The sequence below is a fragment of the Anser brachyrhynchus genome (assembly GCF_964034855.1).
Source record: "Anser brachyrhynchus genome assembly, chromosome: 1".
Lineage (NCBI taxonomy): Eukaryota > Metazoa > Chordata > Aves > Anseriformes > Anatidae > Anser > Anser brachyrhynchus.
Window position 1 is genome coordinate 95,917,133 of NC_137694.1, and position 72,089 is coordinate 95,989,221.

Here is a 72,089-nt window from a genome sequence, read left to right on the forward strand (position 1 = left end):
TGGCCATTCGAGATGCTAGGGAGGTATGTCTAGGACTATAAAACAGAATATGTGTAATTTGTATTTTGTGCATTACTTTGAGGAAAAATTGTATAAAGCACCTTTTTTTTTTTTTTTTTTCCCCAGGTAAAATGCCATAGGAGCATAGCTTGGCTTATTTACAGGACTCTGGAATGTGACCTATGTCACCAAATTTCAGTTATGTTACTAATATTGATATCCATGATTAGTCAAAAATCAGTATATTCACACTTGATGTGTATCTAAGAACTCATGCATGAAGATGTTCTGGAATAGCACGAGACGTCTCACAGCTGTTTCATAAATATTTTAAAAATTAAGGGATTCTAAAAAAACATATCGAGCATTAACTCAGTTCCAAGACACTCTTCAGTTTCATAGCCATTATAAATTAATTTTATGCCTTTTCCATGATTCTTCACATTCAGCTATTGTCAGTGACAGTATTTACACTTACATGGCAAAAGCTGGAAATTCTGGCAACTAGGCAAAGATCAGAGGGGTCTTCTCAGCAAAGGGGTCTTCTCAGACCTGTAATGGTAGAGAAGGCAGTTTGGGATTGTGAGATGATTATGGCTGGAAGGCAGTTAGAGAACTGCTCTGCAGTGACATGGTTAATCATGTTGCTTCTAAACAAATGTTTTTCCTTTCCAAATTTACTTTCCTCCCATCCAGACGATGGGTAGCTCATCCTTCTCATAGCTAATATTAAAAACATAGTTAAGTATGATGATGGTACTTGGATGGCACCGTCAAAGATTCTGTAACACCCATGCAGACCAGAAAGAAATACGCTTTTATAAGCACCATCACCCCCTTTTTTTTTTTTTTTTTTTAATAATCCCAGCTATTGCAACTACTATTGGCATTTACACTTCTGGTGTATCTTCTCATTCTGTAGCCTGTGTTCCTTTAGGGACAGGACTGTCATTTGCTAGATGTTTGCAAAATGCTCACCACATAGACTTCCCTCAGGGCTTCCCAAATCCTTCTCATACCCTTTCATTTAGTATCTAATAATAAGCAAGAGTCAAGACCACAATTCTTCAGCAAATTCCATTGCTATGGAATCACGATATACACAAGACCCAGATAATATCTCTGTATTTTGTACATAATTTTGTTCCTAGACAACTGCACACAGGGTCAAGTGCCTTGGGAGTTTAGATCATTTTGTTTCCTATGCATTATCTAAGTGAGGAATTGCAAGCAGGCACAGAGTGCCTCCTACGTTATCAGGAAGCATCTGGTAATTTGACCTATATTTGCTAATGAAGTTCTCTGCTCTAAGTTTCAGCTGTAGAAGTCCTGCTTGTTTACAGTATTTGCTATAAGACTTTATTATTAGATCCACTCTTTATCATCTTTCAATATGCTACTGAGTTTTTCCTTTTACACATTTTACACATAAGTGTAATCTCCACTCTTACTCTTTCAAATCTATTTGGTTATCTGGACCATCGCTCTGAAAGCTATTCATGAAATTCTCTCCTTTTTTTTTGCACCAGACTTGACAGTCACCACAAAGAAGGATGATGTACCACACAGATCTGATTCTGATTTCATGTAAATCGTTAAAGCTCTCCTGAAGTTGCTGGTGATAACAGTAAATTACACAAGCGGGTCCTTTATGCTCCTTTTTTTGTCTAGAGAGACCACAACATCATTAACATGTAAGAGTGTTGCTATAGCTACAATGGCCTAAGGCTGTAAGAAGGCAAGGAGGTCATCGCTTTCTAGACCAGCTGATACAGCTAGCAAAATAATAATTAAAAAAAAAGCAGGCTTGTTTGCATATTAAAAACATTTTCTACAGTGGGTAGTCTAATGAAAGATATGAATTTCTAAAAGCTAGTATTTGAGGGTGGTTCCTAAGCAATGGCTTGCTCTATAACCAGTCCATGTTGTTCCTTTAACTGTTTACTAAGCATTTCTGGAGCCTGGTGACAGGGGACTCCTGTATTCCACTGAACAAGCACTGGGGCTGTTCAAACATTCCCGGTCCTTGGTGCTCCCACTTTATTAACTTTTCTTCATGTTCTGCTTTCTGGAACCAGGCATTGATTTGCATATCTGGCCAACCACAAAGAAATATATATTAATGGTTACTTTCTCGGGGCTAAGCAGAATCCTGGAAAAAGCCTTCAGAGTTCCTTGTGTCAGAAAGTACTTTGGGGTACCCATGAGTGAGGTTCCGAGGAACCCCACAACATTTGGCATGTGCCTAGAAAAGGAATGAGCAGTTTTGCATTTGAGATCCCAATGACTCACGTTCTTTCAAGACACCTAGCTTATCATTTCATCAGTTCAGATATTCACCTTTAAATTACTAGAAAATGTTTGTTCAGGAGAAAGCAGGATGTGTTCTGTGTTTATCAGGAACAGGCTGCCTTGTGGAATGTGCATTGCTGTAAGTATCCTGGAATGAAAAGCTGAAACTTTCCTCAAAAGCTTGCTTGCTTGCTTGCTTTTTTTTTTTTTTTTTTTTTCTCAAGGAGGATACTGACACCATTTGCTTAGTGTTCCACACAATTCCTGAGCCCTGTATTACTGTGAAAAATAATCCTGCATTACAGGAAAACATGTCACTTCACTTAAGAGGAGGCAGTAACAGGACCAGCACAGTTTAAAGAAATACTGCAATATAAAATGGTTGTTGATCACATCTGAATCCATACTTTTGAGAATATGGTTTCTGGTTATTCAGTGAAACTTTAAAAGAAAAGATTAACAGTACTGTAGGAACAGGACCAGATAATGAGCATACTTACATTTGTGAAAATAACGGTCCTGTTTAGCAATGTAAAACATTTTTCTCAATAAACCCAGGACATAAATAGTCACCATAAAGCAGATGTCTGCAGCATTTGCTCCAAACAATCTGTTCCATTACAGAAAAGTAGCCATTGTAGAAACTTGTCAGTTCATAGACCACTTTTAGATAGGACTGATCTTCCCGGCGCTTTGGAGGCTGAGACTGCAATCTTGCTGGAAAATAGTCAGGAAGCCACAGAAACAATAAAATCTTTGGAAGGAAAAATGTAACCCTGAGTGGATGGTAAGTAGAGTTAGTTTCCTGTGACTGCTCCACCTATTTCAGGAGTTGACTCAAATATTTCTCCTGTTTCACAACTCGACTTTTTGCTCTGCTGCTGGCTAGTGGCCAGCATTCCAGTTAGGCACAAGCAGCAGGTCAGTGCCTTTCCACGAACACGAAAGGCGCTGCAGAGATAAAATCTAAGCAGCATTCTGGCCAAGATCAGGCTGCAACCACCAATTACTCTTTTCTTGTCTGTCATGCTGTTGCAGCTGGGTTTGTACATCTGAAAGATGGGAGATGATAATATTTGAAGACTGAATGAACTTTTTCACACTGAAAACAACAGAGAAGAAGCTCTGTGAGCAGACGCAGCAAAACTGACAGTGGAAGGACTATATCTTATGCAAAAGAGACCTTACTGCATGGAATTCTCACAATCAAAATCATTTCAATTTTTACAGCAATTTTCTTTTTCTAGAAAAACTTTGCAATTAATGTATTCATACAACTGCCATTGGAAGTAAAGAAAGCATTATTCTAGTATTACAGATGGCAATATTGAGAGAGATACTTTTAAGCTACAGAAAATAGTGATTGAGTTAGGACTGGATATTCAGAATATAAGGGAGTCAATTCTCCTCCACAGCTTAAAGTCACATTTTCATTGAACTGGGCTATGCAGGTACAAACTGACCACCTCTGTAAAACAAGAAAACAATGTGATCCCTGCCTGACAGATAGGGAACTGAAGTTCAAATATATTTTGTCACACAGGAAGTTTATAGAAAAGGCAGGAACTGAACCAGATGTTCGAAGATCTGGCTCAGTGCCTTAAGCACAAAATAATGCTTTTACCTCATAAAATTGCTCTAGACTAAAACTACTCTCTCTCACCTTTTACGATCTGGTGTAGTAAAGAGAATAGAGAGATATCAAGAAGTATGCTATTAACCCAAAGTCTACACTGTGATAAGAGAACATCCTTTGATGACTGTGGAATGTTATATAGCTTTTACTTAAATCATAAAAAAAAAAAAAAAGAGAGAGAGAGAGAGAAGAAAAGTGTCTGTTTTGTGGAGACAATTTCCAGACTTGGATCTGCTTTCCTCCTTTCCCTTTGTAAACTCCTTGTTTCTTTGATACGCCTTTTCCAAAATTACTCAGGGTTGACTTGTATGGATGGTGCTGGATAGCAAAAGCTGTTTTTCATACAAAAAATGGTTGCAAAAACTTGATAGGGAAAATACATGACTCCATCTTCTACAATTCCCAGCCTGCACAGGGAATAAATATGTTTTAAAGCCATTGTTTCTGTAGAACATGTAAATAAATTTGATTAGAGCAGCTGTGCAGAGAAATGCTGTTGTGCTGCCATATCCTCATCCCCCTGGATGCAGCCTGGCCCTAATAATTAGTCTTGGCTCCTGTGGGAACAGAAATGTGCTGACTAAATGATTGTTCCTGTTATCCAGGTTTCCTACTGTGCCGCGAGTTTTTTGCTTTAATTTCATTAACTGCCTTAAAGCTCAGCCATGTGCAAAATGTCATTTTTTTTCCGCAACAAAATCTGCATTAAGGTAAATGCAATTGTTTAATGTTCAATTCAGTGGGGTGAAGTGAACAAAGAGCTGCACAACAGGTTCTCCATGTGAGTGAGTGCCAATTCAAATCTATTTAACTACTGTAAATTGATTTGAAGGCAGCACCAGATGTGCCACTAGATTTCCATTTACTCCTCACAGAAAGTCAATGAAATGCATGTCATCTGGAAATTGTCCCAGTGAAGCAGATGCAATGTGTTTATGAAGGCTTCGACTAAAGACCAATTCTTGAGGTTGCAGATAGGCGTTCAGGGTGCTCAGCATCTCCCAGGAGACTCCCAGCATAACGGTAGGCTACAATGTAAGTGGAATCTGCTTTGTGTAATAAAACAGAGATTCAAAAAATCTTCTCAGTAATTCTGTGAATGGAAAACAAATCAGATATTTAAACCATGATAATCCTTTCCTACCTAACCTGATGAGACTTCTTTGCTTCAATGATCAACATGGTAATTCTGCAGTTCAATTTTGTTTCTTTTTAAAAGTTCATTTCCTGTGGCCATTTTCTAAGATCTCAACACTTACAGGAAACCAAACTTACTAACACATCCCAGTTGGAGAGGGTTTCCACTGCTCACAGAAAGGTACTGAAAGGTACAAAAGTTCAAACGTACTCAGCTGCGGATGAGCTCACCCTCACCAGTTCTCTGCAGCTGATTATAATAAAAACATCGCCTCCCATGTGACCAGGTCTCGCCATTGAAAAGCAATAATGTCATCTCCGGTGGGATCCTGGATGACATACAGCTAGTATTAAAACATAGATATTTCTCCAGACTCCCCTGCAGCCTGTAATTTCCTTTAGTGGAAGGACTGGCTGATCGAGCAGAGTTTAAAGAGGGTAAAGGAATAAACACTCTATTAATATTAAAGAGAAAAAAGAAAAGATGACCACCTCAGTAACACAGATTGTAGCTTGGCAGTTGGGATGAACACATGGGATGGCTTTGATAATAAGAGTTGATTGATTTATTTATTTGTTCTGAAAGTATATGGCTTTGAATAAAAGAAATTGCTATTATCATTTACTCCTTCAAGCTAAAAATGTTCTCTCAGGTCTGATCAAATAGTCCATGGAAACGTTAGCTTCACTGGGCATTTTAATAAGCCAGCAAAGCGTTTAGACAGAAAATGTGTAATACAATAAATTTGCCTTTCCGTGCAAGATTGTTGTTTCCAAGAAATATCACAGGCTTCTCCTAAATTGTGCTGTGCCTGGTGGCCTCAAGGAAGAGCAGAGGCATTCCTGTGAAAAGAATACAGGGCAAAATACTTGCTGAGCAACTGTCCTTGCTCATTAAAGATGGGTGATTACTTGCCTAATATTTAATTTGTGGCATTCTTTTCTTCCTTTCTAATGAAAAAGGACCATTATATTATGCATGCCTGTCATGAAAGAGGAGATGAAATACTGTTACAGACAAACAAAAGGATTCAGATATCCTGAGGAACATCAGATAAGCATTACAATATGCCTCAGAGTTTGTTTGAGACAACATAGCCGTGGGGAGGCTATACAATTTCCAGACGCTCCTCTCAGCTAGACTCCACCACTGAGCAGGGAGATGTGTAATAATAAAAATATAATGTCATCCCTTATGGTTTTAAGAACCTATCTCCCATCTCTCTGAGTAGACAGTATTTACATAAAGCCAATGAAGGAATCTCTTCAGAAATATCCACCCAAACTAGAGAGTCTCTGGAAAGACTGCATGCAATAAACATTGTTTGCAAATATTCATATTGAGTAAGATTCTTTTTCTACACAGAAAACAGTTCTTCAAATACAGGATACTGTTATTTTGACAGAGCAAGAGGAACTGCTAGCATTGCAGACTAATCAGTGCATTGGAAATTGCTGAGTAGGTATGGGTTTATCTTCACAAAAACCAAACAGACCTAAGAACGTGTATTAGCTGCTGACAGTTTCAATAACTTCCCTGAAGCCATTTATAGCTCTTCCCAGCTCTTTATTATTTTTCTGAGGAGAGATCACTGGACTAAGTGGGCCTGAGAAGATGCATAACTTACAGTGTACCATCTATCATGGTTTGTTAGGATTACTTTTAAGAGGCTACAGAAAGTACAAAGTGGGCCTACACTTGACACAGATCAAAATGTGAGGAGAGATGGGGCATTTGAAAAAAAGTCTTTGAGGTACATTAGTGCTGTCCATATCATTGATGTTGAGACAACACTTACCAGGGTTCTTTAGAGATACGCAGGGCTCTGGCAATTAGCCATCATTGGCAACGGCCTGAAAGACCAGCAAGAAAAACCAGGAATTGCCAATGCTCAGAAAGGCTGGGCTATACTGTCTGTGCTAATTCCCCATAGGTACCTAGAGGGCCTCAGTAATGTGTATCCACTATAAAGTTATGTCCATTACACTTCTTCTCAGTGATAAAATACTCTATCAAACATATCCCTTTATGCATAAATAATACCTTACTCTATTTTAAAATTATACTTGGTACTCATGCCACAAACTACTATAATGTACTGCTGGAACAAGGCTGTATGCGCTAAATGTTTGCCTTCGACTACCGTGGGTTTGCCTTATGTTATCGGATGCTTTGGATTGCTTTGAATACCAATAACTTGCCATAGAGTGCTTTGAATACCAATAACTTGCCATATAGCACCCTTACAAAGTACATTGGTTTGTGTGAAGTTGGTCTTTTTTCCATATTCCATTCTCTAAGAGTTCTGACCCACCTAGAACTGAAACCTTATTTATTTGTACATAAGGTGGTTAATTCCCTAAACTATTCTGCAGTAAATAGTTATGAATTTAGACTCTGTATAGTTCTTAGTTTGCCCATTGGTACTCTATAAGAAAAATAGCTGGCATACTTGTACACAAACAATTTGGTATGGCTTCCAAAAATGTATAGCTTTGGTCTAACTTAAATGCTCTTCATATCTGAAAACCCTACCTGCCATGAATTATTTTTGTTCTTTCCTGCTTATGAAAGAAAAAGAGGCACATAGGCTGAAGAGGAGGAAAGCTAGCCAAAAATGTGTGTAGGCCCAATGATGTAGATTGGAGCATAAAAGTTAAGATCACATATTTCTTAGCAAACAAATTTCTGGCAGGAATTTCTGATTTGTTACACTGCTCTTTTATTTTCTTAAGGAATAATTGATACCCTCTCTCCCCCAAACAAACAAAACCACCACAAGCAACAACAGCAACAAAACAAACAAAAAACAACCCAGTCTAAAAAAAATAATCAATGAAACATCAACTTCATTACAAGGTGACAGAACCAATGCTCAGTGCCCATAAAGAAGATGTTGCATGTAACAAGTCTAAGGGGTCTTATACCTTATCAATTGAAAATAGTATGCCACATTAAAAGTGACAGAATGACATGGCCCAGCACTAACTAGGACGCAGCAGGCAACTCTGAAGTTGAATCCCTCACTAACTAGCCAGATGCATTCACTTACCAGGTAAGAATACAAAAAGGTTGAACTCCTGGTAGACCTTGAAATCTTGGGAATGGAAATCTTTGGTAAACTGAAGACTTTGAGCACGTAACTTATTTTTTAAAGGGTGAAGGAAATTAACTTGTGGCTTGAAAGAGAAGTACAACAAAGTAGGAGGAATGATGTTACCTCAAGCGTTACAGGTCTACCTGGTGGGAGAAATTAATTACAATCTTCATTTATTATCTCTCATTCTGTTGGCAGACCTGGACTCCCTGTAAGGCTTAACAAAGCTCTGTCTAGCTGCTAAAGCTGTGCTATTGCAGCTTCTAAGCTAGGAAAGCCATCTTATCCATAGCTAATTCTTGGCTAGAAGGTATTGACTACAGTGTTGAATTTCTGGGTATGAAAGAGTGTGAATAGACTTTTTCCGACAGCAAGAATGATTTAAAAATAATCATTCCATTAAAGCAGCCTGACTTGGAAAAAGTCTCGTCACTCACAAAAGCTGAAGCAAGAAGGGTTTAGAGCAATTCACTGTATCTTAAGAAGATGGCAGTAAGTAAGCTCTGCTGGTGAACCCTTTGGCAGAAAGGAAGCACCAGCCACCTCCTATGATTATCCTCTGTGAACAGCAGTGCAGAATCTGCAGCTTATCACCTTGGCAGTATTACCTCTCCTTGCCTGCATCAATCATTTTTGTTTCAGGTAAGATAAAATATCTTCTAGGACAAGGGCCCTGCTGGTGCACTTCTGTGATTCCCATCTTGGTCAGTCCATGAAAAAGCAACATTAAGCTAAAAACACACTGTTGACAACCCAGCATGTTCATCTGCCTGTCAGTCTCACATTTGCCTTCTGTATTGTCAGTGCTTGTGAGAAATTAATTAGAGGGTCTCCCAGGCAAAAGGTACCCTTGGAAGGAAAACAGGCAAAGCAACAGCTTTGTGCGTATGATCATTAAAGATTTCTGCCAGTGATATGATGTGCTTAAATTTTACTTCACTGAAAAATGTTCAGTAACGAGACCAGACATTCCTCTTGAAAAAGGCAGGGAGGAATCTCCCTTTGGCTTTAGCTGTAGGGTCAAGAAAGAAGGAAAATAGAGCACCTCCTGCTATTGAGACAATGGTTAGGCCAGTGCTGCTCTCTACTGGTGAGGAGCACACATTGCTCTAGAAGTACACCCGTGCCTGGGGTACGTGTACAAGCAATGCTTGAAATGGTTTGTGAGCTATTTTAATAAACCTTAAATTAAATAAAAGCTGTAATAGCTATGAAAAATAATATCTTGTCACTATTAAAATTAAATACTTATCATTTAACTTTTGTGAGTGTCTAAACATTTGATTCTCTCTTCAGACTTCAGTTGCTTCAAGTAAATTCAGTGGCTTAATATAAACATGCTGCTACTGTTTTACACATAGGAAAATGTTTCAAACTGGTAATAATTTTTCTTCTTCCTTTCTTTCCTTCTTTCGGAAAGTTCATGCATGGATTTCACTGAAATGGGTATCTGAATTGTCTGAATAATAGCTGCAAATTTAAAGGCCATATCAAAGGATGTTTGAAAATGGGCTCCAAGAGTTTACTTTAGGAACTGCAAAAATATTATCTATTTGCTCTTTAAAACAAGCAAACAAAAAAGTGGTGCTGTATTTATAGCATAACACAGGAACTTCCACATACTTGAAGATGAGTATTAATAAAGAGCCCATAGTTTCAAATCCTAGAGATTCAGCGTTACTTAAGCTGAGGATAAGAAGATAAATATAATGATAGGAATTTAATCTTGGATAACATAATAACTGAGTTTGTGTCTCACAAAGATGCGGCTGAATGAGTTGGCAGGCAAAGTTCTGGATGTGGTAATTTTTGCAGGCTGGATCAGAGAAGGCTCTCAGAGGGACTCTTTCTGGAGTCTCTCCATGTTCTTCTCCATCTGATGATGATGAGAATCCAGAATGGAGTTTGATTGCCAAGAGAGCATGGCCCTCTCCTTTACTGCAGGGGATTCAGTTTTGACTGGAGTTGCTTGAGGTTTTATCACCTGATTCAGCTCAGGCATACTCAGAAGCTTAGCACAATACCTTGCTTACCTCACCATATCCACACGATCCACGCCTATGGTAGTTCTCCCAAGCATCTTCAGCAGCTTTCTCTGTGGCTTTTTCTCACACTACTTTCATTTAAAGTCCTACTGTGAAACACAAGCCACCTTAAGTAAAACAGATCAACGAAGCAGTGAAGCGTGTATACAAGCAAATACACCTTTCTCATGCAAAATCACTGAACATGGAAAAAAACAATTTGCTCGTTTTCTTTTGTTCTATGCCTCACTGTTGCCTGTGGGAGTGTCAGCTACAGACATGACTCTCATATGGTCTATAACTACTCTGGTCTTGCCTATTGTTATCACTGTGCAGGTTATTTTGAAATGACTGAGCCACATCTTGAAGTCCTCCCTTTCTCAGTGCTGGTGTTGGCAGCTTCTATTCCATCAGGCAGCCTGATGGGAAGCATTTATTTGAGCAGAGAGAGTTGCAAAGGTCTTCTAGGAAAGGCTGACATTGCTTTTTGATAAGCATGGATTGTGTTTGTGTGGTCCTCCCCCTCACTCCACTTGAATAACTGAACGAACATTGGAGCACCAATTCCAGTGGTGTTTGCTGAGCCCAGCATGGTCACCTGGCTAAGTGCCTCCATGCAGTAAGGTAACAGTGGTACTACATATTCATGCTATTCATGCAGAATAACAAACAAGTCTCCAAAAGACATTAGGAAATGTCCTGCAGTGCCTTGTTTAACTGCAAGAGTAAACTGCAGATGAGACAAAATGCCACAGCACACAGGGAGCATTCATCACAAACAGATTGCTCATTGTTTTACGTAAAGTAAGATTTAAAAAGTTTTAATGTTCCCCTCTCTCCTGGAACACTTGGGTCACAAAGTCTGGGACTTTGTACATAGCCAAAGAATTCACAGCTAGAGTCTCAAACGCAGTGGCCTTGGTGGCCCTATTGCTGAATATATGTTGTAATTTTAATTATTTTGTGAATGCTGATGTGTGGCTTGAATACAAGTTTAGTACTTCCACCTTTCATTGTGGCAGCTCTGTTACTTGCCATCCTCAAGAAGGGTTCACAGTGATTATGAGTGGAATCACAGCCTTTTCTCTGGTATTTCTGGCAGCATACCAGGGCCGATGAGAAATCACAAGAGTCCATGAAACAGTTGCCCTACCAAGATGCAGTATAAAACTATCATCTATTTTTTCCTACTTATAGGAAGGCTCCTGAGCTATGCTGCTACCCATAGGCAGCTGTAAATTAGCACCAGTAAGGGACAATTTAGCCTCTGGGCAATCCAGAGGATACATGAGAAGACACAAAGTGCCTTCACATATCCCTAAGCTGAATTTGCACTGAACAGAATTACACCCTAAGGACAGAAATGGAACTGATGAAAATGTCATCTTTGTCGTGTTTGTTTTCTGAGAAACAAAAAAAAAATCCACTAGAGGTTATCAGAGGAACAATTTTATTTTTAGAATACTCTTGTTCCCATGAAACTCAAGAGAATTTTTATCTTTGATTTGAATGGGAACAAAACATTGCTCTTGAGGAATGACTTCTTACATTACCAAAAGAGAAGTATGATTAGGAAAATCTGTGGAGTGTATTTTCTCCAGTGAAATGCTCTTGAAGAAATGTATCTATAGAGAGAAGTGTTTATGTTAATTCTGAGGCATTATTTTGTCATGCTGCTAGTTTTATAGGGTACTGTTTTGGAATTTGTTCCAATGCCTATTAAAATTAATGGGAATCACAAGTTTTCAGTCAGCACTGAATTAGAAGGGTGAGTGCTCTTAGCAGTTTTACAGTTGAAAAGAAAGAATACAGTTTTATTAATTTATTCAATGCTTTTGGAATAAATTAAAGTATCTTCTAGAACAAATGAATGTAGGGGAAAGATAAATATCAAAATTCATGTCTATACAGCTTAGATCTGTAAAAACAAAGCATTCCTTGTATTGAAGAAGCCTTCACATTTTTTCTTTTCTTTGGCAAACCACAAAACAACAGTTGTCTGTTAGTCCAGGGATTGCTAAAGCACTGACAAGCTACACTGAAACTAAAATCCACTGCTCAAAACTAAATACAGATAAAACTGACAATAGACACTTTTTAAAATATATGTGTTTCCAAGCAGAAAAAAAAACATTTTTTTCCAATGACAGAAAAAAAGCAACATCACTGGAAGATAATTCTCCTGTATTGGCATTCTGCTATCCTGTAAATCTAATTTCAGAGCTTGTCCTTCTAGCAGTATACTTATGATTAGTTGCCAAGTGATTAGTTCTGTGGTAGAAAGGAGTGACTGGTTACAGTTAAAGGTTATTGTTATGTCTGGAATTAAGTTCAGTGCTCTGGAGCGGCCAGGTGAAATGTACAGCTGCAGTTAGGGTTAGGGCTCAGGAAAGGATGAGCTGCAAACATAAATTTACTGCAGGATCTTGTTAATGTGTTAGGTCTAGGATAAGGGCTGGTAATGGCAAGGATTTATGTCTTCTGGTTAGTTGTGATGGGAAATGGTAACAGTAGTGTTACTGTTAAAGGTAGCATAAAGGCTGAATGCATGGTTTGGATTTAGGAAGACAATCTGTGGAATGGTACGTATCACTGTATCACAGCAGCCTTGCAGTACGTATTTCATCTTGAATAAACACTTCTACTGTTGCTGTTGTTGGCGTTTTTTGTGTTTTGTTTTGGTTTGGTTTGGTTTGGTTTTGGTTTTTCTAGGAGTGAAAATCTGATGATGCACCCTAGAGGCAAGAGGAGTGACTAACTATAACAAAGGTGACTGTCATGGTTGTCCCTCCAGAATCCTAACCACTAAAGGGATACCTGCTCTTAATGTGTGGTCCTGAAGAGGTGGAATCAGGGCTCGCGTGTGAAAGGATGATTGGCTCTGATATGGGAGTTGCTAAGTCTGTAATGAAGTAAATGGTTAAAGTAAAGGGGCAAGAAAGGAAAGGGCAGAGAACTGAGATTACTCATGAAACCTGTCCATCAGAGTGAGGCTGGCAAGCAAGAGTACAGTCTATACACTGTAGTGCTGAATAGAGGATGGATATATTGATGGATACATGGACAGATATCCATATCCGGATATCTGGTTCCCACTTGGAAAGTAGAGGTTGGAGGGTTGCCTTTCTTGCTGGATTCTGCCAGGCCTCAGGTTCCAATTTCTGGACTAGTTCTCCTCACAATGAACAATGTATAATTCATTCTGCAACAAAAAACAGCAAATGAACTAAGGATGAGACAACTGGTAGAGTGACTTAGGATCACAGGTCTGGTAAAAGATGATCAAGGTCTTGTTTTTACATTAGTTCCTTAAAAGGCCAAGGAAAAAGAGCTGACTTTGGACCTAGGGATCTGTGCAGCAGAAGTAACAGATCACATAATGTGGTTTCTTGCAGGGCACAGAGGCCTTGAGCAAGGAGTAGTTCTAACAAGGGAGAATTTCTTATTCTGTTTTGGAACTTAGGAAGAAATTTAGACAATGTTAAAAGTGCAGTTCCAGAAAGGAGAGGCTGCAGAGATCAACTTCTTATTGGAGTCTTTCAGTTCTGTAGGTAGGGCAGGATGAAAGCTACTGTTAGGAAGGGTCTGTGCTTTCTGTGGGGGCCAGTAAGGTTTCTGCTGAGAGAAGAGCAATGATTGGTGCTATGTTTTAAGTAAACAAAGTCTGAAAAGCTTGCTTAGTTGCTGTGTTCTCTAAGACCAGTAATTCCCATTTCACCATTGATATCTTTAATAGTGAACAACAGGTATGTTGCATGTAACAGAAAATGGGGTATGCATAAGACTCTGGACAAGATTTTATATTGTCTTTTGCTTTAGGTTTTCAGTAGTTGCTCCATCTTCAACACAGGTTTCTATTAAACTGAGATGAAGACTGACATCAAGAAAGTTGAATTACTATTCATTTCAGTATTCCTGGAAGGGAGGATATGGAGAAACATGATGGTGCAAATCCTGTTGGGGTGGGATAGAGATTGGACATGGGGATGGACACTGTACTTACACCTTCTGGTTATTTTTGGAAAGGAGTAGGTGTTAACAGAGTGTCTGATGTATGTTTCATTTAAACATTTAAAAATTTAAATGTTTATATTCTTTCTTTTTAGAAATTTGAAATTTATACCTATCTAAACATGACCCAAAACAAGTTTTTGAACCAAACACCAAATAAAATGCTGATAGCTGTGTCAAAATAACCCTCATTTTTAATTTTACTACAAGTGCCATGTTTCCTGGAATGACTTTTTCTTCCCTACTTTTCAGTTTGGCCACGTAGGCTAAAAACTTTGTTCATATTGCTATATCCCTTTGCCATACCTAATTTAACTTCATGCATGCAGGCAGATACAGATACAAGAATTAAAGAGAAAAGTAGTCATCCATAATATTAGTGAAAAAGTAAAAACTTCAGCTGTTTTCTGTATCACCATAGCACAATACTGAGTAGCAGATGAAGAATGTTAAATAGGACACTCTGTGTAAGCTTTCACCGTTCACCCCTGCTTCTTTCCTTGTTTTGCAAATGAGTGCAAAGTTTCAATATTCAGAGTTCTCCTTCTGATGAGCTTTATTAATGTTAAATATTCATGTATAAAATCTGTTCAGATCAAACCCTGGAATCATTTTGACTTTGTTCATGATCAATTACAATGCCATATAAATTTCAGATTCTGCCATCTGAGTAGCTTGAATGCAGAGAATGAAGGACAATATCCTGTACTCCTAATTTAATTTTCCCATCAGTGTTTGTTTGAACTCTGTCTGTGGGTCAGGACAATGAATGTCTGTGCAAATACTTTCTGCTTACACCAGCCAGGACTATGTGTGCATAATTCCAGCTAAAATTTCAGCAACAGTTTATAGTCAGTTAAGCTGACTTTTCCCACATAGAAAATAACACTTTCAGATTGAGAACTTAATTAATGGGCTATATGTGTCACTTGTCTGTGGCAGAGCTTTGATTTTATGAAAACTGAGACCCCCTCTGGCTCCAGATCTTGACTGGAGTTCAAGGAATCTTATAACCCTCAGAAAATAAAATTTTATTGAACTTGGAACAATCCCACAAGCATTGGAGATTTGCTGTGCACACAGAGAAAACAGGAGATAAGTAAATGGCAGAAGAATGTAGTGACTTACTTAACCTGCAGAAATAAGGTAAAGCATGTGGAAGAAGACTGTAGCAGGTAGAGGACGCAGTTCCTCTTTGGGTCAGCTGGAAGTGTTTTTCCACTCACTTCTAATTTTTTTCTTTGTGTGTCCAAGTGTCATCAACCTTGAACTTGGCAGGCACAGGGAAGTGGAAAGAGGTGGAAAGGGTACTTCCATGATTCTCAGCCTGGAAAAACAAAGTGGGAATGTCTGCCAAAGAAATCTGGACACTGTGGATTTTCTTGAAAGACACAAACATTGTTATTTCCTCTGGTTTTGTGCGTGGTATCTGAAGGAGACTGAATTGTAAGTGTTCTCATGGTCTTTGCATACACAAAGAGGAATGAGACACTTTCAGACAATGACATTTACTTTAGACCTATGGAACAACAAGCCAAGCAGCTTCCAAGAGGGTGTTTCCTCAGCACGACCCTGAAGGCAGTTTGAGAACAGGCTGGCTGCTCCCTCTGAGCACAGGCAGAGCTCCTGGAAACTTCAGAAGTGCCAACTACCAGCAGCACAGACAAGGCTGTCTGCCTCTGTGGGCAAGATCATGCAGCAAGTTCAGATTTAGCATGGGAATGTCCTCAAAACAGGGACAGTTGGAGTCAGGATTTTCGTGTGGATCACTAAGAGAGAGAGGCCCATTGGAGAGACACGCCTATTTGCACAAGCTGGATGCACAGATTTCAGACAGCTTGAACACTCAGAAGATATTCAGAAACAGGCAGTGGTTCAGGTCCTCAGAAACACAGTATCAAGTTTTCCCACATTTTTACTACCAGTAGTGTGCAGAACAAATCTGAAATAAATTTAGCTAACTTACATTTACGAAGAGAAAACTATCTCCTTTCCCACAGTGTGTGTCTCATACCAAGACCACTTTGAACACTGACTACTTCATACCTCCACCTGAGTTTCGATCGTCTATAAGCAGCTTTGGGCCTGATCTGGTCTGTCTGTATTTTATATTGTTTTAGTTTATCCGTAGGACAGTTAGCACTAATTTAGGTAAAGATTCTATTCAATCTCCTTCTAAGTTTACATAACTCTTTTGGCTCCCTCATAAATTAGACAGAAACAAACAGAAATTTAACAAACACGTTGCAGATCTCCACTTATTGAAACAGTAACATCCTGAGTAACTGGCAAGACTTCTGAAGTTCTCCAGATGTAGGCTTGATGTGGAGATCATGGTGGCTTAAATTTTATCCATTACAGAGCACTGCATGAAGAAAATGTATCACACTTCTGGGAAAAATGAGTATATTTAAGCTGACTGGTCATTGCCCAGCCTACTTCTCCTTCCATTATATCGAAGTTTGTTCATGGCTAAGATCCCATTTCCAAGTAATCCAGATTCCTTCAGCCCACTTCTGCAACGTGTTTACTGCACCTTTCATGATGATTCCACTCTTCCCACATTGCTGAATGATGGAGCTTTTCATAGTCATGATTTTCTTTAGGATGGAAATTGGGGAGTGATGGAATGAAGAGGGGAATGGAATTAATACCACCTCAGAAGGAAAAATAGGAAATCTGAAGTTGGTTTTGGAAGAGAAAATATAAAAAATCCCGCAATCTAAATGTTACATTTTGGCAGTATCAAAACAAAATTATCTTGACTGCAGACTTGAAGGTGTTTGGCTCTGTTTGCCTTCTTAAACTGCTACATATATTTGAAGTTTAAGGAATACTGAATCCTGGAAGACCAAGTTTTCAAATTGCAAGAGGGAGCCTTGAAGCTGTTCAGATTTTGAGCTCTATTTTAGAAAAACAAAAAAGCAAACAAACAACAACAACAACAAAATCTCAAGACCTTAGTTGCTGGTACCTTTGACATTCCTGTAATCAAAGCTATTCAGATAGTGAATGTGCTCCAGAGCTGTAACTCAGAAAATGAGGGCTCCCAGGTGAGTTTTTCTCACCAAAATACAGGCTCAGCACCAGAGCTAAGAGGTTTATATTGGAAGCGTGTCAGTGTAATGATGGATCCCCCTGGGATACACTAGAATGACAGCCATAATGACATTAGCTCTTCCCACTCATTTCTCCTCTGTCTCTGTCCAGCGACCCTCAGATAAACACCACGAAAGCTAACAACCACATTCCATAAACATTACTTAAAACACATTTCGGTGACTTCATCTTCAAATATTTCCTCCCATTTTTCTTGTTGTTGTAATCATTGCATGACTTCAATAGCTTTAAATACTCTCTATCACAATTGTTTTAACCTATCCGTTTTATACCAGCCAACCTCTCTGCTTCTAATTTCTTTTTGCTTTCAAAACAAGGTTATGTAATGGCCTATGATGGATTTTTATAATTTTAGACAACTCCAGACAACCAATCTAGACTACCATGGATTTCAATCATTTGCAGATACTAACAGGATAATATCTTAAAATGAACCTTTGTTATGATAGCAGTGTGGCAAGCCAAACTGCATAAGTGAAGGGGCTGCAGAGAAATACTTGGGAGGAAAAACTGCATATTGAAGACTTGCCACTGTTCAGTTCTGTATACCAGGATTGAATTCCACATGGAAAAGGTCTTGCATTAATACTTTTGAAATTGGAAATGTATGCCTTATTTCAACTCATTTTGTTACTCAGTATATATGATCATCTGGCTGCAAGCTCTGCAAATCTGGCTTTGGCAGTGCCACCATTAAAACACAGCTGGATGGGGAACATTTCCGTCAAGAGGACAGAGAAGAGGCAGCAGCATCTGACATGTCATTTATAACAGCTGTCACCTTTCTAAAGCTACCAAACTCTCTTTCCACCTTCATAAGTGTCTGTTTTCTTTTCACTGCTCCAGGCATTTGAAATATGAAGAGCCAGGGCAGTTGTCTATTTTCCCTTACTCTGTTCACTTTAGCTTCTGTCCTTTCCTTATTACTCTGTGTCTATCAGCACGGTCTTTTCTGTACCATTTTCCCAGCTACTGAATGCAGAACTTCGTAAGAAATTTTTAAAACAACTGTCATGCTTAAACTGATTTCCAAATTAAAGAAAAAAAGAAAATCTGTATCTCAAGAGTTCTGTATCTCTATGATCTTCAGAAGCATTTCATAGCAGTGTCCAAAATATGTAATGCAATTAAGATACTGTGTTCTGGAATTGGCGGAGTTGAGACTGATCCTCTTCAATGCTGTAACTTGATGATAAATATTTCTAATGTCTGTGTTTATTGCCGACTTGGGACTCCCTGGATTTGGAAATGATTTCTATCAGAGAGTTAAAAGTCTTAGATTAACCTTCAAGCAATTAAAGCATTAACACTTTTTGACTGAGAAGCACAAACTTCCCTCACAGTGAGTAAGAATACAGTTCTTGGCTAGTTCTTAAATATATTTTACATTTTCCAAATGAAGAAATACAGACAAAGAAGTTTCACAGCCAGTCAGTAGCTGCAGTGATTACAACTCCCTCACCCCCTCATGCCCTGCCCCTGAACTGGCAGGATTACAGTCATTTGCTTGTTCTCATTTTGTTCTGAAACAAAATGAAGAGACCAGCTATGGGGAGAAACAACTTATAGGAACTTGCATGTTTTAATTTACTCTACCAATATTCTGCAAGTAAAATTTTTGAAAGTTTATGTGACCGCATTCTCAAACATAAATGAAATACATCAATTGTGCCCAGAATTAGCTGAGACAAGTACAATGCGACATTTATTTTCCTTAACTAAACAAAGCTTATTTGTTCTCATTTTCTCCTTCACTTTTATATATGATCCTATAACTGTGAAAAATTAAATGATGAATGAAAACCTCTCCAGGGTGTTCAGCTGCAATGAATACAACATATGCTATTTGGTCATGAAAAAAGAAAAAGCTTTCCAGTCATTTGCAAGCCAAACTCAAAAGTGTTTGATACTTGGTAGAGACAAAGGTAGATTTTTAGAGGTAATATTTCTACCCTTTGATTCAAGATAAATTTTCATTTAATTACAAAATTTAAACTAAACATAAAAATCTTTGGAGTACTGCCATCGATGCAGAGGCTGTCATTAACTGTATCTCATTAGAGTTAAAGAGAGATTCCCTATAATGCAAGTATTTGGAATAAGATCTTACCACTTCTGTCTGAAGCATAAACCTGTTTACATAAGTGGGTTGATCAGAGACAGTTTCTGGCCAAACAAATGTTCAAGAAGATTAATGACGAACACATGTTGTATTTTGTTATCTAAAACAACACCCAAATTCTTGACTGAAATCTAGGTTATGTGATGACATAGTGTGCTGGTTAGGGGTATTTCCTGTTTTTGGAGTGTTAACCCACTGTGTCCACTTTTGTTGGTCTTTGGAGAAGCAGCTAGTTACATTTCTGTAGAAGGATTTCACTTCTTTACTAGGGAAAGAGTGAATTTTCCTTTCTGTTGCTGGGCTGAGAAATGTAGGGCTGAAAGGTGGCCCAAATATGTATGCAGAAAACACTTCATTGCTTGGTCCACAAGAAGGACAGCAAACAGATTGCTAGGAGAGGCAGCTCCTCCCTCATTTAAACTATTCTGCAGTTGTTAGGATGCCGTTAAAACTTATGGCACAGCACGAGGTTTGTCATTATCCGGATTCACCAGAAAAAACAATAATTTGCTGCTGCTTCTCTTTGCTCATGACAGTTACATATGGATCTAGTCTGCTGAACTGGTCAACAGCTTGGAGGCCTTTTTAGACCTCTCAGTCCTAGTGGATAATTAAGTATCATTAATTTTAACAGTCCATGCAATTCAATGGACCTGGGCATATTAATCTATGTATTACAGGGAAACTCAGGCCATTAAATCTAGAAAACTGAGGAAAGCTGCAGCTAGAACTGGACATTAATATGAAACCAGACAGTAGATACCAGACCTGGGTGTTCTGGTGGATGAGCTGAACATGAACCAGCAACACGGTTTTGCAGCAAGGCAGACGACAGCCTCTGGGGACACATAAGGAAGAGCATGGCCTGCAGGAGAAGGGAGGTGATTCTTCCCCTGTGCTCAGCCTTGGTGAGGCCACATTTGAAGTGCTGTGTTCAGTGCTGGGCTCCCCAGTACAAGAGAGAGGTGAACATTCTGGAGCAATTACAGTGAAGGGCCACAAAGATGACTAACAGACTGGAGCATCTGACAGTAGGAGAGGCTGAGAGCTGTGATTCTCTACCCTACCTTATCAATAGATATGAATACCTGGTTGAGTGAGTGTAAAGAAAATAGAGCCAGACTTCTCTCAGTGGTATCCAGGGGAAGAAAAAGAGGCAAGGGGCACAAACTTGAAATACAAGAAATTGAATTTAAATATCAAAAAAAAAACCAAAACACTTTTTTTTTTTTACTTGAAGGATGATTCAGAACTGAAGTAGGTTGCCCAGAGAGTCTTTGTGCCTTCATATTTGGAGATATTCAAAACCCAGCAGGATATGGTTCTGAGCATCTGTTCTTGTTGGACCTGCTTTGAGTAGTGAGGTTGGACAAGATGATCTCCAGAGGCCCTTCTGACCCTAACCATTCTGTGACTCTGTGATTGTAGGCTTAATCGTGAAAGTGAGTCTGATATTCTAAGGGTTCACTGTCCATATCAAACCTGCACTCAATAACTTAATAGTCTGTTAATATAATCTAGTTTAAAATGCATGTCCTGGCTAAGTATTGAAAATCCTGTGCATGATTGTTTCTTATCACCTAGACACTGACACTTCAGTATCATCTTTGACACCTACTTTGTACTTCACAGCTCTTGTTGTGTTCTGTCTGTCAGTAGGAGAATCATGAAAATGCAAGAACAAGAGACAGCAGAGGTTCTGGTGTACCTATGTACCACACGGACTGTAACAGACCTTCCTGCCTGGCATGGGGATAATCAAACACCTCACTGTTGCTGGATCTGCACCTCAAAGTCACTTCCACTGGGCATTCCAAAAACGTCATCTCACAAGTTTGCACAGCCATGCTGAGTAGTGCACAACTTCCCTCCCCTTACAAACCTGTCAAGCTGCTTCTCCTAGAGTGAGGCTATAAGAAAGATTTACTTCTGTTTGTGACTGTTTAGGGGTTGCTTAGAGCCTGTAGCAACAATGGCAAATACAAAACATGAAAAGTGGCCTCCAAGCATTTAGCAGAACCTGGCTTCCTGCTCTGCTAGATGTTGCACTTGTTCTGTCCAGGACTGCGTTACTTATTTCAGGCTGCAGGGCTGTGAGCATTAGCATCGCTTTCCATTTTGTGTTGTTTCTCTCCAGCAATGGCAGTGGTTATCACCGCCAGTGGAGACTGAAGTAATACCAGCCCTCGGCCCACACCAGGGACCTCAGACAAGTCTGCCATGCATCAGCTGGTGACCAACTCCATCTTACAAAGGAAAAAACAAACGACAAAGCATAAACCTATGGGCTCCAACTCCAATTGCAAGTGTTTCTAGCAGTGACTGCTGAACTGGGCACTTAACCTCAGCCCCACAGCATACAGCCCAGTGTAAAAAAGTAAACGGTGTGGTTCAGGATAACTGAAGCTAGTAGCTGCCTAAGCCACTGCAGTTAGGCCTGCCTGTCAGAGCAGCATGGCAAATGCGTGGTACAGCAGAAAGAGAACCCAGGACTCCTGGTTGTTGGATCTGATCTTTGCTTGATGTTTTCTCCAACAATATGTCCTGTCCTTGCCAACTAATTCTAAATGATTCATTTTGTTACTGGATAGTCATTTTTTGTGGGTAGCCACTAGTCAGTTTGAGTTATTCACTTTTACAAAATACTTCCTCTAGAAGGTACTGTAAACAGAATTAATTTTTAAATAGTTTGAGTCGTTTGAAAGCCATGAGCAATGGTTATTAATATTGGCACAGAATAGGTCACATGCTGATGATTCAAGGGATGGAAACTGGAACATTTTGGACAGAAATGATGTTTTTAGATTCACTTGCATTATATACAGACATTATGGTGGTAGAAGTGTTAATTATACCCAAGACAGCAAACCGGGGAAGTTACAGGTACTAAATGCACGTGGACATGCGGTTATATAAATTTTTAGATGAAGAAAATCATGTATATTCAAGTAATTTAGTTTCCATTTGTTGGCTACAACATGCAGCTCTATCAAGCATCTATTCTAAAAGCAGAGGGGAAAGGAGTTTGTCACGTTGAAGGCAATGGAAAGTATGCTTGATATAGCATGCACAAATATGGACATGAAACTGGAAGGCTACACTGCTAACAACTCTTACAGATGCAAAGAAGCATGCACCCAGATTCCCGAACAACATACTGTGATGTTTTGACTTGAAAACTCTTGCACTGAAGCTCATTCTTGTGATAAAAAATGGCTGGTCCCCAATCAGCAAGCTCAACAAGCCAAGAAAGCTTTCCACTTGGTGACTGCAGCCTAGTTACCATTAACTCAACAACTGTTCTGCTTCCCTAAAAAACAATAAAAATCTCCAAGGCTTGCCACTGTTTGGAAAGAACCTATAGCTTTTTTGCACATGTCTAGACTGGTTTACTGCTTTTCAGTGCGACTTCTTGTCATGGTATCACAGCCAGTATGTGCTTTTAGACTGCTGCTGACCAAGGCAGACTTTAAGTAGTCTTCAAAAGCAAAAGAATATGCCAGCAACTGAGTCAGTTTAAACTGCCTGCCAGGAATTTGCTGCATGCCATACAATACAGTTTTGAGTCACCTTCTAAAAACAACTTTGATGAATAAGTTTTTAACAAGAAAAAAAGGGCTGAAATTCCCATTTGGTCTTATGCCAGGACTCTGCCATGCTCCCTTTTTCTCCAAAGTCAAAGCACTTAGCCTGATCTCAGTATAAATGGCTATTCAAAATGTCATGTTCAATAAGGAGCATGACCAGGGGCTGCATGCTGGGCCTTAATGAAAACGCAGCCTTCAGTGGAGAGGAGCAGGAGTCAGATGCAACAAGACACAGGCACTGCATGGGACTGTAAGAAGAAGAGAGTGGCTGCCTGGATGTATGGTGTCATGAGGGTGATGCCCACACCTCTCACATCGCAATCTGACTGAGAACAATATGCCTATGGAAAACAACTGTGAGTTCTTTAAGAAACAAAAGCTATTGTTGTTTAACTCACCGCTAGGTGTCACGACTTCTTCATTTTTAAGCAGACTGCTGAGTTTTTCTATGCCTAGGGGGAAAAGAAAATTTCAAGGTGAAGGCAGGAAGCCAGTGTATTAGCCAAATACCCAGGCCGGCTCCAATCTAAATTCTTTTCAGTAAAGTCAGGTTGGTAGATAGCACATTCAGAGAAAAATGAGAAATCATTTCCATCCATTTTGCAGATTTCTGCCATTCCAAACCATCCTGAAACCCTGAATATGTCATGAGTGCAGGTAGCTGTAAAGTTCAGTATGCTTAGTGCACCACGGAGTTCTTCTTATAATTGTTTGCTTTACTCTGTCAGAAATCAGCCCCAAACTCAGTAGACCTACAGGTATATTAAAAAGATTTTTTCCCACATCTATGAAATGACTCTTCTTTTTCAATGTGTCTCAGAACAGCTCATTTTGCTAAAATCAGTACCTGTTATTATGACAAATGCTGTCATTTTGGTAGCTTTGGATACTGATAAATACAGACACAGATCTATGAATCTATTTTAATATATATTCACAGGAAAAGTGAGGATCAGGAAATATTGGTGCAACTTTCCACCACCCCTCCCTATGCCATGCACTTCTCCCATGCTGTTGTGCTCTCCAGGGAAGTTTCACCACCTCCTGCTTTGTTGGTTTTTCCATTGAGACTGAATGCAGAGGAGGTGTTCTGGTTTTATGCTCTTCACTTCACAGAACTACGAATCTTCTTTCTTGCAAACAGACAAATGGTTGTCAGGATAAGGCTAGAACATACGGAACATACTTGATTTTTAATCCTGTGGGCTGGACACAAACCAGGAAGGGAGTGAGGAGCTCCTTCTTCCTCTCAAGGTTTCCACAAGTCCCCTTCTAACTGGGATTAAAAAAAACTTAGATAGACTTGTCAGGAGAAGACAAGCAAAAGCTTCATGAGAGTGATCTTCCCTTTGTTTCTGCATATTCTATGTCACAATTAATGTTGAAGTTTCTGTCGTGGACATAAACCCACCAGCCCAGGATGAAGCAGGAGAGCTGGTGCACCAGACTAGCTGCTTCTGGGCACTTCTTAGGAACTTGGCAGCAATTTCTAAATATTTATTCGTTTATTTATTTAAGACTAAGACTGAAGTGGCTGCCCTGTATGGGCAGATGTTTTCCTCTGACCCTCTTGCAGAGCACACATTTGCTGTATGATTTACAGCTTGCTCTTTGAGCCAAAGGAAAAATCCAAACATTGCTGGCTGCAGTCAGATTTTGTTTGACCTCTTAAGTAGTTTAACATGGTACTGGCCTTCTTTCCCATTTTAGGTCTTTCCCTTCCAGAACAACAGAATAGATCCAGTGATGCAACTTCTAAACCACCTGCATAATGCCCTAGGCTGGAAGTAGTGGATGTGTGATAATTAGTTGCCTTTAAGATAAGAGCTCTTTTGTTTCCTACTGGGGACATCCTGCAGAGGCACAGGAAAACCCAGAAGGGAACCTCGAGAGTGACTTTCTCTCTTCTAGGTGCAAACAGTGATTTTATTGCAATGTGCTATGAGTTTCCATCTTCCGATTTTGTAATTTAGGAATTTGAGAATCAGCATTCGCTTAAGAATTTAAGGCTACACGGTTTCCTCCATCCTTCAAACTAAAGCCATGTCACTGGGTGGTCTTGGCACTGAGCATTCACATGGGGCTAATAAAGGTGATTTTCCTAAGTACAGAACCTGAGATATCTGATTCACATTACAAATATGTAATTAATCTGCTGCATAAATTAAGATTGATTCATACTCCATATTCTGTGTTGAAGCAACTCAGAAAGATTCCAGCCATTAGGATTCAGTGGACATTTTGGATTTTTGTTTTAAAGGGACACCATTCAACCTTTTACTCTTTTGTCAGAGTCCCTTCTGTATTTAATACTGTTCACTTAATATTCCCTTTGCTGTTACTGAAAAAAATGTATCTTTATTAATTTTTTTCCATTTATTTACCTTGGGCATTTGACAGTATCTTGTGTCTAGTCTGCTTCGCTTCTTTTAAAATTGAAAAACGTAATGGCAAAACCATAGAAAAACATGGGAATTCAACAGCAGGTGCAGCAACTAAAAATATTTTCCACTAATTCTTTAAAAAAATGATTGAATTTCATATTTACAGAGTCTTTAATTTGCAGCTATAGTTAATTAATCACCACACTTAACAAATACAGGGTAACGCGAATATTGGATATTTTTTATTTATTGCTTGTTATAGGGAAATAGAATACAATACCTCCGTTTCTTTTCTGACCCCTGTTTTCTATCTCCTGAAGCACTGACATGAGGCCTAGATCTTAAAAAAAATGACATTTCTACAACTGTATGCTCTTTCTTTTCCAAAGGTATTCTACCCCCATCTTCTCTGGTACAGTTGGTGTGTTTTCTGTCTCCCAGTAGATTCTTCTTGCCTTGCATAAGAACAAATTAATCAGTAGTATCTTTACCCTATGGGAAGTAATGTCTGTCTGGTGAGAAGATAATCAGAAACATCTTCAGAGACCCAGATGTTTTGCTTTAACCAAAATGATGTCTGGACATCAACTATGAGTAGAAAAGAGATGTGTTTTCTCAAGAATTCCAGGTAAACTAGATGAACTGCTCAGGGGTAAGTGCTGGAGGTATTCTAAGGCTTCAAAAGTGGTGCTATTAACACTACAAATTAACTTGATATGCAATACATACATCTTACAAAAAACAGTTTACAAATGACCCCTGAATTAGATGGTACCAGGAAGCTGGGGTAGGATTTACTGGTGACATCAGATTAAACTCTTGAACAGCAGATCTAGGGGTGGATAAGCCTTCTCAGAACAGAAGCTGTCCTGAACATATGCAGAAACACATGCCTAGTGCTTGGGACGCCTTTCCTAGGCAAAGCTGGAGGATTGAGTGCCTTGATCTGTACTCTTTATTTCTTCTCAAAATCAGGGAGACTGATATCAGCTTGTTTTTTTAGTGCTCCTCTAGAACTACTGCTGAAAAGGTAAGGAAAGTTCAGAACACTGGTTGGCAGAGTCCCTTGGGAGGCGGTTCTGAAGGGCAGAGGAGTCCAGGAAGGCTGGGCACTCTTCAAGAAGGAAATCTTAATGGCTCAGGAGCAGTCTGTCCCCACGTGCCCAAAGACGAGCCAGTGTGGAAGAAGACTGGCCTGGCTGAACAGAGAGTTGTGGCTCGAGCTTAGGAGAAAAAAGAGGGTTTATAATCTTTGGAGAGGAGGGCGGGCCACTCAGGAGGACTATAAGGATGTTGTGAGGCTGTGCAGGGACAAAATTAGAAAGGCCAAAGCTCATCTGGAGCTCAATCTGGCTACTGCTGTTAAAGATAACTACAAATGTTTTTACAAATACATCTACACAAAAAGGAGGACTAAGGAGAATCTCCATCCTTTACTGGATGCGGGGGGAAACTTAGTTACAAAAGATGAGGAAAAGGCTGAGGTGCTCAATGCCTTCTTTGCCTCAGTCTTTAGTGGCAAAACCAGTTGTTCTCTGGATATCCAGTACCCTGAGCTGGTGGAGGGGGATGGGGAGCAGGATGTGGCCCTCACTATCCACGAGGAAATGGTTGGCGACCTGCTACAGCACTTGGATGTACGCAAGTCGATGGGGCCAGATGGGATCCACCTGAGGGTACTGAGAGAACTGGCGGAGGAGCTGGCCGAGCCGCTTTCCGTCATTTATCGGCAGTCCTGGCTATCAGGGGAGGTCCCAGTTGACTGGCGGCTAGCAAACGTGATGCCCATCTACAAGAAGGGCCGGAGGGTAGACCCGGGGAACTATAGGCCTGTCAGTTTGACCTCAGTGCCAGGGAAGCTCATGGAGCAGATTATCTTGAGTGTCACCACGCGGCACTTGCAGGGTAACCAGGCGATCAGGTCCAGTCAGCATGGGTTTATGAAAGGCAGGTCCTGCTTGACGAACCTGATCTCCTTCTATGACAAAGTGCCATGCTTAGTGGATGAGGGAAAGGCTGTGGATGTGCTCTACCTTGACTTCAGTAAGGCTTTTGACACCGTTTCCCACAACATTCTCCTCAAGAAACTGGCTGCTCGTGGCTCGGACTGGCATACACTTCATTGGGTTAAAAACTGGCTGGGTAGCTGGGCCCAAAGAGTCGTGGTGAATGGAGTCAAATCCATTTGGAGGCCGGCCACTAGTGGAGTCCCCCAGGGCTCAGTACTGGGGCCAGTCCTCTTTAATATCTTTATCGATGATCTGGATGAGGGGATTGAGTGCACCCTCAGTAAGTTTGCAGATGACACCAAGCTAAGCGCGTGTGTCGATCTGCTCGAGGGAAGGAAGGCTCTGCAGGAGGATCTGGATAGGCTGGAGCGATGGGCTGAGGCCAACTGTATGAAGTTCAACAAGGCCAAGTGCCGGGTCCTGCACCTGGGGCGCAACAACCCCAAGCAGAGCTACAGGCTGGGAGATGAGTGGCTGGAAAGCTGCCTGGCAGAAAAGGACCTGGGAGTATTGGTTGATAGTCGGCTGAATATGAGCCAGCAGTGTGCTCAGGTGGCCAAGAAGGCCAACAGCATCCTGGCCTGTATAAGAAGCAGTGTGGCCAGCAGGGCTAGGGAAGTGATTGTCCCCCTGTACTCGGCTCTGGTGAGGCCGCACCTCGAGTACTGTGTTCAGTTTTGGGCCCCTCGCTACAAGAAGGACATGGAGGTGCTCGAGAGAGTCCAGAGAAGGGCAACGAAGCTGGTGAGGGGTCTGGAGAACAAGTCTTACAAGGAGCGGCTGAGGGAGCTGGGATTGTTCAGCCTGGAGAAGAGGAGGCTCAGGGGTGACCTTAACGCTCTCTATAGGTACATTAAAGGAGGCTGTAGTGAGGTAGGGGTTGGTCTATTCTCCCATGTGCCTGGTGACAGGACGAGGGGGAATGGGCTAAAGTTGCACCAGGGGAGGTTTAGGTTGGATATTAGGAAGAACTTCTTTACTGAAAGGGTTGTTAGGCATTGGAATGGGCTGCCCAGGGAAGTGGTTGAGTCACCATCCCTGGAGGTCTTTAAGAGACGTTCAGATGTAGAGCTTAGTGATATGGTTTAGTGGAGGACTTGTTAGTGTTAGGTCAGAGGCTGGACTAGGTGATCTTGGAGGTCTCTTCCAACCTAGACGATTCTGTGATTCTGTGATTCTGTGAATATTACCTGTAAAAGGGGTACCAGCTCTTACCTGTTTCACAGTAGTGAAGTAAATGTAGCTGTGCTAGGGACTATGAGGTACTTGCACCCTGAGACAAACTGGAAAATGACAGTGATCTCAGACTTGCATGGACCTGCTTTTATCTTATTCTTGTACAACACAACCTGTAAGGTGAACTTAAAGAGGAATAGAAAAATACCTGGAGGGTATATAGTGAGGTTGCCTTGAAGCCTTGAAGAGAGACAACTGCTGATTCAGAATGATGCTTCTGATTCTTTGGAAGCAAACTTGCTTAAGAGTAGGAGACACATAACCACAGACAGACCAGCTTGTAGACAAGAATAAAATTAAGGGAAATGAAATGGCACTTTGGACCATACTATTTGAGTGCTTCTCAGTCCTTGGAAAGATACACCTTAAAACAAAAGACTGTAAGATAAGGGAGGCTGCATTATTCTCATTTATACAAAGGGATCCAAAGTACTGGGAGATCAAATGATAAAGCATGAAAGATAAGAATATGGCCTTGATAAACTGTGAGTTGAACACCAGTGCCTGAAAGATTTCAAGCAGGCAACTCAGCTACTCTTCTCTTGCAAACATTCTTAAGTGCTAAATGGATGCAGGCGCATTTCTTGATGAGAGATGGCTGCAAACTAGGAGATCCCTCTGGCTTGTAAAAATTTGGCTAACAGTATTCACTTGCTGCTGTGTACTGGTTTTTGGCAGGCGGACCGATATGTGACCCATGCATATGATTAATTATAATGTCTCTGAAAAAAAAACAAACTAGTCAGTCTGCATTGCTAGAAAACTGTCCTCTGCATGCATGGAAAAGTCTCTTCTGAAGCAAAAGAATGTGGCTGAAGGCTAAAACCATCATAAGGGGTCTCATTCAGGGAGCTAAAATGAAACCACTGAAGTAGTTTCAGTGACCCTAGCAGCAGGCTGTCAGAACTGTGTCTTGGAGGCCCCACTTAACCCTGGAAAAAGTCACTCCATCATCACAAGCATCTGTTTCAAAAATCCATGTCATCAAAGAGGCCGCTAAGATGAAATTGCAACTAATAGCCAAACACATGCTTCATAAAAGATGCACTCAAAGAACAGAACCCAAACCAAAAAAAAAAGTTCTCACTGTTGTTCCATAATGTTCTCTAAACAGCAGATGGGAAACACAGTTGCATGCATTTCTTAATGAATGAAATCCAAATAGCTATCTCCAAGCTTTCTACTGAGTGCCACAGGCAGGTCATTCACCAATGATCCTATTTAATTTATCAGTCTTTTTCATTCCAGCCTTGTGTGCCTAAAGCACTCATTTATGACAATGGCCTGATTTTCATGGCAACTGTTCCCATATGCTCCTGCTGGAATTGGAGTTTTCAGAATCTCTAAACCAAGTCTGCTCTATTGAGTGGCTAAAGATGGCTTTTAGTTGTGTAACTTTCAGGCATCTCATATCAGAGAGTTTAGGCCAAGTGGAGAAAGTTACAGCAGATCTCAGGCAGTTAGTAAGCCCTGCCAAACCCCAGGGGACAATTTATTCATCAGATTTTGTAAACTGAAAATCGTGCCTTTGCTATCTGGGAGTTGCATAGTCAGTCAGAAAGCTAGTCAGGCGTGAACACTGCAAGCAGCACTGAAAACAAAATCTTCTCAAAAACGGCATGTCTCCAGCCAGCCGGACTAAACATGCCGGGCAGCCTTCATGTGGACTAGTCCAGCTTTCCTGATGACCACAGAAGCTGCTGGTACCAAAGCAGAGCATGATTTGGGCATCACAGAGAAATGACCTCCTGAATGGTACCCTACTGACCACTGCACACACCGTGCATCTTGGTCTTGATTCATGTTTTGCCCTTCCATGTTAACTAGTCAAACTAGAGTTCTGCTTCATTTTGGAAATGCTTTTCTTGCTATGATTTGATCTTTTGGCTTTGCAGAGCTGTCTTGGAATGCTGATGGGGAATTCAGGTGTATTCATACTATTTTGCCTTTCTGTGGCAAGGAGGCATAAATTCTGACCTGCTTGCCTTGCTCCTTTACCAGGAATTTTTCTTTGCACTTTACTTTTCCTTCTTTTGCCAAGGAGGTCAAGAGAGATGTTCTGGTATCTGCTTTTTGAGAATAGCCAACTGCATCTGACTGGTCTCACGGGGATTAAGCTGTCAAGAAAATGGAGTGGCTGATGGAGATCCATTCAGGAGTAAGAAGTGATGATGGGGCTTAGTTTGTTTTCAGACTTTTTTGTGGAGCATGTGTTTGCCAATCTGGAACAATTTATGCACACTCTCGTGCAAGGAATAACTCCTATACAGCCTGCGGGGAATGACATTTTTTAAATATCATTTTTTATTTATCGGGCCATCTAAGGCATACTCTCAGCAATGTCACTTTGCTGTTGGTGTACACAAACACCAGCTGTATACAAGCTCCTGTTACTGCTGATTAGCCACTAATTAGATAAGTGTGCTGGCTGGTTTTGCTATCATACTGTTCCACCACACTCAGTAGAGGTGAGGATACATTCTATTTTTTTTCTAGGCTGAACTCCAATAGGCCACCAAAATCTAGCACACAGTTGCCCTACTTTTTGGAACAAGATCAGAAATGTGGCTAGCTCTGCCTCAGGTATTTGACAGAAATCATGTGTTCTGACCCTTCAGATAACACTGCAATTCAATATATCAATATATAGCTTTTGATATATTCAATATATGGTTTGATAATTCAATATATGGTTTTTTTTCAGCCTCAACTTCAAAGTTGCCTCTAGGTATAGGCCACATAGACAGTTGCCTGGGTCACTGAAGTGTTGGGAGATGACAAGGCAGTCAGGGACTTACTGCTTAGTGTGCCTGTGTTGGTCAAAGAGACACACAGCTGCAGCTTATGCTGTGCTTTGTGGCTTCTGCATGTCTAAACTGCTGTCTCTATGTATCCCTTTTCTATGGCAATAGTGGCAGAGCAGAAAGCTCAATTCCAGCTCCCCCTTCTCTCCAGAGATCAGCCTTGTTTCTATTGGCAAATGGTGAGCAGGCATCCTTCCCTAGCCTCTTCCATCAGAGGAGTATTGTTACACAAACATGCCCTAACCAGGGAAGCAAACTCAACCATTTTCTTGCCCAGGTACTTGTGGCTTGGGGAAGATAAAGAACTCCCCTCAAGACCCTGTGGAATTTAAAACACTTTCAGGAGATAAACCAAGAAAAACATGTCCCATTTGGAAGTGGGGAATCCAAAAGGAAAGTTCACTCTTTTCACAGAAATACAAGGACTTTACAATTTCCCTCTCTTATTAAAATGAAGTCAAAGAGATACAGTGTCAGTGAAGAAGAGCAGAAGCTCTCACGAATCCACTGGGCTAGCATCTACTGCCAGCAATGATTCAAATCCCAAATATTTCTTTATTTTAAGCAGACTGAGGTTCCTGTAATCCCTAATGGTATTGTTATGGATAAATGCCTAGTGTTAAAATCCAGAAAACAACAGTATTCAAGAAATGGGATGTATGGGGAGAACTACATGCTTCCATAATAATTTACCTGCACTACTCTCTGATGATTAGGCATCCTTGCCCTAAGTGCCAACTGGGTCATATGAGGCAAACCATCTATTGAGCAGATTTTTCTTGCCCAACATTGGCAGCAAGAATTGAATCTGACATCTCTTACTAGACATCAGTTTCTGGTTCTCTGGCTCTGGCTTATGAATGTGGTCGCCAAGATACTTTGGCATCCTTTTATAACGAGCGTTATTCAAACTTATACTTTATTTGAGCTCCTGTGCTCTTTTTGCCTTGACTGGAATAAAATACAATCCAGAGATGTCACATCTCTGTTTATGAGCAAGAAAAAATAGCGTCAATGCAAAGAGGTAGAAGAGACAGAAGACTTTAAATTATGAGGAGGAAGTTTTAGGAAATTAAATGGATGAAAATAATCATGGAGATCATTTCATAGGCTAAGTGAACACAGGATTCCTTTTGAAGATGTCACTTTGAAATGAGGTATCTCATGCTCCAGAAAGGGAACGTTAAATATGATGTTAATAAAATGACATATCCACTTAATAATATTGAAACAGCTTTGCTTTTAAAAGTGTTTGAACTTATTGTATGAGCAATCAATGCCATTAAGGGATTGTGTATGCAAACTGAATGATGAAAGTTTAGTGTTTGAGCACAAACAGTTCCACGCTGATAAAAAAACCTCAGCATCCAGTCTTTAACCTTGGCCTTCAGTGGAAATAGTTTTAGGATTCTAGAAAACTTGTCTTTTAACAAGTTGGGCCATGAGTATATGCTATTCCCATTCAAAAATTTGACATACCTTGGTTGCTCAATATTCCACTAAAAGTATGGCATAGATAAATGACATAATGAGGTCTATTTGTTTTTGTGCTAGGTCTTTTCAAGTATCATCAGATACAGTCACCAAAAGACAATTCTTTGAATCCAAGCTACCCTGCATTTTACTCAATACATCTTGGTTAGCATAATCTTTTTGTCTGTCTATTCAAAAATATTTTGAAGGGGCAGTCTCCAAAAAGTGAGGAGTTATGGCAAATACGAGGTCTATGCTGTTGTTCTGCATAGTACACTATAACACGAAGAAAGAGGAGACACACGAAAACCTTTCAAAGCACCAGATTATTTCAGATTGGAACGTGTGGCATGGAAAGGCAGCAGAATTTTCATGGAACATTTTTAGTATCAATCTGGATTTGTTTCTGTCAGGAACGGCTAAAAGTAGAGTACTGTAGAGTGTAGTTCCTCCTGTCCTCATGAAAGGTAGACTAAGTCACCTTCTGCAGTTCCTCTCTTTTTCTATGAGTGTAGAATTGCAATTGTCCTTACAAAGACTATCTACATATTATAACGCAATCTTTTGATTTTAGTACCGGGTTTGAAAATAATGTCTTATAACTCTAAGAAGTGGGGATCACTCTGTTTCCTAGGTATTCGTATCCATACTTGACAATCCCTTCACCAGATACTGCATGTTGAAAAGAACGTTGTTACCTTGGACAAAATAAAACAGACATTGACCAGGCGGGTCAGAATACTGCCATTATTCCAAGCATTTTGGGTCAGAATACTGATCAGTACTCAAAACCAAGACTCACCTATATAACAGTTTAATTACAGAAGAATTTCATACACTAATATGTCCAGCATGCCATTAAAGACCAATCTTTGATAGGATCTAATCGTGGAAGATTAAGGGAACATCAGCGAAGTTCACACATCGAGACAAGAATTATGCTCAATAAAAGATTCCAGTGTAAGATCTATAAATCCTCACCTTGACATACTTCATGTTTACACATGTAAGGAAGAAAAGAAGGAAGAAAGGTAAGAAAAAGTAAGAAAAAGGAAGATAAAGCTCTTCACCAATGTTACTGACAAAATGATTATCTAGTCCCATGGTTAATACATGCTCTATTTGTTCTACAGCTTAGACAGGAGAGATTAACAACAAATAAGTTTAGTTCTGCATTTTGAATGTATCATGCCTTCATACAAATCTAGCGAAACCCTGCTGAAGTTAACTTTGTATGACAGGATTAAATTTGGTACAAAACCAAACTTTGGCCCAGCATCTGTACTAAAAATATAGCTGCGGAGGGGAAAATAGGAATGTCTTTAACAACATTTATTAGACAACTAGAGGTCTAAAGAGTTCAGAATGGAAAATGGCAAACATCTTTCATAAAAATAAGAATTGTCCCTCCTTCACAGGCCTGGATAGTTTGCATGTGTGGTACAAAAATGTGTAATGGAAACCTGGAAAACAAAGAAGGCTTTTCAGGCTGAGGATTCCAGCTGTTAGCAGACTGCAAAAGAAAACAGACTTTATTCAATGTCTGCAGATGTTTCCAAATTTTCTTAGTTCTAAAATTTAAAATTAATTGACCTAATCAATATTAAATATCTAAGGGAAAATGTGTTGCCCATTGGATAGAGTTTAGGTGGTGAAGAAAACAAAAGACTTAAACATTCTCAAGCAGAAGGAGCTGGTGTCTCAGAAGCAGCAGCAGATGAAAACAATGACTGGAGACAGTCCATGCTGGAATGATAAATGAACATTCATTTCTAAGTTACACTGATGCAACTCCACTGACTTTACTGGACTGCAGTGCAGCTCAAACGTAATTTACCTACTAGGCCTGATCTTGATAAGGACAAGGTCTGTTCATGCTTATGTAGTTACAGTCTTTCAAAGTAACACTAAGTCAAAGGAGAATGGGTTTTGGAGCCTTTTGCCTGACATCTTTAAAGCACACAACAATTTTTGCAAGAGGAACTATGAGAAGAGGTACTAGTAGGGACCATATAGGACTGCACTGCAGGAAAGAATGAGCAAGGAGCAGTGAGGACAGAATGGTATTTCTCTTCTGAGGACTATATATGTGATATTTCAAAACCTTATGCAAGTTGTGATTCAGATGCTAAAACCCTATCTTTAAGTAAATGATCAAAACCCCAGACTTCAACTTTTGTGGCCAGGATGCCATCATGTGTCTACAGAACTCATAGCTGAAAGAGCACTATCAACAGTGTGTTTTGTAAATTTGGCAACATATTTATATATGCAGCCTGAAACTGAAGCATGTGGATTTTCTGCTGTCCTCTCAAACAGGCAGTGACTTTGATATTTCGCAGCAATAACTTCACATTGTCATATAGAATCAAAAGTATCAACTATTCTTTTACCAGCAAAGCACACATGGTAAGAGTCAGGCTTTTTATATGTCAAGTAGCCATATTTTGGCTGGTGTGCACAACAACACCCTTTTGCCTGTTATCTGACTTGTGCATGCAATCTGTTGCAGTGTCTATGCTGAGGATTGGTATCACTGTTCCCCAAAAGGATTTTGATCCCTGAAGCACTTTGGTCCATGGAAACAAATTGGGCAAAATCCCTTCACTAAATTATTCCCAAGGGTAGATGAAGCTCCAGTGTTAAAAGGGATTTAAACAAATCTCACCTCAACCCTACCATGCTGGGCTGAATCATTGGAGGGAGAACATCCTTTCCTCTCTACACCATCGTTTAATGACATAAGCACTGAGAAGCTGAAAAAAGAATGGGAACAGTGCCAGACCCTCTCTGAATTTGATGAAGGCAGAGAGAAACTGGGAGCTGTTGCAGTTTGTGAGTTTTTTAGTTGCCACTATTATGGCAAAGAAGAGGGAAACTTCAGATTCATATGCTTCTAATGACTTCTCAGAAGGACCAAGCACTGTATGAGTTAGCGCCTCTGGAGAAGAGCAGTTCAGTTAAATAGCTGTTCAATAGCTGTTGGAAAAACAAATTCGTATGAGGAGCCCACAAGTTTCAGTGTGATCCACAAGAGATGGTTCAGTAAAATGAAAAAAGCATACTTGATCTACTGTTATACAAAGTTTAGTTTACAGGTTTCTAGTTTTCTTCAGATGTATAAGAAAATAAAGAAAAGCTCAATTTACCCACATTTGCATTCAGGATTCAAATCAATACTATGCTGTGGAAAAACAGATTTTGGTAAAATGTATTTTTAAGAAAATAATGGACAAAAAATTGACAGAACTGTAATGTGTTGCTGAGGACTGGGCACAGGGGAGATTAGATAAGGAGAAAGAAATCAGTATATTTTCTGTTGTACATGGAGAAACAGATAGTTTTATGTGCCTCATTTTTAATGATGGTGAAAAGTATCTTTCTACCACATCATACACAAGGTGGAAGTGAAGCAGGTTAAGATTTATGTTAACACTCTACCCAAGGTCTATTTACAAAATTCCATCTGCTAAGAAGCCTATAAGAAATAGGATTTAGCTTAACTTTAAATGTTTTCTAAAAACTTCTATACTATACCTGGGCAAGAAACAAAGATTTAAAGCTTCTTAGGGAAGGATATTTTTTGGTTTTCTTTTACTTTGTTTGTACCAAATTTGGTGTGCTCATAAGTGGAGCTTCTGTCACAATCTACTTCTCCCAGTAATGAACATGCAAGCAGATAATCAATCTTGTCCCTCAAATCCTTTGTTACTTCACATCAATTCCAGACCTCTTCACACTATCTTGCATGTGTGCGTGCATGTGATACTCTAAACAAAAGTTACACTCATCACTAAACTCATGAAAACTTTCAATTTTGTAATTTTTTAAACAATAATCAAAAAGAAAACAATAATCAACAAGAAAACAGCAACAACAACAAAGTCCCTCTCCTGCTCATAGCACAAATGGCTTTGTACTTCATGAGACCTGCAGGTACGTATGCCTGAATAACAACCTCTGTCCTGCTGCCCAAAATATCTGATGTGAATTTTTCTTTCATTTTAATGAGATCCTTATTTATGAAGGTAGCCAGGGACTGAAAATCCTGTTACGGTTAATCTACTTTGCACACTGTACCCTTCCAGATCTTAGAAACATGTTGATTTGTTTCTCACCTCAAATGCCCCTTCTTACATCTCATCTTCTCACACAATCTCTAATTCCTATGCATTTTTTGGTTATTATTTAATATCTTTTTATAGTGTGACTAGCTCAAAACCCTTAGTTCCTCACAAATCTAAATTTTCTTACTGCTTCACTGTCCAGGGTTGGCACAATTATTTCAAATGATCTACTTTTCAGATGATTCCCAGATCATTCCCAGACTGTGAGACAGCCTGTTTATGTGATGGAAAGTACCAGAGGTAACCTTACACCAATATGTTAATTGTTTGCATGAGTGAAAAAAAAAATAAAAATAAAATAAAAGTGATTTGACTTTTATACTCTGCATTTACCCATGCTTCTGACTGGTTTCCCTTACTCTTTGCAGAGTGCCATCACCATCACTGTTCACCTCTCAAGTTCAATTTTTCTTTGCTATACAAGCTATCTTACCTTCTTGAAGGTCTCTAGCTTTCTAAGCAAGGAGCTGAGCAGATGTCTGTCTCCATATCCTTGTGGTCAAGACAGGACAATTGTCAGAAAGGAGCCGGGTGATGACACTGAATGTAGAGTGAACTGCGGGCAAAAAAGAGGGAACAGAATCATGGTAGAAAGCTAAAGGATAGGGCATTTATACATTTAGAAGCAAAAAGTCATCATCGGCCAGCAACCAGATGTCTAATGGTACTCGTAGCTGCCTGTCCTGGTTCCTTTGTTCTATATTTCAACTTGTTCGCTCACCCTTTCCTTCTAAGACCATTAAGATTTGTAAGAGAGGAATGATTTCTCTACTTGTGAAAAGCACCTTTTTACACTGTTGCGATGTTTTGTCCAGAAAGATGGGCCCTGCCACTGTTACTGTTTAAGTGAATGGGGAATCTCCCATTGCTTTTGACTGAAGCTTTTGTTACTGGGTGTCTGGAGAAAGAGTTTTCCCAGTTTTCCCTTGCAGTCTTGGCATGCACATTTCACTCCTCACTTGGAATGGTTCCTCCTTTATTTGTCTACTTCTATTATTTTCAGGGCTAAATTTAGTTTCCCCTGCTATTTCTTTTCTGAGACTAAAGTGTCTACCAATCTGTCCCCTCTTAGTCTCTCACTCGTTGTTTATGGAGTTGGTAGGGAGCACCTAGGAAAACATGTACTGCATAACTACCACAAAGAATGAGAAAAATAAAGCTAGACAATGGAAATAGTAGGGATACCCATCCTGCAGTGGAGTAAAATGAGTATCAGCAGAAGTTCTTTGTTAAAGGTCTGTTTCTGGGAATTTTTAGAACTAAAATTAGAATTGATAGTACCTGGATTCTTATAAATCAAATTAGGATATTTCTAGGAGCTTGAACATGAACGTTGCTGACATTCACTTAAATGTTTTTCTTTGTGGACTCATCCATCCGAAATCTTTCTTTGGTTTGCATTTTAGCTCTTATTTTCAGCACTCACGTCTTTTTAGATCATGCTTTATAAACTATATGCTGAAAAGGCAGAGGAAACAAAGTTGTCTTGTAGGGAGAAAAGAACCATTTCAGATCTGACCAAAAGTTCTAGTCCTGCTGGCTGCAGCCACAGGGTGACCTCTGTACTGAACAGCCTCTTTGTGCTGGGAAGGGAAGGGAAGGGAAGGGAAGGGAAGGGAAGGGAAGGGAAGGGAAGGGAAGGGAAGGGAAGGGAAGGGAAGGGAAGGGAAGGGAAGGGAAGGGAAGGGAAGGGAAGGGAAGGGAAGGGAAGGGAAGGGAAGGGAAGGGAAGGGAAGGGAAGGGAAGGGAAGGGAAGGGAAGGGAAGGGAAGGGAAGGGAAGGGAAGGGAAGGGAAGGGAAGGGAAGGGAAGGGAAGGGAAGGGAAGGGAAGGGAAGGGAAGGGAAGGGAAGGGAAGGGAAGGGAAGGGAAGGGAAGGGAAGGGAAGGGAAGGGAAGGGAAGGGAAGGGAAGGGAAGGGAAGGGAAGGGAAGGGAAGGGAAGGGAAGGGAAGGGAAGGGAAGGGAAGGGAAGGGAAGGGAAGGGAAGGGAAGGGAAGGGAAGGGAAGGGAAGGGAAGGGAAGGGAAGGGAAGGGAAGGGAAGGGAAGGGAAGGGAAGGGAAGGGAAGGGAAGGGAAGGGAAGGGAAGGGAAGGGAAGGGAAGGGAAGGGAAGGGAAGGGAAGGGAAGGGAAGTTTGTGACTGTATCAGTCACAACACCTGAATTTGAACTTTGTTCAGTGAAACACAGAGTGCGTGATTCTGTTCCCTTAAGTAGCATAAATCTAGACTAACACCATCCTAAATAACAAATCTATACTCTGTAAAGATTCAAAAGGGCTGCATCCATCCAATGTTTGTAAGTTAGGTGATAAGAAAGAGGCAAAGAGACAGTTGTGCTTGTCCAGGATGACTTTCTGTCTTTCAACTGACCTTGCTACCAGATTTTATTAAAAGATCAAGCGATAGCCTTTGTGTCTTTTCCAGCTCAAAAGCAATTATTTTAGAAATTGTTTTCTAAAAGAGAACGTTTGGAATCAAAATAATGTTAGGCTTTACATGGTTGAGTGTTTTTACCACCCACCGAGTTGCTCTGTTTTACTCTATCTAACCCTTGCTGGTGATTCTCTACTACAAAGAAAAAAAAGCATAAGAGAAAAGACAGTCAAAGGCTACCTGAGAGAATAAACTAAACCATAAAATACCTTGCTAAATGAAAACAAACACATCTATTTGTGGAACGTGCTTTCTGGACCACCTTTGACTCTGAAATGTGCTAGTTCTTGAGAACACACAGATCCTTGCACTGGGTGAGAAGAAAAAATTGAATTTGTTCTGCATTGTTATCAGTAAAGGAAATTCTTCACAGCAATACTTGGTGAACTGAATTGCCAGCTGCTGTGATCCAAAACAAAGGAAAAAGCCTCAAAGCAAAAAAATAAAAAAAAAAAGCAAACCCCAAAACAAAACCAGCGCAGGAGTCTATGGAGTCTTTCTTCAGGTCAATTTTGTCATTTTTGTGTTGTCAACTGTGATGGAAGCAGATCACTGAATATATTTGAACAGTGTCAGAGATGTGTGGTGATTGAAATAGTTTTGTACACTTCCCTGGCCCAAATTTTTTGACTGAGATTTTATGACACGGAAGAAGGCTCTGAAGCAAACCCCTGCTTGTGGCATTGCGAAAGCCTTGCCCTCAGAGGCTTGTAGGAACTGGCACTGCAGACAAACTGCTGCTCAGGTGTTAGGCAGCAGCATTGCACCAATCCGACACCAGCTTTCACAGGAAGATTTTAGTAAAATTGGTTTCAGTGCTCCATTTTAATGTCCCTGAGGCAAGGTCACATTTTTGTCCGAAGCTGTGAGTAGAAAGCAGTGCATAATTATAACACTTCTGTGGCACAGCGAGGGCTCTCTGGCGATCCCCTTGTTCTTTATAAGCAATAAACATAAGTTGTCCCACAGATTTCAGTAAACACTGTAATATTTCAAAGAAAAATAGAAAATTGGGCAATAAATCAATCTGATTTTCTGATTCTCACTAGCTAACAGTAGGGCTGCAATATTTAGGTTCCAGTTACTGTAGAGGAAGGTTCAAATCCTTTCCCTTCCAGGATTAAAATAATAATAATCCTTGGCTTCAATATATGGAAATAATTCTCCCAATTTTATTTTCATTGAGCTTAATTTTAAGAAGTGTGACTCTGGAACGGGACTTAAAGATTAGTCAGTCTGCACTGTGCAGTGCTGGGACAACACGCTTGTATCTGTGAGAGACTATGACTAGACTTGGGTGTGTCTGAAGCTAGGCTCATAAATCCATATTTAGACAGTTAAATAAGTGGCCTGATTTTCAAAAAATGTTTACGACCCAGCGTCTCCAGCTGACTTCAATAAAACGTGCGTATGTCTGTGTGCATGTATGTGTGTGTTCAGTACTTCAAAATCAAGCCACATATTTAGGTGCTTAAATCTAGACATCTAAGGCTTGAAAATGTTGCCAATAATAATTCTCCTGGCTTCACCACTGTGAGAGGACACACGGTGTATTTTAAATACAGGTGCTTCCACAGGAGAATAAGCCACGTGAGCAGAGGGACCTGATGTAACTATTGTTTCTTTGGCTCTTTCAAAAACACTCAGGGAAATGTGTTCTTGAAACATCAGTACTGCCCTTCCTACACCTGAGCAAACAGCCCATAGGAAAGCTATCACAGAGATTTCCCTGGCTCCCTGGCTGATCCTTCTGATCAATGTTTAATAAAACCAATCATAACACATTGTTTTACAAGAATAACATGTAACAACGAAAACCCTCCCTTAAACTGGTTTTCTGATAATCATGTTTGAAGGAAACTACCCTTAAAAAAACTTCACCTATAGGCATTCATACCTTCTTCTTTAGTTTCAAGTAGAAATAGGAGGTTTCCATTTTCAGTCAGACTACGTTTTAATAAAAATTCACAGGCTGCAATCTATACTTCTGAGGAATGTTTGTCTTTCTAGTTGTTTTGGGAAAGAAGTTAGCTTTAGTCCTAATCTTAAAGCCATCCTTGTGCTGACAACACTTAGATTTACTTAGTGACTTTTACTTAGCAGCAATGCCTACCCAAGAAAAATTTAAAACTGAATGGAAGAAAATCTTTGTTTATCAAAGATAAAAAAGGAAAGTGGATTACTCAGTAATCTTTGCTTACTGGTTCTTTATGTATAAAATGGCCTGCTTATTTCTATTTGTCACTTGAGCTTAGGGGTAATAGGCAGTGGAAAACATAGTTCTTCGGGTTAAAAAAAAACTGTTGTGTTCAAGCAAAAGACGCTTGCTTGGCAGAATTTACCAAATATTGATCAGCTCCCCATCACACTCTTCATGTTTGAAGGCCATTTCAGTGGAAAAAAAAAATCAGCAGGACTGTATAGAACAGTTTGGCTTGTAGTTACGTTGCAGTTAGAAAACTGTTTAGTTTTATGATGAAAAAAAGTCTTCCAAGAAAAATAACAAACATTTCTAATTTTATACTTACAGAATTATTCCATTGGAAAAAATTATGTGAAGCCCAAGCACAGGTATCCAACAACAGCTGGAATCAAGCTTACCACAGAAGGCATTTAAACTAAGAGGCCGGTGTCTGCAAAACTCATGTTTCTTTGATTTCCTCCAGGGAGAATGATGGTGGTGAGATGCAGGCCAGCATTCACCTCACCCCCTGCTTACTCCACTTTACTCTTACAGCCTCTTTCCCACGCTACATTTTTCTGATTAAGTCCACTGACAAAAGAGGTGGATGTGTCTGCTGGAGTGTGCAAACACAACTGACATGGTAAGGCAGGGATGTTGTGGGAGGTAAGGATTCAGCTTTCTGCTTATTACCACTGTCAAAGGCACTAAGCTGCCCCAAAGAACTGGGCACCCTGTGCTCAGTACAGTCTTTAAGAAACATTCAGAGGATTACTATAGGAAATATATTACTGTCTCTACTCCTTCCAAAAATGCATTGGGGACTTGATATGCAGTGCTAACAGACAATTTGCCCAAGGCAACGCATAACATCAGTGGCAAACTGGATGTTGGATGTGATAACTCCTGCCATCTGGTCTTGTTCTCAAACCGTGGGGCCACACAGCTTCTCCCAGCATAAGCAATACATCTTAAGTGAAAAAGAAAACAATGTGCAAAGCAGCCAGGAAGGTAATGAGTAATATTTTAAAAGCAGTTATGAAAATAATACTTTTTAAATCAAAGCACCCAAATGAGGACTGAAAGAATAATTATATTTGTGTTTTCAACATTTTCAGTTGTCAGGAGGGCATTTGTCTTCCTCAACTGTAGCAGCAGGAAGTCTGTAAGTCCTTCATATGGAGTCAAACAGCTGGGCAGGGCAGCCTGAGAGGATCCCTGTGGCGGAAAAACAGCATCCTCTAGGAGATGCAGCAGCTAAGGCTGGAGGGTCCGAGACAGGAACAAGTGTCTCAGTCTCACCCTGTCAGCATGAGATTTGTCACGTCTGCATGTGGTGGTCCTCTGTTTCACAGTGATGTTAAGGAATGTGCTTTTACAGAGCATGGTAATGTAGAAAACTTAAATCTCTGATTAATACTAGAGGATGTTTCAGTGCCCATAGCTGCCCTCAGGAGTTAAGCCTATTAACACATAGAATCATAGATTTATACGAAATCTCTGAATTCTCTGAAGAGAAACCAGAGTACACATGGACATTTTAATTTCTCACCTCCTGGATCATGTTTCCCGGGAGGTGCAACAAAGAAATATATGAGAAGTCAAATTGCACTGTAAATGACTTTCACTGTGTGGACATAGGAGAGATTTTTATTACAGCAAAATGATGAGAAAGTTACATGTGCATTTTGCACATGGAATAAAGCCTGAGGTAAGACCTCTAGGGACAAATTTTAATCCTTCAAGACTTACAATTGTCTCACTTTACAATTGAGAGTACTTTCCTGAGAGTCAATTGGATCAAATGAAATTAATAGGATTTCATTATTATTATTATTATTATTATTAATTATTATTATTTTTTCAGGATTGGTCCTTGTTCAGTAAGTTCTCTAAGTAAGTGAAGTAAGATTTTAATTGTTGGCCCTATCTAAATAGCGATGCATACTGATATATAAGCCTGTTGGAGCATGCAAGAGAAAACCATAATGGTGCATGAGTGCAATTTATTATGTAAAATCATAATGAATAACTTGCTGAGAATCAAAATTCTAACTTTTCCTTCCTGAAATTAAGCCTGTAATACATGTTACTCCTATGGATGTAAACTGAACGGAGTTTTTCCTTCATGAAATACCACTTGTCTAATGAGACTGTTTAGATAAGAGACTTGCTTTTTTCTACTACTACTAGACTCCGGTTTTAGTCAGGTAAGTCAGGAAGTTAATCACATAGCACATCATTAACTTTAACATACTGTCCCAATTTTAGTGGATTAGTTGTCTGGAACTTGAAGAAGCAGCTGCAGGTCTTCTTAAAAAGAGGAAAAAAAGGAGTCCACCTAGTATTCCAAACAATAGTATATAACTGGCAAAACATGCAAGTGTTTTTCTGAAAAAAACGTTGTTTTTTGTTTGTGTGTGTGTTTTTGGTGTGTTTTTTTTTTTTTCTTCTGGAAAGAAAGAGATGTTTGATAAAGATTTAAACAGGAAACATGCAGAATTTGATTTCAGCATCTTTTGGAAACAATGCTAGTTGGCTGACGTGGTGAAAGGGAAAATACTTGTGAGTTAGGTGACATCAGATCAGACAAATTCTTCATGCTGTAATAAAAATTCTCTTCTGTGGCCAAGTAGCAAGAATGAACTCTTTGAAAAATAATTCATAAATTACAACAACTGCGTAAATTACACCAACTGTGAAATAAATAGAAAACAATGCAGTATCAAATAAATGAATGTACCACTCATGTGAATTTACAAGACCTAGACTCAATGTCTCCTCTCCTGATGTTCCCTTTTCCCTGACAGAACTTAAACACAATATCATCTCTGCTTGAGATAGTTTCTGGACTGCAGATTGCTGGAAAATATGACTATGCTGGCAACGTATTAGTGAGAGCTTGCCCTGTCCTGATGCTCTTAACTAGGCATCTGGTTTTGGTCACTTTTTGGTTACAGGATCCTGGGCTAGCTAGAGGATGACTCAATCCAATCTGATACAGCCATTCTTCTTTCCATATACAATTAGCCCCAATATGCAAAATGTCAGTCTAGAGGTAATTAAAAAATGACGTCCTTAAAGACTGAAAAGAAGTCTGCAACTGTTCAACTGACAGTGAAAAACGGGAGGCGGATTCTTATTAGTAGCAATTATTTTACATGGGAAGCTGTTGTTCTCCCTGTTTTTAAAAGATGTAGTGGGGGCCTCATCTTCTTAGCACCAAGAGGAAGGGATGTGTTGGACATTGTTGGCAGGAGAAAAGATGTTTGAGAGCTTTAAAGGTCTTTCTCTCTCTAGTATTTGAAACCTGCTGGTTGTAACTCCACTGGGGCTCTGGCCTTCCCATATTAGTGAAGGTTCAGGCTACTTTGCAGCCAGGAGAAAAAACCCATGGCACTTTGAAGTAAAACACCTGCCCTTTTGGAAGCAGGACAACAACCATGGGGGGCCAAATCCTGACTGATCATTTACACAGGAAAACTGTGGCACCATAAACAGGACATAAATTGCTGGTACAATAGGTTTGGTGCATTATCTCTAAGTGTGGAGATTTTGAAAGCCTGCAGAGCAACTATTTCATCCTGAAGTAGAATTTAGAAGGGGCTTTCAGCTGTAAAGATGTAACCATGTAGGACTCACTCACAGTGAATAAAGCAAACAGCTGCAGCTTGACAATAGGTGCTGCTACACATAAGACGTATTAAAGATAGCAGTTTCTTAAAAAGTCTCTTGGTCTAAAACTCAGTTCCTACTGAAGCCAGTAGTAGAACATTGGTTGGCTGGAAAGAGGGTGGAGTGTATCTCCAAAATTCACCCCAAAAAAATAGCCCCTGTCATTTGGTACTCTTACCTGGTGATGTCAGTGCTCTTGCAGGGCATGGGCTTCCTGCTCTGTTCCCGTGAGTCTCAAAATCTTATCCTGGATCTACTGCTAGTGTTTGGGGTGTTCTTTTGCAGGCAGTTTACAGTCTGTATCTCAGTAATTTTATCTGTAAAATAGAGATGACAGACTTGGTTTGTAAAACATTTAGAGTGCCAAATAAGAACTAGATTTTCTTTACTATAAATAATAACTTCGTGTCCATAGGGATGCCATACTGCTGCAACACAGAGCCTCTTTATTTCCAGGATGATACAACATAATTAGTTCTTTCACTGTGGTTTTTTTTTTGTTTGTTTTTTATTTTTTTAAGGATACTTTTGGCAAACTTCTCTGGAGTTAAGCTTTCCAGGGCCCCTGCTATATTGATAATACAAAAGCCTGAATAAATAGTTTGCTTTCTACTTCCCCCCACCGGTTTGCTAATAAATATATGGGGTTAGGTGAGAAAATAAGAGGACAGTTACATTTGCTCTTCTAGAAAGAGAGATTTTTCTCCCCATGCTACAGCCAGACTTTGCACAACAGGTCATTGCTGGGCAAAAGAGACAATTTTAAACTGTCTGAATTCACAGTGGAAAAGTTTTCAACAGGGAGAAAACACAATTTGAGAAGGAACGAGCCAGCTCATTTCTAAGGACAGAGAAGAAGTTGACTGGGACAGCACAGATGGGTTTCTGTTTTATTTTAGGGCCTGATCTCTATCTAAGTATTTGAAGCAATTGTAATGGTAGGTGTTTAACACAGCAACGATCCAGGTACTGCAACAAGCAGTAAATTACTAATGTCACAAATGCTCACCAGTGTCCTGGTTCCAGTTAGGACAGAGTTAAGTAGCTCATAGTAGCTGGTAGGGTGCTATGTTTTGGATTAGGATGAGAAGAGCGCTGATAACATGCTGATGTTTTAATTGTTGCAGAGCAGTGTTTACACCAGGCCAAGGACTTTTCGGCTTCTCGCTCTGTCCTGCCAGCGAGCAGGCTGGGGGTGCAGCAGGAGCTGGGAGGGGACAGACCCAGGACAGCTGACCCAAACTGGCCAAAGGGGTATTCCATACCATCTGGTGTCATGCTAAACAATATATAGGGGTGGCTGGCCGGGGTGGGGGGCCGGCTGCTCGGGAATAGGCTGGGCATCGGTCAGCGGGTGGTGAGCAATTGCATTGTGCATCACTTGTTTCATACACATTATTATTGTTAATACTATTACCATTATCACTATTACTATTATTATTGTTATTATTATATTCCTGTCTTAATAAACTGTCTTTATCTCAACTCACCGGCTTCACTTTCCCGTTTCTCTCCCCCATCCCAGAGAGGGAGGGGGGAGGGTGAGCGAACGGCTGTGTGGTGTTTAGCTGCCAGCCGGGTTAAACCACAACAACCAGACTTTCAAGTTCACCGTCTCTGTGTGAAATTCCTGAATTGTTACACAGATTGCTGGTTATCCTTTCTGTTGCACTAGAGATTATGCAAAACTAGGTGGGGCTTCCCAGCTCCAAAGAGTCAAGCTGAATGTCAGTTCCTTACAAAAGATGTTAGGAAACTGAAGACCCTAGCACTGATCTTACTGGTTTTATCCAAGTAAAGCTCTAACTAGGAATTCAGTGCAGAGATTGAGAGGGGATAATGGCCTGCTGTATCCCAAGAGCTGTGCTGAGATTGTTAGACTGTAGTGAAGTAGAATCTTAGTATCTTCCTTGCAGTCTATATCAAACAATCTTTATTCTTTTACCCTGACCACATCACTCGGCACCACCCATCTTCTCCCTCTGTCCCCTCAGGTAACCTTAGTTTAAAAATTTTTACGGAATATGAAATATTAACTATCCCTAGGATAGCACAGTCCCTGTATGTTAAGTCATTCGGTACTATGTGGAGAAGTACTGCAGGAAAATCTTTTTTGAAGTTCGCCACTCCTTGAAGAAAGAAAGAAAAGATAAAAATAGTAAGGACCATGACAGCATCCCTTGTCCTTTAGGTGTGGCTGCTGTGGACCAAGGTGGACTTAGAGGTAGTGCAGCTGAGGGCTGGCCCCTGCCTTTGGTGCCCATGGGGAGGACTCAGTCAGGGCTACCCCTTCCTGTGGCAGCTGCTGCAAGCTGAGGCTCCGCTCAGCCCCAGCCTGAGCTTTGGCCCCAGCACTTCACAGCCCAGGCTGGGGGCAGTGGGATGGGCCCCTGGCAGTCCTGCTGCCCCAGGGAGCCCCCGCCACGCCTCGCACCCAGCCCCTGGGGAGCAGCCGAGCCTTGCTGCTCCCTGACAATGACCCTCAGGTATCCGCCTTCCTTTGGAAAGAGGACAAAGACAGTAAAGGAGAAAACAGAATTAGCATCCTATGGGAAAACCCTGCTTTGGAAAGATTTACATCTCTGGGTAATTTTCTTTTTGCTGAAAACTTTCACAAGTAAGAAAAAATAACCCTGTAATAAAATCTAGTGAGTTTTTTCGGATTATGGTTTCACAAATACATGTCCACTCCCATCTAGTTCAGTAACAAGGATGCCTCTTCCTGCATCAGAAAGGTATCAGAGAGGGAAGCTTCTTGTTAAGATCCAGGTAAGGCATCAGCAACTTTTCAGTTGATATTCAGATATTATGTATTGCAATTACACAGCTGGCAGTATTCAACAGGTACACAAAAAGGAGAGAGAGAAAAACAATGGTTGTTCAGAAAACCGTCTGAAAGGGGTTTGATACACTTTTAAAGGTTTTCAGAATCTCCATCTCCTGAAAATCAGGCTCATTTACAGCATCTAATGGTGCTCTCCCTTTCTCCCAAACTCGGCAGCAGCAGACAGTTTTCTAACACTCTTGCTTAGTTCATTTTCTGTTGCAGGCTGGTTTAAAGCTCTGGTACACCTTTACGAAATCCGCCCCTCAGTTTTGTGGGCTTTTAGTTTGTCAGCAGATGCCAGACAAAGCAAAAAGGCCGTAACCCTTCTGCCCACTGAGGGGAAGCCATTTTGCTATCACTCGGCACAGAGAACAAGCAGAGAAGCCAGTGTAAACCTTGCTAGAAAACACACAGCAGGGCAGAGCCCCCAGACAAGTTAAAGGGAAAATTTGTGCTGTTCCAAAGAAGTGTCCAAATACAAAAATTCATTATTCCTTTAACTTTGGTGGGGCAAACTGCAATATGTTGGAAGCACCGACCAATTGTTAAGTGTTGCTCTACTAATAACTGTGAAATGAAAAAAAAAACCGACTCTTTATAAAATGATTAAGGTCATTCTTTGCTGGAGAAGTAGATGCCAAAGAAAAACAGTCAGAAAGGTTGACTTCCAGAAACACGAGCAAAGAGATATCGTATTTAGAAGCTGGTCTCTGTTAAAAAGTTGGAAATAAAAGTACTGTTTTGAACTGAGTACAGATTTTCCCAAGCTTTTGACAGACGTGACTGGCTTGTTACTGCAGCACAGCTATTATTTAGAGGCTTAATAAAGGCGGTTTTATCCAATAGATTCTACAGTCAGGTTTCACAATAAACAGAAGCAGATATAGACGGGTCTCCAAATGACAGACACTGAGTTCAGTGTATCTCAGGTCAGACTTTATGTGGTAACAGCCCCCAGGGAATGGGCTGAATATTTATCTGTTTGCAAGACCGTCTGCGTGTCTCACCACAACTGAAATAGAAATGTAGATGCACAGCTCTTTTGCCTGTGGATGGATCCCTGCCAGAGACTGATGAATTGTCAGTTAACAAAGAGCCTTGATTTCTCCTGATATAGCGAAGGGAGAGCTTTGCTGGCACACTGGCCTCCCTGTCCAACGATCCAGATTCACATCTTCATACCGGTGGGCAAACCTCCCATGCTTCTGTTTTGAGTTTAGAGACCCATCAGACTATTTTGAATTGGTGAACTTTTTCTTCTTGCAATTTAAACACGTTTGTTTGCTTTTCCCTCAAGGGAGGTTCAATGTGAAGTAGAACATGTTCTTTATCTAGCGAAACGAAAACACATTGTTGGTAGCACTGAAAGAAGAATATACCCAAAAGATAAGCGGGTACAAGTGGTCTTTCTGGGCACCCACAGTCTGGGCACACATGTACAGACGCACTCAGGCCTCCTCAGAGTTGGACACAGATGAACTGGAGACTGGCAGGAGGAAAGGGAATGAGTATTTGGATAGTACTTAAATTGGGGAATTACCATTTCCTTGCCCTGCTCCATCCTCCCCTCTTCTAGCATTGAGTTTGGTTCTCTTCTTCCTTTCCCTGCTTGTTTGCTAAACACACTTGAAGTATTTTTCATTGTATCCATGTCCATCAGATGAACTTCTTACGGCTCTTGATATGAGTTAAGAGCTGCATGAAAATCTCCACATAGTCCATGCTTCATAGTGCATGTAAGTAGCATCTATTAATATTTTAAACATGTTGAAAGAAAGGCTATGCTGGTGCCAGATCCATGGCTTAGCTGGTTTCAGTGCATATAGAGCGTTTCACTACATCTATCCTCTATTTCTGTTTTTCTGATGAGAAACATGAACCCGGTAATTCTAACAACTTAAAGGATCATCCCTGACATCCCATAGCACACCTACACCATGGGATTATTCCACGGGGAGGTTGTAATGCTGAAGGAGCCGTGATTGTGACAGAGCTGTGCTGTAATATAAATTCAGTAGAGGAAAGAAAAGTGCACTTTTGCCCTGATTTTGCAGAGGTACCTCATCACAGAGCAAGGGAAAAATAACCTAAATTCTTCTTGGCTTGGACTTGGAAAGCTCTGCTTAGTTCCACATGCCCAGTGATCAAAAAAGACGGCAAGACTTCAGAGAAGAAAAAATGGCTGCAAGCAATATCCAGAGGAAAAGGAAGGTGATCACACGCAAGCTACTAAAAGAATAAGATGAACCATAGTTCATGATACAATTTTCAAGTGGATTAAATATTTAAACACCAAGGAGTGGGACAGGTATATTAATACAATATGTAAGACAGACTTAGGAATAACGGGAAAAAGATAGTAAGAGAAAACTTAGATTGACATTGGGGAAACTTCATGAGGCTGTGCTCTCTACTGTTTAATAATCAGATTGGCAAAAGAAGTGGTGGAAACCTTGTCATCTGGGAGACTTAAAATGAGACAATGAAAAGCACCAGCAGTATGCAGTAGGGAAGATTCTTCCATTGCTGGGAGGCAGAACAAACCGTTCACTAGGATGTCCATCTAGGCTATTTTTACCAGTAAAGTGCCAGGAAAAAGTACAGTGAAAGGCAGAGGCTGACGCTTTATTTTCATCAGAAAGACAAAAGTTAGGTCCATTAGCCAGGGATAGACAGTAGTAACCTCTGTGGTACTATGGTGGTGAAATCAGTCTACGCTAGTTTGGTGAAACACTCCATGTCATTGCAAAGGGTATTCAGAGGGCAAACTTTATGATTATAATTTTATTGATAACCTTAAAAAATCAGATTTTATAAGCCTTTGTACACTAGCACTTTCTTCACAAACTATTGACAAAAGAGAAAAATATTCTCAGAATTTAAGAATGATTTAGTTTGGAAAGGACTTCTGGAGGTCTTCTAGTCCAAGTCCCCACTAAAAGCAGATCTGTCTTTCAAGTCAGAGCAGGTTGCTCAGGATCATACCCAGCCAAATCTAGAATATTTCCAAGGAGGGAGATTTTAATACTTCTCTGGGCATCTTGTTCCAATGTTTGATCTTCACTGAGAATTTTTTTCTGGCATCTAATCAGATTTTCCCTAGCTATCTCTATTCTCTCGTGTCATTAAGCTGCCCCTCGAAATAACGACATAATGATAGGAATTATAAAGTAAATTATAAAGTAATTATAAAGTAAAAGTTACAACACAGTAGTGACAGATTAAGAAGGCACACTAAAATTCGCAAGTCTTTAGGAGAATTTGCCTTCTCCCAATGTCTTTTAGCAATGCTAATCATGGAAACTAGAATGAAACATTTTTCTAGAAAGAAAATCTATTTGCTGTGTGATTATAGATCTATAACCAGGTGTGATACTTTTAATGGCTTTTTCTGACACCAAGCACACAGGAGTGAATTAAAAACCCCAAGTAACAAACCAGTGAACAGACCTTTGAACATTATTCACCTAGCAATGCATACATAAAGTGAAAACAAATGTAGAAAAAATGGTGTATTTAATGTTAGTGGGAAGGCAGAACAGTGTGGTGTGGTGACATGCAAGTAATGAGGTACATCAATTTTCAAATTACATCAATTGCAATAAAAAAATGAAATGAGACAGAAAGTGTACACTTAAGAGTGGTAATGATTATGAAATTTCCTATTGAGACAAGTCCTATTTCTTGGCAGCGTAGCCTCAGTTAAATTGGTCTGTGGACAACCTAAACAACGAGAAGCACCCAGACGAATGTCAATATTTGAAGTGAGGGAGCAACAGGCATTTTGGACAGCAGGCACATTTTCTTTGGATCATCCACCTTTTCAGCTTAATATTGTCCTGGAAGAAATTTCAGCAATGTATGTTTTAAGTGACTGTGTACGTGTCAGCAAAGGAGCACAGGTCTGTCGGAAGGATCATCCAGCAGTTTAGAACAAGTCCTGTATCTTTTCTACAGTCTGCAGAGACATCCCAAAAAACAGGCTCTTCTTTTATTTATTTTTTTTATGCTTCTTCTGTGGTTGTTCTGCTAGGTTTGTATTGAAGTACTGTGTTGGTTCTTTCTAAACTGTCACATTTCTACATGAGCTGTAATACAAAAGGTTTTGAAAGCCTTGACGTAGCCTTATTTTGGTTAAAAATGCATTTAATTGTAAATTTCCCACCAGTACCTATGTCTATGCCTCAAATCTTTTCATAGACACAGCTCATGTATTACTGCTGCCTTTTTCTTCACTTTAGTTTGAAATGAGACGATCCCAGAGGCTAGGACAGTTAATTGTCTCAGCGGTCTTTACAGGGTTGCTCATACAGAACAGCCGTGGGGTGAATATGAAGAGATCATACTGGAAAAGCCTGTCATTTTAATAAAAAAGAGCATTCATACGAATCTCTGTACTGACTTTCCCCAGATTCTGAAAAGAACCGAAAATCAGTGCCTTCAGTGACTGAATTCAGTCCCTGTTATTATAAGCCTGTGAATTAAACAAAACTTTCACTGCCACTTCACTTCACTCTGCACGTAGTCAAACACGGACATTGTGCTGTATAGAATTCCTCATATAACTTTGTGTTGGTTATTATTATCATCTTGTCTGTCAGCTTGAACACCTGCTGTTTGGGGAACCAACTGCCAGTTCTGACATCTGAATGCAATCCGGAAAATTATAACCATGCATCACTCCCAACATCCTTTTCAAAGACACAGTCCAAGCATCATAATTTCCTTGGTTAGTCGCCTGTTAGTATCATTTGTACTAAGATTTTGGAGATAAGTAGAAAAAGTTTCCAGATACACAGCCATATATTCTGTCAGATCATAAGGAAAATCATTACAATTAACAGGAAAACAAATTATCACTTTTTGGAGTTCCCATAGGATTAAAGAAGAAGGACTGACAAAGTCTTGCTTTATAGCAAACTTTGTCCATGTGTTGTTTATAACAAAGTAGATAAATATCTTGATTGCTTTTGTATAAAGCATCAAATTAAAGTCTTGTAAACAAGTTTGCTAAAGTTTGCAAACACAATCAAAACACTTTTTTTTTAAAAAAAAAAGAACAAAAATTTTCCCAGGTGTGTATGGAAAGAAAAGAATATTTGCAAGGTTTCTGTTTCTTTGTTCTTCTTTTTAAAAGAAATTCCACATTTTTTTGAGCTTTCTTGCTTTTGAAGATCACCAGGAGGTCCCACTGGTTTTAATAGCCTTTTTGGTCAACGCCTAAATAAAGACACTATAAGGTTGTAATCCACATTGATAACTGGAGGTAGCAGCATGAATTTACTGAGTGGGAATACCAAGAAAGGCTTAGGCACCCCCTTGAAACGTGGCTCATACTCCTCCATCATAAACCATGGCAACAGAGTTGAACAGCTTTCTCTTCCAGCCCAACAGAGCAGAACTTTGTCTGTGGATTCTCCAATCTTGCCTGGAAGTCTTCCCTGTGTCATAAAGCCTACGTGTCTCTACTAATTAAAGTAAGGAAGATAGATTTGCACAACAAGAGGGATAAGGTTTAGGAGGGTCAAAGGTTTAGGGTGACAAGACAAAATGTAAACATAAAAGCAAAAAGCTCATGTTCTTAATCCTGCCTGTTCTTATACTGTAGGGAGGTTTTATTGGACAGAGAAATCACCTGCCTTGATCGAATTTTAAAGTATTTTCATGCTAGTTTTAGACCTCATTGTTTTTAATTGTTACAGCTCTGCCCAAGTTGTTAAATTCTGACTTAACAGTACTGCTGATGCATTTGTCATCTCTTCCCTCGCAGCAAAGTGAACTTGGATGACTGAAGAGCAGGAAAAAGACCACGAGTGATTCCATTCACGTGTCCCAATGTCACTACTGAATACATGACTCAATAAACATTACGGCAACAAATACAGCTGAAGATCTTTTCTTTTAACTAGCATCTATAGCACAGCAACAAACTAAATGAGGAGTCTGCTCCTCTCGATTCTCTTGCTAGTCTATACGTTCAGAGATGTCTGAACAAATATCAGAATCTCCTAAGCTGTGGTACTGTTGGTCGCCACAACCATAAAATACAAAGATGCACTGTAGATGAAGATGGGTGAATGAGGTTTGGTTCACTGGGACCCTAGTATGGGGCTATGTACTCTGATTATATTGGCATTGAGTTAATTCACCTTAAGTGAATGAATAACCTGAATAGAAACTCAACGTCCTAACCTAGGTGACTCGTCTTGAATCTTGTGCTTCCTGGGCAAACTGAACATTGATGTCATGCTCCTGAAATGAATGGCATCAATTATTTGGGGCAGCTGCTGGCCCAGTGATTCAGCTGGATTCAATCTGAAATGTCTGTGAAAATGAAATTCTCAGAAAGCATTTATTTTAAGATAGACATCATTATGTCACCTAGTAAAACCAAAAAAAAAAATAGCGCCCACACATCTCTGCAATAAATAATACAGCGATCTTCCTTTCAAGCCATCTCATTGTAAGAAAAAAACTCCAGGCAGGAAATACTTGACCAAAAAGATGTATCTTGCACTGAAGTCTGCGAGCCTCTCTCCAAGCAGAATCAATCAAATTCTTCAAACCTTTCAGCTACTCAAGAATAAATATCTAGTCTAAATCATCAAGAGTGAGTAAAGTCAATTCAACATGTACTGTAATAAGTATTAATCACCAACCACTATGAAAAATACAATTCAGAAGGTTTTAATTTGATCTGTAATGTCTCCCAGCTGCCCATTACATGGAACTCTCTCCAGCATTTCATGGAAGAATATTTTCTCTTGTCCACATTGAATAAAATTCTCAACAATTAAAAAAAAATCTTTTTCTGAAAATATTCTACCTGAAGGATATTTCTTTACATAAACTGTGGATTTCACAGAGGCCAAGTTCACAGCAATAATTTCCCACTTCACTTTAGCAAAAGAATTTTGAAATTTTTACTTTTCACAAAAATTAGGAGGGTACAGGTTTATTCTGTTTTTCGAGCACTGCATACAAAATATTCAGAACAGGTTAAATGTTGGTTCTCAAACAGAAGAGAAACAAGATAATAAAATACCTCAGACTAAACATTTACACACTGTCTGCCTGGGCTGGAGTCTACGGGCATTTGAGTTCTTTGGATTTCTGGTGGAGTCTTAAGCTATAGCAAAGCGTTTGGCTGAACTGCCAACAGCACCAGTTTACCCAGGAGGCTGCAGGCATCCTTCCATCATTTCAAGATTCAAATTGTCTGAACAAACAGAAAAAATGTGGAAAAGAAGCCGAAGAATGTCAATGCAGCAGAGAAAGAACGAAGTTGGCCTTTGTGCTAGCTGGACACCAATACAGCATATTTCCCATCACACCTACTACACAGACCGAGCAACATGCTTTTCCCGTGAAACACATGTTCATCTGCTAAACGATTTGGTCTCAGACATCTGGTTCTGGAGGTTATTATGGCTATCAGAAGGGTCCAATATGTGTCAAAAGGCTAGATTGCTTCCTCACATTTTAGCTGGACTAACTGCAAAATAATTTTAACGGGATGGAGTATCCATCTGGATTTCAGGCTACAGACTAAGCCAGCTTTTTTCAGGAGAGCTAAATAAAATCAGGGACTTGAAAAAACATAAAACTCTGCTGCCTACTGAAAGCTAATCCAGACTTTGCAGGAACATATGCAAAATTGGATTTTGTTGTCCTAAAGCTTGGGGGGCGAGAGGGAGGAGAAACAAAGCTAAAAATTCCTATTTTGTACTCAGCCCAGGAGTGGCAAAATCGAATTTGCATCAGTGGCAAAGCAATTCCTCTCCTCACTCTTCCTCCCCAGCCAGCTCTGGAGGCACTCCTCCCACTTCCAGGACCAACGCCAGCCCAGGGGACAGGTGGAGGAGAGAGATTCACCCCAAGATTTGCTTATATCTCCCAGGAGGGTGCCGACTGGGCCCCCTGTCAGCAGAGGCAGGTGGGGAGTGGAAGCGTGAGGCAGGCAGCCCTACCCAGCTCTGCCCACCCTTGGGCTTAGTGCCTCCAGCTACTCAGAGACAACAGTGCTTGGGGTGCAGGCCTGCTTCTGGTGCTGGACCAAACCCCTGTTGAGATGGAGTTACACCTCGAGGATGTCTTATCTCAACCCAAAGTCAAGGTTTTGCTGTACGTGGCTCCACCTCGCTGCCACTGACAGCTTCCTTTGCTAATGAGTAAGGTTTACTGCATGTCCTTCGGTACAGACCTACTGAACACCAGGGCCCATGAGTTGGGCACCTGTAACGGGCCGGCACCACAGGGCTCTGCTCTGGGGGCTGCTGAACATTACCTCAAAAACAAGAAGTGGGTAAAGATGAGTTGCCAGGAAAATACTAATAATGAAGCTGGGTCTATCCAAACATAATTACTGCCTTGCTGAAAATAATTACAAACAACACTAACTTCCATGAGCCTGTTGGGCAAATGAGAGTTTTGTGGGACGAACAGAGAGCCTACTTTGCCTGAGAGAAGCTGCAGGGAAATCAGAGGACATATGGATGCACACACAAGCATGACAGCGTTTACTGAGAGAGGCTTTAGCTCTAAAGGCTCAGAGAATAATAGCTGGCAATTAAACTGTGGGTGGTTGGATAACTCGTCTTCAATATAGAGTGTAGAGTAACATGGAAAACTATCAACAAGCTGTGTGCCCTGGTGTCAAACAGCGAGTGGTACATCTCCATGGACTATGACGGGCAATCAGAGCGCCCACCTACACAAAGTGCTTCTTGGCTTGAACATGATAGACTCTCACGTGTCCATTTCTTTTCCTGGGTAGCCGGACATTTATCTTGCATAAAATAGCCCTCACTGGTAAAAATAATTATGATTTCCTAATAATGAGTGTAGGGTGAAACAAAAGCCTAGCGTTTCACATTTTGGTCAAACATTTCAGTTACTGTTACTGCACTCTGAACATTCTTGACAGTAAGCTGAATGTAGAAGCAAAAGCACCTTCAGCTCCTCATCCTCCACCAGTAACTCTTATTTTTAGCATGAACTTCATGTGTGACATGTACTGACCAAATTCCCATTTTGTATTCTTACATTCCTCCCAAATTTTCACTCACTTATATTATTATTCATTCTGTCCTCTCCTAACCCATTTTGAAACGTTACTGCTTGCCATTTTATAGCTGCTGTGCTTCACCTCGGAATTGGCTGCCTTTCAGTTGCGGCTCATCGTTTTATCTTGTTTATCAGTCTCTGAAGCACTATGGAAAGAAAGGTCTTAAAAGAAATAAAAATTACTGTTTTTATTTTTGGTGAACAGAACTTTCATGACATTTTAAATAGAATCTCACAATAAAAAACAGTGGAAAATGTAAAAGTGTAACCAAGTTCATTCAGCATTTCTCTCCACATTGAAAAGAAAGGAAACATTCATTCTATGAGAATGTTTGCTGTCTGTACATCAGGCCCAAGAGTTGATGAGCAGTTGCATCTAGGAAAGGTGTTGGCTACTGAAAAATAAGTCAGATCTTTAAAACTTGATATCCCTGATGAATTAGCTGCTGGACTTTTGCCTCAATTGTTTGAGTCCTCAGCCACACCAGCAACTCAAATGTACACAGTATAGAGCCGCAAAAGAACAATGTTGAAGTCAAAACATCAGAAAAATAAGTCAAATTCAGCACAGAAAAGCCAAGAAGGTTTGGCAAAAAAAAGCTTACACTTCCCACACGTCTCTGTTGCTAAAATGTTCACCCTGTATTCTGCTTCCTACTGCTTCCTTTAGGCAGCAGCAAAGACTGTTTGCAAAGGGCTTGACGGTATTGCACTAAAAAGAGGTACCTGGAGAAAACTTAGATAGCACACAAATTAATGAATTGCTTGATAAATCCAAAACTACTGCAACTGGACAGCTGACCTCTTAACATTTGGAACAGTAATTCCCTTTGCACTGCAAACTAAGTTCACTTGACGGTTTATACTCCTACCTGTTTTGGATCCTATAGGGTGTTAAAAGCAAGGGCATTTTCAGAAGTAAAGCATGGTCTGCGCCAGCTGTCCAGCTGACGCATCCCTTTGCAGCCTGTGCTGCCGACTGCTCCTTGACTGTCCCTTCTGGGGGCAGGTGGCAGCTGTGTCTCACCTCCTGGGATAGGCAATTACCTGCTTCTGTTTTCCAGCAGTGTGTTCACCAGCACCGGTGAACCTGGCAGTAGTCACATGAGAGTATTTCAGCACCCTGAAAGCTTGTACTTTGTTAGCTAAGCCTGAGGAAGGTATGTGTAGTCAGCTGGCCTGGACAGATTACCTACCAAAATCCTTACTAATTATTAGATGAGCCTGTGCTCCTGTAAGCTTGAACCTTGCACTCCATTATGCCTCCAAACCACCAGTTGCAGGCAATCCACTTTGTAATCATCACCTCACTGGAAGTGTACAGACTACTGCACTGGAGCTGGCTGCCTGCAGCACACAATCAGCGGGCAGTGACAGCAAATGTCAGCAATGCAAATGAATAGGTGGTGCTCTAACAGATGCTTCCTAATCTGCAGTTACACTGATGTGATTTTGATTCTAACTACCTCTTCCTTGCCACCCTCCTTCAAATCAAAACTTCAGAATAAGCTGAAAATTTTGGTTCCCAGGCTAATATTTTCCTTATAGGTGTCCGGTGTCTTTTGGGAACAGGAATTAGTAGCTTAGTAAACAGTGCTCTTGTGGATTTGGGAAAGAGAAAGTTTTACAAGCCAATAAGGAAATAACAGCAGCCCTAGTACATTTTACAGGATGTAAAAGTAGAGTTTAAAACAAGCCACATGTGAACTCACAACTTCAGGATCATTACTTTCAGAGATCTGATACCTTTCTGAACCTGTCCAAACTTTTTGGCCTGTAAAGAAGGCCTGAGGCTGCCAGCACACCCCAGGCTCAGCAGTTCTGGACACAGACACCTGAACTCAGGGTCCGTGTAGACACTGATTTTTCTAGTCTGGAGTATTAGTCTCACTGTCTGTTCAAATAGCAGCTTCTAACAATGGTGATGAACAAGCCTCAAGCTTCTGCCTGCCTGAACCATATTACCTCTCATCAAGTGTTTCCAGGAAGGGTAAGCTTTTCTTTAAGAGTTAATTCACCCATACAAGCCCCACCATTTTAGTAGGACAATCCACAGAGTTTTCACCTCTTGGCTGTGACAATCTTGAGCTCCCACTCTCTCTATATTGCTCTGATTTTGTAGGCAGGAAAAACTGAAATTAAAAGAACAGAGTCATGACTGTGCAAAAGGACTTTTATGTGGTCAGCGTGATAGCTTCTGAGACCCCTGTCAGTAAGACCACTTTTTATACATACGCTGATGCCAAGCCATCTCTTCAGCTGGACACATCTGGAACTTAATTTAACTTTCTTCCTGAAAGCCCAGAAACTGACAAAATTTGATTCTTTTGCCTGGTTTTGTAAGGAAATGGGACTTATACAAAAGTGTTGTCTGTAAGTCTATCTGCCCAGCTTAATCACTTGAATTTTGTGATAGATTGCAACCACATTTGAAAGAGAGGTAGATAATGAAGCTCCCACAACTTGTGTCAAACACTGTTGGGTAGAAGAGAGAGTCTGAGAGAATTCAGCAGAACTCAGCCCTTACAAATACAATTTGACTGCAGCAACCTTGCCAAAGAGAACACATACACTCATTGCGAATATGTATGGCCCCAGACAGCTCACAGCACTGTTGTCTCTTTCCAAGGGAAATATCAAAGATAATGTGGGCACAGCTGAGGTTATTGTCGGGAATTTTACATGCGAAAGAATCCAAAGGCATAGAAACACTGCTCATGAAACAGCTACTAATTCTGAGGTCCTTATTAAAAGAGCATCTATATGTGGTCCAGGGTACTTTACTTCTAACAATCTTTCCCTTTGCCTGCCACTCTGGTTCTAATTTCAGATACTTAAGTAGAAAATCATATTGTTTTGTATCACAGAAATATACACGGAGTTGTAATTCACATAGGCCTCTGGCAAAACACCTGCAAAAAATTCCCTGATTTTTACTGCTCCTCTTGCAGGTTTTAGTACTTCTGTCTGTTTGTAGAAGAAAGAACTTCAAGGCTTTGGTATTATGTAAATATTACTATCTTTTGCAAATTTACATGCATCTTTATGAATGAGACATGAAGCTCTGTCATCAAAGAAAGTGCAGCCACATGCAGGTGACGACACTGCATGATACAGTCCAGAAGGCTGCCTTGCTGTGCCTTTATCAGGCCCTTGCCTATCCTCTGCTCATTTGCAATCTTCAAGTAGCTTTCAAAGATCTCAACTGAAAACCAACTTAATGCAAGTTGACATTAAAATTTGCTTCTTTCTTCTTTTTTGTCTTCATGAGAAACACACTTGTCCAATGAAAAAAAAGAGTAATATGAACTCGTAGATCCTAGCTTCTTCCTTTTCTTCCTTAAACTGCACCATACTTTGAAGTCACCTCTACAAGGTGAAGGCAAGCAAAAGAACATTTCAAATGAGATGGAAAAAAAGCACCAGTGACACTTTTGTCTGTCGGACATCTGTTAACTGCATTCATGATCCTAAGGCATCTGTTTTTTTTTATACTTGTATATAGAATCAGAGAATCCTACAATCATTAAGGCTGGAAGAGACCTCCAAGATCATCTGGTCCAACCATCCCCCTACCACCAATGTCACCCCCTAAGCACCATGTCCAACCTTTCCTTAAACACCCCCAGGAACAGTAATGCCACCACTCCAATATAAAAGAATTGACCATAGTGATTTTAAAATGCTGCCAAGCATTTCAAAGTGTTTTTTGTTTGTTTGTTTGTTTTGTTTTATTTTGTTGTAAAGCATTTGGAAGTCAGTGAACAACAGTGGTTTGGTACAGCAGAACAGCCTGCATTTGGGCTTGGTCACCACATAAAAGTCACTTATTTTCTGGACAGCATCGCAGGAACCATCTCTATTCAGAATAGGATCATTGTAAATGTTGTCTATATAGTGGGGATGATGTTCCTAGTTATTGTTCTTAGAAGTGGTGCAAACAGCATTGGCTAAGAAAGAAACACTGAGAAACTGGATAACGCTTTTACTATGCAGCCAACATGGTTTTCCCATCTTCTAAAATAACTTCAGAAGGCACCCATGTAAGAAGGGTAAGAAAACTGTTACAAGTATCAAGCCTCACAAATATTGCTGCGTTTTCTGCTTCAAGCAGAAAAAGTCTTTTGCCGAGAGGATGCTGTCTTCTTGAATTTATTCATTAATTACAAAGTCTCAGTCTGTTACTTGTTTGCATTGCTATCTGTTGCAAGTATACATTTTAGTTCTTTGGACAGCCATTATGGGCATGGGATAAACTAAAAACTCCTAAAATCAGGTTTCAGGCTACACCTTTGAAATTTGCTCCCTTGAATAAATTGTTGATTTTTGTTTTCTTTTCAAATGAAGTTCATACACTAAAATAGCCCTGGCAAGTGAGCCCAAAATGAACTGAATGCTTTTAATTTTATTTATTTATTTATTTTGAAATGAAAATTGCAATTTGCTTCAAATTTCAAAGACTTTTGGAAAGGTATTTTCTAGAATCAGTCAGTCTGACTGGTGGTACTTAAGTTTACAGGTTGCATCTTCTGCATTCATATCTGCGTGACTATTATTGCAGATATGCCTGATAGGTTCCCTGTACTCTGAAGCCTTCTGAAAAATCAAAATATCCAACAGTTGCGCAAGAAGCTGACTTGTCTATCTCCAGTAATGGATATGATCGGTTGGATTCACTGGGGAAATACTAAGCTGGAGATTCCCACTTAAAATATGAAAGCGTATGAAGAAACTGTAATTCACGCCCAGGGAGATTATTTATTCTGTGTATGTGGAGGTATTGAAAACTGGACCAGCTGAAGCCACAGGCAACCTAACATAACTTGAAAATAGGCCCTGCTTTGACTGGGGCTCAGACTGCATGACCTCTAGAGGCCCCTTCTAACCCAGAATTATTTAATGGTTCTTTGATTTTGCATCTCATTTTCACACACACATACACAAACCTGCAAACTTCAGGGGAGGAGAGAGCTTCTTCTGTCAAATACTTCAGGTTATCAAACTGTTGTGTAGTTTTCCATTTTGTAAGAGAACAGACCGTTTACTTTTCTACTACGTTCAAGATAATTTCTGCGGAAAAAATAGTTAAGATGCACATATTTGTATGCATGCACAAAGGAAGTGTGCATCAGATCACCTTTCTATCCACAACCTACAGAAGCAGCTGTGCTCCACTGAGACAATATGTGAAGAGAAAGACATTTTTTGGCTTTTAGGCAGTGCTCAGGGAGAATATTTTGGGCATTAGAATTACTGGCTATGGAATTCTTTATGGGAGATCAGACCAAGTCCTAAGCTGATGTAGGTCAAAGGAATATAAAGGCCACTTCTTCGGCAGAGTTTTCTTTCAAAACAAAACAAAACAAAACTGTCCTTTTGCCTCTCATATATCAATGACGGCTATCTCAGCTCTCAGCTATCCACAGGGGGAAAAAAGTACTGCTTAGTAGCACTTCATGTATTTCAAAGCACTTGCTAAAAACACTGGTTCTCAAACATAAGCATGCATTTACAGCAAATCATAAACTCTGTCTTCCCGCTCTTTTATAAACTAGATTTTTTTTCTCTGAAAAGTTATTAGCACTTTTCATTGTCATAATATACTTACAATGCTTCACTATTCTTGCTTATTGACACGTTAAAAGATACATACACAAGCCAGAACTAATGAAAAATCCACCATAAGTATAGAATACGGTTTTCAAAAACTTCTTCCATTATTTATAGAAAATAATTCTGCATGCATCTGGTCAGACGAAGACAGCGTTGGTGGTCTTGGACTCCCCATCACCTACCTCAAAGTACAAATAATAACAAGAGAGACCGATAAGCACCTATTCACAAAGAAATGGCTCAAAACCAAACAGAGTTGTGGCAGATGGCTTGCACATTTCAGAGGAAGCACAATGTGTGATTACAATTTAGAAAGTCCTGCATGGGACTGGATGTGTGCTGATGTGTGCAAAGCGGTGAGAGGAAAGGATTCAGACAAAATCACATTATCTCTGACTTCTCTGGTGGTGGTAGCATGTGTGTGGTATTCGGTAGAACATCAGCAATCAGTCTGGACCACAAAGCTTTGTGATGCCCTAAAGCGATGCCTTGCAAATCCCAGTAAGAAGGAGGCTTCTTCGTGCATCCTGCTTGTCACAGGAATCAGTTATTTTGGCCATACCTATGGACGACAGTTATTTTCATTCTAGTTTATTTACTGTCTAAGTGGAAATTAGATCTTTTGTTAGACATTACTCGGAGCAACTTTCTAAACTTTTCCAGACAAACTTTCTGCCTTTCTTGATATCTGAACATTTTAGCTTCTGTTTTAGGTTATAAGCATTTCAGTACATCGCTTATAACATCAGTATTATTATTACCACAGGAGTAGTTCTTCTCAAACAGAAAAAAAAAAGAACTTCTGTTCCAAACTAAAGAATAGGAGGTGATGAACTCGATCCTAGGTCTCTGTTTCCTCTGCCTTCTATGCACTATTTTCTTATTACTTTAAGAAGCAAAAAGGTTCAACAACATACACACACACAATTGCCTCAAACTAGAAGACCTAAAATATTTTTAATGAAGCATTAATGGGATCTGAAATTTCAAGTCAGCATTTCTGAAGATAGCTCAGCTTTTACAACTCGGATTAGACTTTCCTCATCAAAAGCTACAGAAGCTTCTTCTCTTCCCTTTGCCTCTTTTTGTTCTTTGCTTTAATCTGCTCTCCCCATATGACTCCTTGTGAACTGCGGCTCAGACCTGTGTAGATCACAGGGTGCATAATACAGGACAGCCAATATAACCGAAACATGTTGGGATTTCTCCTGTTTTGCATGTTCTACAACAGAATATGTAAGTGTTGAGCTATAGTTTAAGACTGACTTTATGTCCTTCTTCCTTCTGCCAAGTATCTCTCCTGGGAAAGCACATTATATTTCATAATAATGGTATGCTTTGAGCATCTTACAGTATGCTGGAAGCTGAATGACATGCTCAGAATGTGCTGACAGTCTGAATGAAGGAGAACAACATGCAGAGAAAACCACGAGAGTCAGGGGTTGAGAGGGTGGTCCTGAGTGACTGCAGCTTTGCAAAGATTTCCTTTTTGCTTTAGAAAAGAAACACATCAGATTTTTAAAATCCTGATGCAGAATTCGTTGGCTCATTTCACAAGTTAGACTCCAAATTTCTGAGTGATTTGGGGCAAATTATTATAGGCATTGCCATGTTTAGGAAACGGGATGCTTTTACATGTCATAACTAGGCAACTGGCATTCACATGTATAAGGTAGCTGAAGCAGACCTCATACACATTCTTCATGTTTATTCAAATCTGTCAACTGGCAGAAATGCTGCAGACTTTCTTGACCATATCTGAGTTTTACAGCATCGTAGAGCAGAAGACAATGGGGCAGAATATTTTGTCCTTACTGTGATTTACAAGGACATTTTACACCATTCCAGTACTGAAGTTGTTGGGTTTTTTAAGTGATCTCTACCGACACTAAGACCAGTCAAATGTACTGCCAATTTGAAATATTAATGAAAATTGAGGCATTCATATTTGTGTCCTATTTTCCTACTAGATGCAAAATATTGTTTCCTTTGTTTGTTGTCTTCTTATAACTGGGACTGCTTCATTACATGTATTGCAGCGCCGAATGCAAGAAAGACATTAGCCTGGTTGGATGTGTGAGATGGTGTGATAACAAGAAAAAAAAAACCTACAGAAGAAAGACAATTCCTTTTAAAGACCCTATTTGGATTCAGTGATCCTACTGTCCTTCCAGTCTGAGTTAATAATGCACACAAAAAGGTTTAGAATCATAAAGGGATCCTAAGCACATTTTTCTAACCTGTGCTCTGAATCATCCCTGGATGCCAACCAGCACTGAACTCTCTGCTGCTGCAAGGTGCCTCCTCTTCCTCCGGCCTGGCTGAGTGTGGGAGGACAGGTTGAGGCCAGACCCTCTCTGCCCTCTTGTCTCTGCCTTTAGAGGCTGGAAACGATGAATTCCCCCCACTTCAGCTCTTTGTGGGATGGGAGCGATTTGCCTTCAATCTACAGCCACCCATCTACTGCAATCTCTCTGATGTGGGAAATCGAGTTTCTTAGCTCAGAGGAGGTGTTAAATGGAGTTCAGTGTTTCTCTCTGTCACAAGGACAAAGTACTGTGCCTTTGGGAGAAGGCACCGGGTACACTAATAAGCATTTCAACCAAGTTCAGGGAAAAGGGCAAGAAAGCAACGTGCAAAGGGAAGAGCAAGGGGAAGGTGGAATATTAAACTATACAGCGGTACTGTCAAGCATACTTTATAAATCATTATCTGAATTGGAAATCAATGAAATGAGTATCACCTCAGCTAGGTCACTCGTGCATTTAAAAGAAGGGCCAAACTCATTTTCTGTGAAGGCCTTGTGTTGAAGCAGTGGTGCTTCTATATAGAATTCCTGTGACTATCTGGAAAATTTATTGCACATTTCTTAGTTAAAAAAGAGAGGGGTGGGGGGAATGGATACAATAAATTGCCCACCAAGCTGTGTGCACAAAGAAAATATAAAGACTGTTTGAACAGCTGGAATTCAAAACTTACTATATTCCCGAGTTATTTATTTTAATAAATGAGCAGCTATAATTAAGTTTAAAATGATCATACAAGCAGGAAGAGAAACAATCCTGTTATTATGGCTTCCAAGAACTTGTACCCTGCGATGGTGTTGGTAGAGGGCCTGTATTACTGGTGGTAACTTTAGCTAGAAATAAAGACGTTTTTAACCACAACCACTTGAAGCACATGAACCGCTGTCCCAGCTAGTGGGGATTGAGTGAGTGGAGGACTAAGGCTGACACATTTCTGCTTTTATATTTACTGCCTTAATACATTTTTTGAAGTACAGCTTCTTCAATAACAAGAAGAACGACAATCTCTGTAGCAGCCACAAAAGTGGTTAGGAATCAGCCTCATGTAAATACCCACTATGTGCACGTTTTCTTTTCTGTTTGCCATTGTATTTGTTTATGTGTAGACAGTACCTTAAACCTAGGGGAGAAAATGTACTCTTCAGTCTCTCAGTTATGACAATTGGCTCTGTTCTGAACAGTATCCATGTTTTCACTCCCTACCCTAAAGGGGAAAAAACAGGTCACAGGGTAGTGAAACAACTTTTAAAACTTCATGATACCTTTCTGACAGCAGCTGGGAGCCCTGACCCTGCGAGGAACAGGGAGATGTGTGGACTGCTGTGCCTGCACAGAGCCCCATGGAGGAGGAGGGCAGAAATTCCTTAGGCAGAACCAAGCATAGGAAAAAAAAAAACCCTCAGCATCTGCAAGATTTTGGTAGGAGGAACACAGGCATTCACCAGGATTGCTCAAAGTACTTTCGTCAATAAATATATTTGATCCAATGTAAAGTTGTCTGAGTTCTGGTTCCACTTTTGCCAGTGCTGTTGGTATGTGGCAAATACAGGGAAGCTCCCCATTTTTTGAAGAAATCCTCCAAAGGTAATAAACACTTTTACGTGGACCTCATCCAAGAACCGCTGAAGTTAGTGAGGGCAGGATTTCAACATTGAAGTCATTTTTAAAGGCCAGTGAAGTAAAAAGAAAGACTGTCATTGATTTTTATGGGCTTCGAATGCACTTGTTTTTCACTCTTGGGAATTTGAATCAGATGAGAGTTTCATAAGTCTGATTTGAGCAACGAGATGTTGTCCTTTTAGTAGGTATTTTCCCACACCCAAAACCACTAAAAACCTTCCTACATTTCAGTAAGATTAGCCATTGCTGTTCATGATAGGTCCAGGGCTGTGGAGAAGTTCCAACCAGAAAAAATACATCCAGGAGAGAACGCTATACATTTTGCAATCGCATTTCATCATTTATGCCGCAACGTGCATTTTTTTTCTAAATAACATTTAATTGGTTTCTTCTGAGGAACTTCCTTTCAAGCCACATTTTCCTAAATAAGTCCAGAAGTTTCTACATCTCAGATGAATGACATATCCTGCATCTAGTCTGACTCCAAATAATTCCATTTGAAAACATGTTTGGTCGTTTCATTGTGCAAGTAAAATGAAGATAATCAGACTGGAGAAAAAATGTATTATTGTTTCCCAGTTCTTTTGTGATTTTTCTTTAAAAAACAAAACTTTGTAAATGAAGCAAAAAAAAAAACACATCTTGGGGAAGAGATGAAGGAGATGCGCCACGCACACACACTTAACAAGAAAGTAGTCCGTATTCTGGAAATCTCCATCTTTCCTATCCCTTCCACGCATAAGGAGTAACCTCTTCAAATGGGACAGCACAAATATATCAAAGGTAGACAGGAAAATATATGCTCAAAGATAGCCAGGAAACGTAGACCAAGATGAAGCAATTTAAGCAACTGCTGTAATGAACCTGCCTCATTACAGCATATGGTACCTGTATGAGCAGGTTTTCCGAACCTGGTGGTAATGCAGAAGGGTTTTCCTGGCATGAATTCAGATGGAATTATTTCAAATAAAGCTGGGCATTATTATTTTTCATTAAGTGGTAGATATTGTGGAAGAAATAGAGCTCTGGAGGCAGCAGAAGAGTCCAAACAACTGTGTAATGATCAACTGAAAGAATTCTGAAGACTAAAAGGTTAATACCCCAGGTCTCTTTATATGAAATATTTGACTAAGGAGAGCTACAGTGGTCTGCTTTGTCATTTCTACTTCTGATTTTAAAATGTCGTTTTTCCAACAGGAAGACCTAGCTTATAAGAAAGGAAGGACAAAGCTTGTTAAACAACAACAACAAACTAATACAAATGTTTTACCTCGGAATAAATGAAACATTTGGAGTGATCCAAAGACACCTATCTATTGTTTCCTTTTTCCCAAGCCCTCCAAATGCAACTGAAATAATTTTTCTTCAACTTTTTTCCATTCAGGCACAGAGCTAAAAATCCATTATTCTCCCAAGAGAAGCAGTCAAACCTTACATGACTTATGTGAATTATCTTAAGCAGGTAGAGCTAAAATCTTTACAACTTATCAGGCCAACAGAAACATTCCACAACACTAAATCTTACAGTAAAAATGATCATCTCAATTTTCCACCAGTTGACTTCACAGAGGGTTATGGTTACAGTCTCACTATCCCAAATCAACAGACAAGAAATCTGAAGTGAGCAGTGGGAGGACAGGAACTGTAGCAACATCCCTGCTATCCCCCAGTAAGTTAGTGACAGAGCTAGAAAAAGAACTTGTATCTTTTCAGTCGTAGTCCAGTGCTCTGTCCTTCGGGTCATAACACTGTCAGCCATGTCATTACAGAGATTAAGAGCACCACCACAGGACTCTGAGACATCTTGCTGAACTGTTCTATACATCAATTACATGAAAACACCAGAGAGCAGTTAACTACAGAAGTACAACATATGATATATACGATTTTGAGAAACGCTGAAATCAGTACAGTGACTAAACCTCTCTGATTTTCAGTCACTTAGACCCCAGGGAAATGGAGAAAAAAAGCCAGCCAATTCTATGCACCTAAAATAGCAGGCCTTGCTACATGACCTTCCTAGGTTCTCCCTGCAATGACCTGTGATCCATGCAGTCAGAACAGCTCTTCCAAGGGGAATTCAAATCACTGGTGGTCTGGATCAGTCTCTCCAGGAGCCCTTCTCCAAATACTGACAGGAAGAATTGGTAAAACCAAGGAAGCAGCTTGGATGACAAAAGGTAAGTGGTGAGGATAACATATGAAAACTTCCACAGCTTTTACCCAACACCAGTTACCAACTTTTTTGTTGTTTTGTTTGGTTGGTTGGTTGGTTTGTTTGGTTTGGTTTTTTACTCCTTAATGTTTAGGATGTTTACTGACCTCACAGAGGTCAATGCTACAACTGCTAAGTGATGTTGTGCAAATCAACAAGTTCCCAACCCAGTGCAGAGAGAAAATATTGACCTTTTAAAGCACACTTGTTTCCCCTCTGGTACTCACTGTGCATATGCATCTATCATGACACAGTTCAGATGCACTTTGAAATCACCAGCTTGGTAATTCTGAGCTTTCTCAGCTTTTGTCCTCAACTGGGACAGGTAGTTCTCTGCTGGTTTTGAGGTCTCTGACACACACCCCAAGAGTCTCTGAAGGGCACATTTTTGCCCCTGTGAGCTAGGACAGAAGGCTGTGATGTGAACTCACCAACAGAAAAGCTCATACACATTCTGATGAAAATGTACCTCAACCAATATCTAGTAAACCAAATCAAGAACCTACAGAAAGATGAAACTAAGGAGGTTCTATGCGTATACTGTCCATTTAACAGTCATTGTTAGGAGGAGACACGCATGCATCAGCTGAAGAATTTGTACAGCTTGTTGGCAACATGTGGTCAGTACAAAAGCTTGATGGATCCTTGGCAGAAATTAAGTTGGCAGGGCTCTGATAAAATGAGCAGAAATCAAACGCTGAAATCTGGATATTGAAATATTTGATCAATGACCAGGAAGATCTGCTTGCCACTTAGCTAACAAATGACTCATTATATGACAATCTCAGCTATTTACTTTCTGATTTTGTGATGATTATACATACAGCAAATTATTATTTACTGTTCAGTTCCCTCCCTCAGAATACACACAGCAGCAAAAGAACATGGTGTTACAGGCCAGCAGATGGCACTTACAACGCTAAGCTCAACTCCAATTTGCAGCAATTGAAGTCTGTAAAGATAAATCAGTTCTCACCAGCTGAAAGATCTAGTCTTGTAAGTTCTTAAAGAGGCTACTCATTTAATTTTGTTGGGTTACTTCTTTCAAATAAAAAGAGCTTTCTCTTTCTGGAACTGTGGCGATCCCATCCACTCCTTTTGATTCACCTGTCTCGATACGACTCCACGAGCGAGCTGCAGCTCATTTTCTCCAGGGAAGAGAGGCGAGAACTTGCTGCAAGTACTATACGAAGGCATAAACTGTCTTTGGACATTGCAGATACTATAATTTTACATGGGTTCAGAAAGAATTAGAAGTTCATAGAAGAGATAGCCACTGAGGCTTCCTAAATTCAGGACAATCTAGCTGAGAACTGGGCTTGGAAACTGATCTGACCATGACAGAAAGTGTGTTTGTTTGGTGGAGTGTTTCTTCAGCCAGGTCAGCCCCTCGATCTGGTTCATGGTGGTGTGGCTCCACAGACACGTGCTGGAGGCACGCAGAGGCTGGTGTGCAGGAGACGAGCCAACAGCCAGGAGGAAGGACGGGACAACTGCTCACACCAGCGCCGCAGCCAAAGCAAAGACGGTGGAACCACAGCTGGGGCTGCTAGTGATTAACACCACTTCTCCTGCAACTTCCAGCCCACGCTTTGATCCTTTCCACAGCTCCCAAGGGGACCATGACCTTTGCTTGGAAAAACACTGTTGCGGCACAGTGAAGCTGAGAGGGGAAGTCCACTGACCCTATGCAGCTGTAAATCTGAGCTAAATAGTAAGTTATCCTGGATTTATGGCTGCTTGCTGTTCTTGGTGAACAGAGGCGAATGTGACCCATTAACAGCAGATGTATATTTCCTTAAATTAGCCTGCTGGAGTAAAATCCAAATGTAAGTGAAACCAAAAGCAAGGCCTAGGGCTTTAAAAGACTGTGAAAGAGAAGAGGCATATATCACACAAACTCTACTGCAATAAGCCATTTTTTCTTAGGCAGAAACAAGCAAAAAGATTAATTATTTGACTAGCCAATGCTAGAAATCAAGATGATAATTTTTGCTAACACTTGCTGACACTAAATTTACTGGTTTTATTTTTTTGTTTTGTTTTACTTAATGGCCACAATAATTTCTCCCAAGTGTTTTTCCTTAAGTAAAATAGGGCATAGTCCTTAGGGATATCCTGAAATGGTAGTGATCACTAATAACCACTAAGTGCAGCCATTACTGTGTAAGCCACCTGAAGCTCCTTGTAATTTTTTTTTATTTTTTATTTTTTGCTATACAACACAAAACACAAAATGATACCACTTCTCCCCCCTCCAAATTAGAACAGGCTGAAAATGATACTAAAATATTTCACAGAAAATGCAGCTTTCCAGTTCAGGCTGGAAAAAAAACAACACTGTCTGATGTGGAGAACATGTCAAATAGTAGAAAATAAAATAACATAAAATAACATAGAATAGAATAAAATAAAATAATTTAAAATCATAGTATAAACACATCAGCAGATAATTAACGTGTCTTGGCTGGAAGATGGCTTGAATTATAATGTGTCATATCTGTCTGCTTAGGTCAGTAGCACATGGCCTAATGAAAACTAACCAATTTTCTGAAAGCCCTCTTTGCTAAGTGCTTCTTAGAGCATCACTGTCTCTTCCTCCAATGTCTTGGATGTTAGACCATACAGGATTCAGAGGGTCTGAGCCTTTTACCAGTGGCTTTCTGAAGACATATTTGCCATTTCTGCTGCCCAACCAGAAAGCAATCGGATACTACCCTGTTCAATAAATACACGTATTTGGAAAAGGAAATCTTGGCAAGTGGGAAAATATTATGATGCATTCCACTGTTTCATGTTAAGGGGACAGTATCAAATTAAATTAAGCCTTTTGGGGAAAAGTGTATTGGAGGACAAATGAAGCCCGAACCTAGAGAAATATTCTCAGGGAACTAAATATAATTACATTCCTTTCTTCGGAATATGCTTTCTACTCTTTTTGTCAGAATGTTCTGAATCTGGCATACCACAAAGCCCCAGCCTTCATAAAGACTTTCAGATAGGCAACATTGCCTAAAGGACCGTACCCTGTGTAGACTGGGATGTGTTCCTTTCTATTTCAACAGAAGAAAACATTTTTTTTTCTATTGTTCT